The sequence below is a fragment of the Phascolarctos cinereus genome, unplaced genomic scaffold, assembly GCF_003287225.1.
Source record: "Phascolarctos cinereus isolate Bilbo 61053 unplaced genomic scaffold, phaCin_HiC Scaffold_5;HRSCAF=322, whole genome shotgun sequence".
Classification (NCBI taxonomy): domain Eukaryota; kingdom Metazoa; phylum Chordata; class Mammalia; order Diprotodontia; family Phascolarctidae; genus Phascolarctos; species Phascolarctos cinereus.
This window is the reverse complement of record NW_027555958.1, coordinates 421,594,416-421,651,286: the sequence shown is the minus strand read 5'-3', so window position 1 is coordinate 421,651,286 and position 56,871 is coordinate 421,594,416. Positions and strand designations below refer to the sequence as shown.

Sequence of the window (56,871 nt, the reverse complement as noted above, 5' to 3'; positions counted from 1 at the left end):
CTTGAAATATAGCAAATAAACAAATGAATTAATAGTCAAAACAACCATAAAGGGTTTTGAGAGTGATAGAGATAGACCTTTTGTGAAGCCAGGCAGGAACAGAGAGGGGGAAATGTATACATGGACAGGAGACCAAGAAGAGTAGAGATAAAAATAATGGAGATAAGTGATAGGATGAAATTGAGTGAAGAAATGGGATGGTATATGACTCCCTGGAACCTAGTAATTTGTATCTGGGTACTCATAAGAATGGTACTTAGTGTATAACCTGAAGAAATGAGGCACTCTGTCTGAGGGAGAATATGAATGAGAAATGGAAGCCCTATACAGGCTTAGGAAAGCTAGACTCCAAATATGAGTATGACTGTATCTGTATTTGGTTGAACTTAGAACTGAAAGTCAAGACATGAAAACAGAAAGAGAGGTTATTCATCTATGGTAATCATAGAATCACAAATGTCTTTTATTTGTCCTGGGAATTTGGCTGCGTCCCATATTTTGGAAGTATCATAATTCATTTTACATCCACAGGGTCAAACTAGAGGAAGGCTGAGTCTAAATACAGTGTGGGTAAGCACCCCAATTCCTCCTATTCCATCCCCAAATAACTCAGTTTAAAATATTACAATGTATACTGCATATTGAATAAACAGGAGAAGCCCTGAAGGGGGAAAAGAGGTCTCAAAGCAGCAAAGATGGAGGTGGAGGCATTGGTAGCCACCTCCTTGGTGACAGTGGTGCAGATTGTGGCCTTATTCTCTGTATTCAAGACTGTTGGTTTGTAGTTTCAGTCAGTAAGAAATACCTTCCTCTGCCTCCCTTGGTCATTGCCCATTATGGTTGATTTGAGGGAGAAGGACTCTCGAATCTATACAGAACATCAGCTTAAGGCACAGCCCAGAGAAGAACATGTAAACATGGCAGAATGGGATCTAACCTTGTTCCAGCAAGATTCCCAGCAGGTTCCATGGCGTAGGGGTGGGGGCAAGGGGTTAGAGGAAGAATTGGCGGGGGGTCTAGGGAATAAAGGATGAGTTAACAAGAATGCTAAGTTAAAGGTGAACATTGAGAGAGAATTAGGACATGGAGATGGAAGAGCTGAACAATCCTTTCAGAAATTTGCTGGTAGCTGTTAGCAACAACACTGTTACAAAAATAATATAGCTGAGTCCTCTTAAAATCATGATTTCATACACACAGACATGCATGTACATGAATATGGTAACACTTACTGAGTCTTTTTTTTTTTTAGATAACTTTATCCTTAGTTTAGCCCTTTCTTCCAACATTGTGTTCTAGCAGGAATATGTGACAGTCAGGAGAAGGGATTTGAAAATAGCTTTTGTTCACTTGCTTTCCCTTGTACCTTCAAGCCTGTTATCCTTGCTATCCCTTGAATCAAAATGTTAGTTAAAATACATACACATAAATTAATTCCAGTTCATACCAGCGAGTGAATAGGAAGAGGTGCTTTCAGAAGCCTGAGCCTCGAAATTGAAGCATGCTCATAGCCTGACGTCTCTTCCTCTTTGGACAATAAATTGCTTTATTAAGAAAGGATTTAAAAAAGAAAAATGCAAATGTGAGGTAATCTCACCCCCCAAAAAAAATAAAATTCAAGCTGCAGAGAACAATGGCTGATATATAAGGAAAAAGATTAATTCGACGTGCTGAAAATTGCAAGGAGCTGATTTAACCCTAGAGCCTGCTGTCTCAGAGTTTTAATACAAACTGATTTGTTATGTTCTGAATTGGATACTGCCGTCTGCTTATCACTCGTCATGCCAGATCTGACTTGTGAGCAAGGCACTCTGTATATCTAAATTAGGCACTCCAGCAGTTGCTCTAACTCACAAAGATCCACCCAAACAATAATTCACTCAGTAGTTCCCAGGATTTTGACAAGGAAGGAAAGAAAAAGGAAGGAAAAATGAAACAGGTGTCTTTTTATGCCTGTTTCTTTAGCCAGACATATTTCTTCCTGTTACACACCTGTTCTCATTCTGTTTGTATAAACAGATTAGGTTACTGTAGCCGTCACACAAAATGTCAAAATCTTCTCATTGTCTAGTCTTACAACCGCTTTCCACACAGGCTGTAGATACACATGTATATAGACACAGGGTTACAAAGAAGGGCTGGTTCTGTTCTATTTCTGAGTTTTAACCTTTTCTGAACACCAGTATTAATAGTACACATTGTATCCAATGATCAAGTCTCCTCATTCAACCCAACAAAACAGAAAAAGGCCACTGATTACCTATACCTGACCCAGGCCTTGGGCATCTGGGTTTTTGGGAATCATGATACAAGTTTGCTTGACATAGCCCTAAGCATGCTCCTAGCTTCCTCCTGAGCTAGCACAGATCAAAACTGAAAGGCCCAAGGTAGGGGAATCAGCCAGAAAACAAAATGCTTCTAATTCTATCACCTCATCCCCCAGAGAATGAATAAGGGAGGGGAGCTAGAATGAGAAAATGAGGGAACCGAGTGGCATAGAAGAAAGCTAGCTAACCGGAAATGTCATTGGTAGGTTCTTGATGTCCAGAGTAAAGGGACAAAGCAGAGGATATATCCAACTATCCCAAAGTCTGAGATAACAGAAACACAGGCCTTTTTTAAAAAGGCAGTTGGGCAGCATTGGGGGAACAACAGCTCAATTCCCCACACCCAAGAAATTTAAAATTCAGCACCTGATAGAATATGGTGATGCCATAAGAGAGGCACAAAGTTGGGAGAGGGGACAGTCAGAGACTTGGAATGATCAAGGAAGGATTCTTAAAGGAGGTAGGGTTTGCACTGGGTCTTCAAAGATAGGAGTAAGATTTCAGCAAATGAGAATGGCAAAGGGGCAGGACAGGTCAGCACAGTATTTCAGTTACCAAGTAGAAAGAGCATCATAATTAGTGATATGGAAGCTAGAAAGCCTTGTACGTGTTCAGGGAGTGTTAAGTAATCCAATTTAGCTACAGCATAGCATAAGGTGTGTGCTGGAGACTAATAGGCTGGTACCAAAAGATGAAGCATCTTAAATACCAGCCTAGGGAATTTGGACTTTATCCTGAAGGCTAGATTCAAAGCCATTGAAAATTTCTCAGCAAGGGATTTCTGAGCAATGTGAAGTCACTTAATGTCCCTCAGTCTGTTTCCTCATCTGTAAAATGGGGATACCAACTATACCTCACAAGGTTATTGTGATGAGATGAACAAATATGTAAAACACTTTGCAAACTTTAAAGCCCCATATAAATGTTAGCTATGATTACTACTAGAGCTATGTCAGAAGGAATAGTCAATACCAATGAAATAATGGCTCTTTTAAGACAGTGAAAGGAAATTTAACCTGACAATGGCAAATAGATTAGAAGTGAGTCAGAAAAGCATTACAATAAAATGGGTAAAGCAATGAGGACCTGTATAACAGCGAGCTACTTACTATGTGCGGTACTGTGCTAAGCTCTTTACAAATATTATCTCATTTGATTTTTGAACGTGTGTGGTAGTGAGAAAGGATAAAAGGGTTCAAATCTCAGCTTTGCTACTTAACTGGTGAGATTCCCCACCCTGCAATCACTTACTCTGTCTCCATTTGTTAATTGGTAAAATAAGGGAGCTGAAGATCTTTAAGGAATCTTCCAGCTCTAAATCCTGTGTCACTATGGATAAAACTTTGCAGAGGTAGCCTTAATAGGACTTCTCAGAGGCTAGATGTGGGGGAGTAGGAGTCAGCCCCATAAGGATTCCTGCAGTCTGGGCCACTGAGAAAACGGTGTAACAGTAAGAGAAACAGGCAACTGTTTCAACAGGAGAAACTGACTGGGAAGGAAATTTATAAGCTTGGTTTTAAGAGTTTTGTTAAAGTCAACCAGTAAAGATTTATTAAGCACCCTACTAGGTGCCTGGGATACAAAGAAAGGCAAAAGACAGTCCTTATGAAACTCAGTATCTAATGATTGTTAACTGTTATTCTTAATAACGTATTGAGTATGTGAAACCAACAGGTCAGCCAGTTCACATCCAAAAGACCTTTGGAATCATTGGCTCCTGGTTATTTTGCAAAAAGTACCATGCAAATCTACTTTGCTTCCAAAGATCCTTGATGGAAGAGGTATCCTTTCACTCCTACCTTCTCCATCAGCTGACAGATTTTATTAATTGCTTTGGCCCTGAAACTTGTCACCTGGAGACAGGAGTGTGCTGGAGCCAGCTGATGGTTAAATTTTTAGCGAGAGCTACATCGGTAAATTGGCAAGCCTTTCATGTTTTATTGCTTTGCTGATTGTCTAGACTTAAAGCGATGGACAAATTGTTAATAATGCGGGGTATCCTGGGTACTTTTTTCTCCCCCTCAGAGAGCCGGTTATTAAACCTTCACCAGCACCCAGCTGCCTGGATGCATGGTCCCAGGATGCCGGCTGGTTCTTAGAAGCCCTGTCGCTGGCCCAGTGCTGAAGGAGCACTCAGGGCCCCCTGCACTCACGATCAGGGCCCCAGCGGTCACCTGACTAGGCGAAGGACCTTGTTCCAGGATGGACCCGGCAGCCGCCCTAGGATTCTGTACAGTAGAACCTCTGGGGCGGCTCCACGTTTCTCAGTTCAGGGCGCTCAGCGGGGAGCCTCCTTATAAAGTCCCCAGCCCAGCCAGGGGCGCACCTCCCCCGCCCGCACCTGACAAACGCGCACAAAATAATTAACTCGCTGGGCCACGTGCTACCCAGCCGGCCAGGCCGGCCTTTATCCATCCCTCAGGCCCCGCCCCCGCCTCCCTCGCAGCCAATTGGAACGCCATCCTCGGGCCGCCGGCCCGGTACACGGTGCTCTTGTAGGCGAGCTGCGCGCCGCCGCCTTCCCATTGGCCGAGAGGGGCGGCCGGGCCCTGCGTTCTGCTGTTACTAAGGGCGGGAGCCCGGGAGTGGCGCCTGGCGGCCCGTGGTGTCGCTGGCTCGAGGCTGCGCTGGTCCGCCGCCTTCCTGCCCTGCTCGGCCGCCCGCCTCACCGCCCGCCCGCCCTCCTGCCATGCCGAACCGCAGGGCCAGCCGGAACGCCTACTACTTCTTCGTGCTGGAGAAGATGCCGGAGCTGCGGCGCCGCGGCCTGCCCGTCACCCGCGTGGCGGACGCCATCCCCTTCTGCTCCTCCGACTGGGGGGTGAGGGGGCGGTCCTGGAGCGGGGGTTGGGGGGCTCCGGGCGGGGCGGGACGCGCAGGGGCCGGCCGGCCGCGCCCCCTCTCCCCGAGCGGGAGGCCCGTGGGGAGGGCGAGGCCCACCGTGCTTGCTTGCGGGTTTGGGGTAATTGTCCGTTTTTCTTGCCTTTCTCCCTTCCCGCCCCCTCCCCGCTCTCTCCCGGCCCGTCCCTCCTCAAGCTCTTGCGGGAAGAGGAGAAAGAGAAGTATGCAGAAATGGCTCGGGAGTGGAAAGCAACTCAGGGGAAGGTCCCTTCGCCACCTGGGAAGCAGGTAAAACTGGGGGCAAAGGAGCAGCCCCCGTTAGGACGGAGGGTGGCAGGGGGCTTTGCCTCGAGGAAAGCACGGCTGTTTCATGGGTGGTCTCCTGATTTCTCGTTTTAAAAATCAACAAGGCCGTCGGCATTGCCCGTGTTTGTCTTGTGATAGTCATTGACCTGAGGTTATTTTTAGGGTGACCCGCAGTTAAGAAACCCTGGTCAGTAAGGGAAAGAACTCGGCCGGACTAAGGATGGTTTCTGGGGTCCTTAAAGACAAACTGGACTCTGAGGCGTGGGCCCCTTATTTCTAAAATTGAGACTTGTTTTATTTTTAATTATGCAAGTAGGACTAGTTGCAGACATGATGATAGCAAACAAAGTAATGAGCCTGGGAGACGTCAGTTTATAGTTTGTAAGTATAGTTTGTAAGCCTGGAAGTTTGGGGTATTTTTTGATACTAAGTAAAAATTGTGCTCCAGCTTTATGTCGAGGAATATGGAATTTTTTGGATTTTTATTTCTTTGTATCCTTAAGTAGTAATATTTCTACTGTATCTCTTAAACACTGTTAATTTCCAGGTTTTGCTGTCCTCTTACTCTGGTCACTGCAGATCAAGTTATTTCTTTGTTAATGCACTCAGTGTTGTTTCAGAGCTGCAGATACAGAGCAAATTTTGGTAATTCTTTGGCTAAGCTTATGATATTATTACTGCACCTAACACAGGGCTTGTTGCATAGTGAAGCTGTATGAATATATATTAATTTGATTAATTGTCTCTTCTTACCTAGAAACTTGTTCCTACAACACTCCTAGAATCAGTGAACCAGTTTCCCCCTGTGCAGACTCAGAATGTTTCACTTCCAGATGTCTCAAGCCTGTCTTTGAAGAGTGATCAAGGTACAGTCATGCTAATATATTTTGGGTACTTCCGAAGGAGATAACTAGACCAATGGATGAATTAGTAAAAATGTTCTAACAGTACTTTGAGCAAGCATGTTGAGCAAATACAGACTTGGGTATGCATTGGCTGAACTCCATAGTTCTTTCTGGCTAAAAATGATGATGGCCAAGAATAATGGGGCTTCCTTCCTAACTGTTACCTTAGGTGACATAAACTGTTTATGTTGTTCATTCATGTCCGACTCATCGTGACCCTGTGGACCATAGCATACCAATGCTATCCATGGGGTTTTCTTGGCAAAGATGCTGGAGTGGTTTGCCATTTCCTTCTCCAGTGGATTAAGGTAGACAGAGCTTAAGTGACTTACCCAAATCACACAGCTAGTAAGTGTCTGAGATCAGATTTGAACTCGGGTTTTCCTTACTTTATAGTTCTTTAAAAACACATATACAAGCTGTAAAGGTAGAGAGGGATTTTTGTTTGTGGTGGGTTTTTTTTTTTGGCTTTTAGGCAATTGGGGTTAAGTGACTTGCCCAAGGTCACTCAGCTAGTAAGTGTCAAGTGTTGGGTCTGAGGCCAGATTTGAACTCAGGTCCTCCTGACTTCAGGGCCGGTGCTTTATGCACTGCGCCACCTAGCTGCCCTGTAGAGATGGATTTTTGAAATAGCATACCAAGTGTTATAGCTACGTTTTCTTTCTTAAGATCATTGAGCTAGAGGAGTCCTTAGAGATTAGCTAGTTCAACGCCCTCATTTTACAGATAAGGAAACTGAGGCCCAGAGAGATTGAGTAACTTGTCCAAAGTCACATAGGTATTAGAGTAGCAGAGCCAGGATTTGTATCTGCCAGCCCACAGGTGTGTCCACCTACTCACTGCCCATCTCTGTTCAGAACACGATCAAGGTCCTGGCTTTGGCTTTCAAGAATTGTTGTACTTGAACAGAGGTGTGGCTAATGTGGTAAATAAGGATATAGCAGGTATGCTTTCCACCATTTGCCTCCTCTAGATTTGCGGATAAATGGGGAGGAGAGGGTAAGAACCAAGCAGAAAAGTGGGTATGAAGTTGAGAAGCAGTATGGTAGGAGAGACCTCTTTCCAACACTTAATCACTTGTGTGTTTCTAAATAAGCTGCTTTAACCTTTGTATCCTCATTTGTAAAACAGGAATGATGCTTATAGTATTTGGACCTCATAAAGTTGTCATGAGGCCCAAGTGAGACTATACATCTAGTACTTTATAAGCCTGAAAGCTCTGTAAAATGTCAGCTGGCTTTAAAAACTTTTACAGCATAGTTACTCTTTGCTGGTTAGGCCTGATTAGGCCTTGTTTCCATAACAATCTATTTTCATTCATTGAATGTAGATTATAACCTGCACAAGTTTTAGAGTGCTGAGTTACATCTTTCACAAGCAAAATTCAGGCATTTTATGAGCTCAGCTTATGTAAATTTGAACCCCAATTCTGTGTCTGACTGGCTTTCCAGTTGTTGAATTACTGTTATCTCCAGCAGCAAGGCTAATCATCTTGGGAATCTTTAAAACTGATCAAATATTTAACTGTTAAATTGATCATGTATATGGCAGTCATAAGCTGGAATCTAGAGAACTGGGATTTTCAGTTAAGCGTTAGAAGTGAAGGAAAAAGACAAGTGAGAGGTGTTCAGCACTTGAATTACGACCTAGAGTGGTAGCTTTGGAGAAAGGGCATACTTGAGGGACTTATCTACTAATTTAAACTTTTTGACTCATGTTATTCTTTCAGCTGTGCTTGGAAGTTTTTTTTACTTTTTGAACATTTTTAGCCACGGAGAGCTACCTCCTCACTGTGAACAGCGCTTCCTCCCTTGTGAAATTGGCTGTATCAAATATTCACTTCAGGAAGGAATTGTGGCTGAATTCCACCGATTTATAGACCCGGGTGAGTAACTGTATGGAATAGGTAGGAGAGGAGGTAGGCCATCTTAAATGTATTTATGTTCAGATGACAGGCTCCTGAAATGTAGCATAACCCAGGGTGTGGGGTGTGTTTTGCTTAGCCTGATTGTGAAAATCATGAAATTTGCCTTTCCCTTTGCCAAGGTCAACCTATCTGTTTGTACCCTTAATTCCAGACCTTACCCCTTTGATTATCCCTTCTCATCTTCAGTGCCCCCTTATGAAACTGGCCCTTTGTTAGCTGCCTACAGACATTCTCAGGTGTCTCCCATTCTTTAAAAGAGAAAACCCTTCATTTAACCCTGAAATCCCCTCAAACTATTGTCATATGTGATTTTCCTTTTCCTTTCTAAACTGAGGAGAAATCCACTGAAAGCATATTGCTTTTACTTCACCTTATACCTGGTTCTCAAATCCTCAAAACTTGACTTCGGATCCCACCGATGAGTTGAAATCGTTTTCTTCTAAGCTGACAACGATCTCTTTGTTATTAAATCCAAGGGCCAGAAAGGTCTGCAGCTTGTAAGACTTAGTAATACAAGATTAAGTAACGTGTATTAGTTACTTTCCTCCCTTTTGTTCATGACATTTTAGACTAGTTATCCTCCTCCATATTTGACCTTCTTTGTTAGTTCATCTTCCATGTCTGTCCCTCCACTAAATGTGGATCCTTTGGCTTCTGTCCTGGGTCCTCTTTTCTCTGTATGCCTTCTTCATGGTCTCCTCAGTTCTAAGAGTTGTGACTTGCAGGAAGCTGATGTTCAATCCCATATCAAGTGCCTGCTCATCATATTTCCCAGAATTCCCCATAGGCATCTCAAACTCACTGTGTCCTGATGGAATCCTTCATCTCTTTCATACACCCCCTAAATCTGTCCTACCTCTGAACTTCTCGATTTCTCCTAGTACCACTAGCCTTATGATCATTCAGCTTCACAGCCTCTGAGTTACCAGAGTTCTCTCCTTGGTTGCCAGTTCTGCTCACGTGACATTTTTTGGTATCTGTCCCCTTTTTCCACCTACATGGCTACCGATATCATTCTAGCTTTTATCTCTTCTTTCTTTGCTTATTGCAATAGTCTCCTAATTGGTTTCTATACTTTCTGCCTCTCTCTCCACACCATTCTCCACATGACTGCCAAAATTAGTTGGTCTGTATCTTGTCACTGGACCCAGATGGCTCCGGAGGAATGAGGCTTGTGGCTTTGCACAGCCCAGCTTCACTTAAATTCACTTCACTTGCAAGTCATGGCATCATCTTACTGATGTCATGGTCCTCTTCCAGAATGAAGGACAAACAACAGCAACCAAAATTATCTAAAGCATAGATTGGTCTGACCATGTTATTGGCCTGCTCACGAATTTTAAGTGGCTCCCTATTGCCTTGAAACAAAGCCTGACCACTCTGGGTGTTTTGTAGAGTGGTTTCTAATTCATGTATTGGTTTAAATAAATGTGTTAGCTGGGTGACCTTTGGGGAGGTCCCTTTCAACCTTGAGATTCTACCTCCAAGAAGAAATAACATTTTCCAACTTGGTATTTAAGGCCATTTAAAACTTGGCCCTTTCCAGATACATTTCATATCGTTCTTCTTTGTGGACTCAACGTTCAGCCAAATTAGGTAGCTTGATTTTCAAATTTCCTTCTCTTGTTAGCAGGCATTTGCACAGGCTGTCTCCCACACATAGAATAGACTTTCCCCTTGCCTCTTGGAATGTCGAGCTTTTTAAGCCTCAACTCGGGCACTGATTTCAAAGGAAGGGTTTTCCAGTCCCCTTAGTAATTAGTGCTTTCTCTCTTCAAATTTTCTTTACTTGCCTGTTTATATATTATAGCCCCCAGCATCATGAGAGCCAGGCTTATTTTTCATTTTCTTTGTTTCCAGCTCACCCAGTGCCTTGTGTAGAGTAGATGCTTAATAAATGCTTGTGGAACCGAGTGATGGTGTGCTTTCTTGAATGAGAGGTAGAATTGACAAGCCCATACATTTTAGTTTTCTCAAAAACTATGAGGATTCTTTTAAAAGTTTGGTAGCAGTTGAAAAAGGAAATGGTTAGGAGTTTTGAAGTTAGGTGGTGACACCTGGGTCTTGGAGTACTAGACCTCTAAGGGGTCTCTGAGTAGGTAATACAGCTGCAGGAGGGCTAGTCCAAGGGGCAGTGTCTTGGCTTCAGATTTAGGCTGTACAGTGGACAGTAGCAAAGCCAGAGGAAGCAACAGATGCTATGCAAGGTTGCTCTGATGCCCATGCCTTCTTTGGGGCCTTGCATGTAAGGCTTTTCTATGTCCTCAAGCCTTCCTTTCCTTGCTGCTGCTGCCAGCTGCTTAACTAGATATAGTGAGAGATGGGTGGATGAGGCAGAGCAACTGGATGGAAACGCCTAGGGGTATGAGATTTTTGGGAGGACTAGGGAGACAGAAGAGAAGTAAAGCCAAAGGAGAAAAATATGGAGTAGAAATGTGCGTGTGCACAGGCAATTGCTTGAAGATGCCAGTTTTCCCCTTGAGTCAGGATGACAGCTCTCTTCAAGGGGCCAACATGTGAAAGAAAGATGACTTGTCCTTAGCCCTGAAGAGCAGAGGGTGGAAGTAGCATTGAAGCGAGATTAGTAAGCTTGATGTGACAAAAGAAATTCGTAACAATTAGGGCTGTGTCAGATGAGCTGTCTTGGGACACTAGCGGTCTGAAAGCGGAGGCTGGGCAGCCACTTGTGGGGATGTCCTAGAGGGGTTTGGAGTTCACATATTGGTCAGAGTACATGGCTTCTGTGAAGCCTTCAACTCTTAAAATTCTGTGTGATCTCTCGCTGAGATGGGCACAGAGTGTATAAGCTAGCCTTCAATTTGAGAAAGATTTTTTTTTGTCTTTTTTAGGCAGTTGGGGTTAGGTGACTTGTCCAGGGTCACACAGCTGGTAAGTGTCAAGTGTTTGGTCTGAGGCCAGATTTGAGCTCAGGTCCTCCTGACTTCAGGGCTGGTGCTCTATCTACTCCGCCACCTAGCTGCCCCTGAGAAAGATCTCTAAGTATATATTGTGTACCACATCCAGTCATAGGCCCTGGGGTGATCCCCCCAAAAACGTCCCTGCCCTCAGGGGGCTTACAGTGCATGGAATGGGGAAGCAACATGTGAGCCTAAGTAAATATGTAATTGGGGGTGCTGTAAGAAGTGGGAGGATCTGGAGCAGTTCTCAAAGGAACATAGGGATCTCAAAAGGCAGAGGTCAGGAAGTGACTGTTCCGAGGCAGAGGGGAAATTTGTGAGGGAGTAGAGGTGGGAAATTGACCATTACATAGGACAGGTCGTCCGGTTTTTTTTGGAACAGACCTTATGGGCAAGATTATTGTGTTCTCAGTCAAAGTTGGAACCAGACTTAGAGTCAATAGTAGGAGTTTGTCTCTTTATCTAGAGGCAATAAGAAGCCATGGGAACCATTTTAGCATGTGAGTAATATGGCCAGATACAGCTGCTTTAGGAATGTTAACTTGGTAGCTCTGTGGAGGGTAGATGGTTAAAGGAGGAAGAGGTTAGAGTAGGGAGGCCAGTTAGGAGGCTCTTGCAGAAGTGGTCAGGGCCTAAACTGAGGGAAGGAAGGGCCTGTAGGTAGAAAGAAGGGGTCTTATGGAAGATATAGTATAGAGGTGGCATCAACTGACTGGCTGTGGGGTGGGCAAGAGGGAAGAGTCAGGATGACCATAACATTGTGAGCTAAGTTGGTGGTACCCTGGTTGTTGTTGTTTGTCCTTTGTCCTTGAAGAGGACCAGTGACAGGGCTGTGCAAGGTCACCAACCTGAACTGTCTCTTCTGGAGCCATCTGGGTCCAGTCACCTGAACAGAAATAGGCATGGTAGAGTGGGCTTAAGGGAGAAGGAGAGTTTAACATGTCTATGGGATGCTTAAGTAGAGAAGTTTAGCAGGCTAAAGACAGGATTAAAATTCAGGGGGAAGATTAAGAATGGTGTCTAGAGTTAGAACCTAGCATCAAAGACCTCATGGAAAGTAGAGGACCTGGGACAGAGCCCTAGAGAAAAGCCTTATTTAATGGGTGGGAGGAAGATGATGATGATGATTCAGCAAAGGAAACAGAAGTGGGCAGGTAGGTGGGGAAGAGGAATTAGGTGCCAAGGGAGGAGAGTACATTGGAAGGATGGGGATGAGTGTCAGCTTTGTCTTAGAACATGGAGGAATCGACTGTTCTCAGGCTTAATTGGGGATGTTAAGCACAAGTAGGTAACTGTTGCTTGGTTGGCTATCCTTGTGGCTGTTTTCCTAAAAATATAGAAAAACACTAGACCACAAGCTGAAGTAAAAGGGTTTTTTTTTTTATAACCTACATAACTGAATCTTGTTAGGCTATGAAAGTAGAGTTAATAGACATAATAGTGAAGATTACCCAGTTTTAATATCACATTATAATATAGTTATTTACAGCATCCCTACAGTGTGTCCATTTCTGTTAATTGAATACTTTGTTTTCTCTGGTTTATTGTAGGTGAGGTACCACGAGGATTCCGGTTTCATTGTCAGGCTGCAAGTGAGTATAAGGAACTGGGAAGGAATGTGGGAACTGACTGGGAATTCTTCTGATGAAGACTGTTAGATCTGGAAGACCTGAGTTTGCGTGAACCCAGTTTTTCATCATTGGGAATTACACTAGAACTTCGAGTTGAAGGAGAACTGGGGTTTATTGTTGTAGGGTTGTAACATATAGAGAAGGTAGACTGTTGTCTGCTTCAGGGGGAATGTGGAAGTAAAATATGCTGTGTCGTTAATGGAAGGCTGCATTGTCTCTGTGGTCATCCTTTAGTCTTAATGGGATCAACTCTTATCTTTGTGGCCAAGCTTTTAAGGTGAGATGTCTTAAGCTTTCAGTGAGCAGGGCATTCTGTGGAAAGGAAGAAAAACAGCAAGAGTGTCGCTTAAGTGCGGAGAGATGCTAGTATTTTTTTTAATCCACATTTATAGTTTAAAAAGCATAGAGTCTTTAAAGAATTTTTGCCAGGAGTGGAGGAAAAGTTGTTGGAATTGAAATTACTATGTAATTACTTTTTTTAAAAGAGTAAAATGAAGGCTAGAAATAGTGCCTGGTAGCATAGGTAATTACGTGGTTTATCAGCCTTGGATGGGTTTTTTTGTTTGAGAAAAAGAATGCTGGTAGAATTTAGACATTCCCTTACCCTACTGTTAGGTTTTAAAAAAATCGGTTACATTAAACTCCTTTATTTCTTTTATAATTTATTTTCAGATTAACTAGGTTTTATACTCAGAGTTTAAAATTGTCTCAAAAGAGAAGAAAGTTAAGTTCTGTTTTTGAAAAGCTGAAATCTACAACTACACTATCATTAAATATCTTGTTCAAGAGGAGCAATTTCTGATACACGGGAAATAATATTTGGCATTTTGAGGAGGTGCTGTTAAATTGTCAACAGTTTAGAATATATTGGATGGATAGCCTTGTTAATTTAGTATCTGGCTCACCTCTGAGAACTGTTTCATTGGTGGTGCAATGGATAGAGCACTGGCCCTGAAGTCAGGAGTACCTGAGTTCAAATCCAGCCTCAGACCAAACACTTGACACTTACTAGCTGTGTGACCCTGGGCAAGTCACTTAACCCCAATTGCCTAAAAGCAAAAAAATAAAAATAAAAAAATAAAACTTGATACAGACTCCTGTGACTACACTATCATACGTTAACAACTAATATGTAGACCTGCCACCTGCTGAAGTCCCAACTGGCCTTTCTGCACACTTAAAATTCACATGAAATTAGCTTTGTGATATCTGCATGCTTTTATGGAAATCCTTATATAAACAGTGACTATAAAGTTGTCTATTAGGATAGCTTCCTATCCTAAATTTATTTTATTTGCTTTTATGCAGGCCTTATATTTAGTTTCCAAACTAAATAAATAATAACTGCACATTGATATCCTTAAACAGAAAATCAGATATTTCATAGTACCTGTCGACTGCATGTAGTAATGGATAGGTGTAAATGCACCCACGTTTTCTGTGTTTTAAGGGCCAACTCTAAAGTGCTATTTTTAAAAAAATTTTTTTAAGGCATTTGAGATTAAGTGACTTGCCCAGGGTCACACAGCTAGTAAGTGTCAAGTGTTTGGTCCGAGGCCAGATTTGAACTCAGGTCCTCCTGACTTCAGGGCTGGTGCTCTATCCACTGCACCACCTAGCCGCCCCTAAAGTGCTATTTCTAAACTATAACATTTAATATAATTTGTACTTGTCACATTCTGTTGTCTCTGAATTAAGCAAGGAATTTTTTGTCACAAATAGATGTAGGTAAAAAGAGTTGATCCAATGTATTTTGAAATATGTCAGTTTAACTTAGTAATTTTAGCAATATAAGTCTGTCCAGAGATCTACTTAATAGATTCTTTTTTAATTCTTCTGAAATCTAAATTGTTAATTGGCTAATGAAATCAAAACTGTTATAACACCCTTAAAGTGTATTCTTGAGTATGAAAATGTTCAATTTAATCACTTTACTTTTAAAAATAGAATATCTTATAAAATCTCGTTATCTTATGGAACTAATTGATAGCCAATATTTGGATGTAATTAATGTATAGACTAACTTATCAAAATTTTGGTCCTCCTAACCAATTAATTTGACTTCATCATTTAATTATAAAGCAGTCCATATACAAATGTGAGATTTTTCTGTTGATGGGTTTTTAAATTGGCAGACTTGTATATAATAATGCCCTATGTATCTAGTATTTGCATTCATCCGGAACACAGGTTCCACTTGTAAATTAGCTTAGAAATGGGCAAAGTAGTTGTCACAAGGGCCCATGCACTATGTTATGTAGGAGAATATTGAACTTAAGCACAGGCTTGGCTTGGGATTATATGTTAGCTAAGGTCTGATCTAACAACCAAGTACAGGACAGTGAAGAGAGCCATGGCTTTATAGTTGGACCCCAGCTCTTTTACTTCTTGGCTCTGAGACTTAGGGCGAGTGGCTTCGCTTCTCTGTAAAATGAAAGACTTGGTGGCCTCCAAAGTCCCTTCTGATTCCAAATCCTACCTCAGTCCAACTTAATAAATATTTGAGGGACTTACTGTAAGACCTCAGCTCAGGGGTCTTTTAAACACAAAAATTAGCTATCTCGTCCCCACCTAAGTCTTATTTTTTAATAGGCTAAACATTGTTTTATTTCAGTCACTTGTCATATGATATGCCTGCTAGACAACATTTGGCCCATTGGGCTTGAGGTCAACTGAAATGGCCGGGTAGTTTTCATGTGATCGGTTAAGGGGTTTTGCCCTAGTCTCCCTTGCCTGCCTAGATTTAGGGGAAAGGAATTTTTAAATGGCTGCTAGCCTTCCAGATGTTTGGGAAGAAGTATAACTACAGGTTTCTGACTTACCTTCTTCCTTTAGTAAGGAGAAGAGAGGGGAGGTTGGTGAAGTGGGATTATGAGGCATAGAATAGGGTAGAAGAGGGAACTTACGACATGGCTCCTATTGTCTCAGTAAACTAGTAATTAATAGAATATGGTATCCTATTTCAGGATTGTCTTTTTTCATTATTTTGTTTGTATTTTATCTTAGGATAAGAAATCTTAAATACTGATTGATACTATAATCACTTCATTTCTTTTTATAATTCTCTCAGTATTCTCTCTCTTCCCACTTTGTTCCATTTGAATGTTAGTATTACTTTATATAATACTATGAAGTAGTCCATTATTTTGATCCTGCATTAAATCTATAAATGAAGTTGAATAGTTGTAATAATTTTTATTTCCTTTTTTCAACCTAACCTTGTGTAGGGGATATTTGGCTGTTTGGTTCTCAATTTCTGTCACAATCACTTTGAGCTTGTCTTGCATTTCTTAGTAAGTTTAAAAATTTTAAATTAGACTCCCTTTCATTTTTTCCCAATGCAGATTTTTCTCCTCTATTACTTTACAAATTAAAATTACAAATAACTTATCACATCACTTATTTTTGCTTGAATTTCTATTGTCAGTCACTGCAGTTGGATAGGAGATACTTGCCAAAGACAGAGCTAGAGGTTGTGAGACAGAAATGGTTGCTTGTTCTCCAAGGGGGAAACTGTTTATGTGTAGGTATCTACAAAGCTAAGAACCTTAGACAGTAGCTGTAATTAGGAAGAGTGACAGCAAAAACATCCAGAGACAGGAGACAAAATCCAAGAAAGGAATTAGTGATAAAATCCATGAGCTCAACTTTACACATACTTTGTGCATTTGTGTGTGTATATAACAAGCAAAATGAACGTTAACTAAGGATCCTTATGCCGAGGGGGTAGATTTGTCCTCCATTTGTGTAATAGTGGTGGGAAGAACTCATAACTGGAATATGGCTCTGGGAAGAAGGGGGGCACTAAATTCAGAAGAAACAGGTAAGTAAAGGGAGAGCTAATTGGATAGTATATTCATGTGAGGAAATCCAGAAACGGGAATCTGGGGAAGGTTGGTGAAGATTAATTGAGATAGAAGCAATAGTATCATTACAGTGGACAACAAACCACCTGGACAGAAGAGGAATTTGAGAAGGCATTGAGTAAACCTGTTGTGAGCTTGCCTGTGTAATAGGAATCGAAGGCTTTAATTGCCCAGCTAGTTGCTGGAGCTCTCTGTCTCTCTTGCTTTCTCTCTCTTTCTCTCTGCCAGAAAACTGGAGCAGCTAAGACTTTACTGGTTTGCTTTATTTCCATCTTTCCAAAGGTGGAGCAACTGATCTAATTCTGATCCACTTAATTTTTCCCAGATTCTCAGAAACTTAGCAAAAAATTTTTTTAAAGATCACTCACTTAAAATGTTGTTTACAGCCAGCTGTTGTGCCAAATGCAGGGGATACAAAGAATGGCAGAAACACTGCTCCTGCCCCCACGAATCCCTCAGTCTATGGAAGAGAAACCACATAAACAGATACATACAAGATGCACACAGAGTAGATGGCAGGGAATCTTGGAGGAAAGGCCTTAGCAATAGGGGTAGAGGGAAGGTGGCAGTGGTTTAGGAAAAGGCTTCTTTCTAGGAAAGGTAGGAGTTGGAGGAGAGAAGGGAGAGCCTTCAAGACTTAGGACACAGCCAGTGAAGAGGCATGACAAGGAGGAACTCATTGGTTGAGTAGAAATGATGAGAAATTTGGGGGAGATGGGGCCATTCCATCTTATAGCTTTTGTTAGAGGAGAGTAAAACTGCATATAGTTTGATAAGCATCTGTAAGTTTTTGGAGAATATCTCAGTGGGTTCAGAAATCACATAGGCAAAGGTAGTTCCAGGTGGTATGGGAGACCCTTAAGAATGAGATCCAGGAGACACTGAGGAGTTGTAAGTTGTCTACAGACAAAATTGTGAATGCACAGGAATCTGGCTAACTAACTTGTATTTTTAGAAAAATTTATGTAGACAGTGGAAACAAGTAAATGATAAATGTAAAAGCATAGCATAGTCCTGTAAGAACAGTGTCAGAAAAAATGTTAACACTCGGAGTGAGCTGAGGTTGGCAAGGAAGCTGGGGCACAGTGAAGAAGGTTTTCATTCGTCTGTCCTCAAAGAAAAGGATCAGAAAAGGACTAGAACTACCCAGGATGGATGAAAGCAGAAAGAGTTGGCTCTTAATTTGTCAGGTAGATTAATCATTAGTCTATGGAGGATAGAACAAAAATGAATTGAGAAAAGTGAGTTAAAATCCAAGACAAATGGAGAAACTAAGCATACAGATGTTGTCCTTGAGTTTAAGTACTTAACCCCAGATGAAGTACACCCAAGGGGCGGGGGTGGGGAACCTTTTCATGTCGGAAGGCCAAATTAATATTTAGCTGTAGTCAAATAAGGCTGCTTTCAAGAGACTTTAATTAGATATACTTAAAAATTTACATTATTCTGTAAAAATCTAACTATTATGTACTTAATAATTTCAAGAAATAAAAACTCTTTGCTAATTTTAAAGTTAACTAACCTTTTAATGACTTTGTTGTGTCTGCTTTTTGTTGGCAAGCATTTGAATATTTGGTTGCAGCATGGAGGTCCACAGTTTCAGTTGATCCTCTAGATGAGTATCCGTCATTTGTGGCCTTAAAGGCATCTTGGTTTAGGTTAGGTAAGGGAATGTAGATTCCCAGGAGAAAGTGGTTAAAAAGTAAGAAAGCGCTTTTCAGACATGTTGCTGAAGGTGTAAGTATTCTACTGCATTTTTCCATATTTCATTTGGATCTTTCATAGCATCAGTAACTTTAAAATGTCATGTACTGAGAGCTCAATTCCATCTGTAGTTCTTTAGGTGCCTTGGTGATATCAACTAGGTGAGGGTGAAATGCTAATTTGAGTGTGATGTCATGATTCTCAGTGAACCCTTCATTGTATTCTCCAATTAATAGGTCTGTAACGGCTGCATATTCTTCACATGATTTGCATATATTATCCTGCCCATCAATGACCTTTGCTAACTGGGGGAAATGTTCATCCAAAATTTCATTTTGAAGAAGTGTTTTGAAAAAAGGTTCTTTTTGGAATGCTTGGATTTTTTGTGACATAATCATGCATGTAGACTGTTTTATCTTGCAAAGAAATATTCAAGTCGTTTTGATTTGACATGATATCACACAGAAATGCAGCATTCCTATAGAAATCTTCCTTCAATAATTCACATGGCTGATTCTGTTCTTTATAAAATTTAATTATCTGTTTTCACAGATATAAACTTTTGACTAATACCTGCCCCTCTGATAGCCAACGCACTTTAGAATGATACGGCAAGTCCACATCGAATAACTCGTCGTTCGACTTTAGCATGTTGCAAAAATGATGATGCTGCGTTGCATTTGCACAAATATAGTTAACAGCATTTATAACTTGTTGCAAAGTGTCACTTACAATAGTAGCTTTAGCGCAGAGATTTTGCTGATGCAAGATACAGTGAAAAGAAATGGAAGCATCTGGATCTGTTAATACTTTTTTTAATCTGTGCAATAAAACCTTCATGTTTTCCTGTCATGGAAGGTGCACCATCTATACATACACTCACCAAAACGAGTCCAATTTTATGACATTTATCTTGAAAGCTGATGAAGGTATCTATTCTATTCACCTTGTTCTGTTCGCAAGAGTGCCCAAAGCAAATAATTCTTCTTAGCAAAGAAAATCTTCTGTTATGACCCGAATGAAGTAAAACCTGTGCCGAGTCAGTAGTATCAGTTGATTCATCCAGAGCGATTGAATAATATATATTTTCCTTTTTGAGTATTGCATGAAGTTCTGTTAAGTTGAAGACTAATTCATGCTGCTGATCAATTATGGTTCTCCTTGAAAGAGGCAGTTGTTTTGTACTTTGAAACATTATCAGGGTCTAAGCTTCTTACAACTTCGACAATGCATTCTTTCGCAATTTCTGCGTCACTGAATGGCTTTCCTTTTCCCCATGAGTATATAAGCTACTTTATAAGTTGCTTCCATGGCACTATTTCCAGGTCTTAATGCTGCTTGAAAGAATTGTCTTTGCTTTTCATCTTTTAATTTCTGCAGTACAATCTCTCCCACTAATTTAAAGTATTTGTGGTCCTTATAAGTGTTACAATGCTGATGAGCATTGAATCTCTTTAATGTTGATATTGCAGTGTCACAAAGCAAGCAAATAATCTTATCTTTAGCAGAAACAAGATAATACTGCAATTCCCAATCCTCTTTAAAAAAAAAGTTTTTCTTCCTTCGGTGTTCTCTTGGAATTCTTTGACGTGATGCCCTGTTAAGCAGAAAGAATTAAAAAATGCTGCCCTGAGCTGTGCAACTATTCACCAATTCTACTTCAAACAGAAACACAGTGCATCATTGTCCAAAGGTGATAACGGATAGGTGTTATCCCCCATAAACTCTTCCCAACCAGCCTTGTACAGTAGTGGTGCCACTTAGGCAGAAAAAGAACTAAATAATGAGGGTAGCAGCTGTCAATTTAGCCCTTATGGCTTACTAATGTTCTAATTGTGCCAGTAAATACTGGACGATTATTTTTTTATTTTATTGTTATTTTATCCTTTGGTATTTTAAATATGCCCATTTTAAAAATAAAATAAAAATATAAAAGATGAACAAAAATGTATTAGGATTTGTTTGGTGAAATCTGGATTCAGTCAAAAAGGCTGTACTTAAGGACCTAGAGGACTTAGGCCTTAAGGCCACAGGTTCCCCACCCCAGCTCTAGGATACTAAAAGCTATAGGTGGGATTGTTGAACTACTCACAAATGGGGAGGGAGAGGCTAGAAAAGGGCAAATCTTGTCTACTTTTTCTTAATGAGGAAGCGATCAGAGTCTTCAAACTAGATGCGCTTTTTGTGTCCTAGAAGTCTAGAATATTATTTAAGGAATGGTTAGTGAGTCTCTAGAAAGGTAAACATCATGACAAAAAGCCTTTGTGGCTATCAAGAAAAAGTCATGCAAGACTAACCTTTTTTCTTCCTACTTAAACCAAGTGTGATATGCTGGTAGATCAAATGGTATAGGTGCAATTTACCTAGATTTTAGCAAAGCATTTGCCAAATTTCTTCATGCTATTCTTGTGTCAAATGACCAGACCCCCTGCTCCCCATTCCTGAGAGTTTTAATGGCTCATAGTCTCCTTGGTAGGAAGTCTCAAGTAGAGTGCCCCAGGGATCTGTGTGCTGATCAGAGTTTTTAATGTTTCAAGGATAAGGGTGTGTAGATGGCTCAGCGAAGTGGTGGATAGTGAGTAACTAACACATTGGATAGCAGAGGAGGATCCAGAAGCGATTATAGCAGGCTAGACTGTCAGGACAAATCTAATAAGATGAAATTTAACAGCATAAATGTAAAGTCTTTAACTTGCAAAGACTTTTACGGCTATTTTGGCCTTTATAGCTTTTTGGCCTATCAGCCAAAATTGTCTTTCTAAGACATGAGACTGGACATTTAAATTGTTGTTCAGTCACGTCCAGCTCTTCGTGACCCCACTTGGGGCTTTCTTGGCTAAGATACTACTGGAGCGGCTTGCCATTTCCTTCTCCAGCTTATGTTACAAATGAGGAAACTGAGGCAAACGGGGTTAAGTGGCTTGCCTAGGGTCACACAGCTAATAAGTGCTGATTTGAACCCAGGAAGATGAATCTTCCTGCCTCTAGGCCCAGCACTGTATCCACTTGCCACCTAGCTGCCCAGCTTTTTAAATATTCTGCTCAAAAGCCTTCAGTGACTTCTTTTTGCTAGAATAGACTACAAAGTACTAACTTGGCATGTAAGGCCCGTCACATCAAAGCTCCAGTTTACATTTCTCTCCTTTGTGTATGGACTCTCAACTGAATTATTTTCTGTTCCCTAACTTGGCATTCCATCTACTGCCTCTGAATTTTCACCAGGCATCATCTCTCTTGACTAGAATGCACTCTCTCCTCTTCACTTTCTCTCTGAATTCTTCTGAGGATCAGCTCAGTTGTTAGTGTACTCTCCTGCCTCAAATTACATTGTACTTCTTGATTTCTGAATGTGTTGTTTTCCTCCTATAGGATGTAAGTTCCTTGAGGGCAGGGACTTTTGTTATTCTGATTTCATATTAGTACCTAACTTAGTGCCTTGTACATAACATGTCCTGAGTAAATATTGTGTTTAATTGAATTACTTTAATTTTGTTTAGTTTCTGAGAGTCTGGGGGAAAAAAACTAAGATATTGTTTAAAATTTAGTACCTTGTAGCTGTAGCTAATTAAAGAACATTTCAAACTAAACTCGGGAAGTACTTTTGCCCCTGGTTGAGACAAATCTTTGCTGTCTAGAGCACTTAATGAGAAAAACAATTTTAAGTAAAGCATGTATGTTACCAAACTAAATGACTTTAGTTCTCTAAAGCAGTGGTGTCAGACTCGAATAGAAACTGGAACCATGTTGGCCTCTATTGAAGTAGAAAACCACAAATTAACATTATGTTGTATTTTTATTTATTTTGTTAAACAAAAATTACATTTTAATCTGGGAAGTTTTGCTGGGGGGACCTCTAGTTTGACACCTCTGTTCTAAAGGACACCAAAGAAAAGAAGATTAAATATTAGCCCTCCCTCATTCCCCTCCTACCCCATCTTTTGTGTGGAGAGGGTTTCCTGTGGTTTAAAACTTCAAGAAATCTTTTCTCAAGGAAGTTCTCCTTGGAGATTCTTTTATTTTACAAACTACAAAATATCTTGAAACTGGACATTCTAAAAGCAGGGGGTGGGAAACCTGTGGCCTTCTAGGTCCTCGGATACAGCCTTTTGACTGAGTCCAAGTTTTACAGAACAAATCCTTTTAGTAAGGGGATTTGTTCTGTGAAGTTTAGATTCAATCAAAGGGCCACACTTGAGGATCTAGACTTACACTGACATTTTCAAGTTCTGAAATTTTATTGTATGTTGAACAGGAATAAATAGTATAATAACGTAGGTAAAATAACCAAGGATATAGAAGGGCTGCACCATGAGAAGAGGACTGCTAAGAGAATAATGGTATCTACTCCTGTAACAATAGAATCAGGTAGTGTACACCTCGAAGCTTGAAACAAGTCTGAGTGAGAACCGTTTGGCAAAATGGATAGCACGTTCACTTGTTGCCTCTAAGAGGTACTGTAGGCTAAAGGAGCATTTACATTTGTGGAGGATTGATTGAGTTGTAATGAAGGAAAAGCAGGGACAGACATTTCAAACCTTTGCAAGTTCTTCCTGTGGTGAATCTTGGTACCACTGTTGGAGAGCAAAAATAGGCCAGGTGGATTATGGATCTTCAAAGGTGGGGATTTTCATTTAGAAGCACTTTATTCCTTTGCTGTGCATTTGGTTTTTATAGATCCTTTATGAGTAAATCAAATACTTATTCTCGGATTATTATTTACCCAGCCCTGCATAGATTGTTTGGGAGCGGCAGAAGTGTGGTATGGTTTCTGCTACCAATGGTAGTATATTTCAGGGGGAGTGTCCTGGCATACGTGAAACGAAGAAAAATTAAATGCTGAGCTCTGATCCTTAATATAATTATGTTCAGTAGGAGTTTAGAGAAAGGAAAGCTCCATGTGGGCTGAAACAGTCCCCATATTGTCTGAGAGAGTGAGGATTTCTCAGAGGACTTAAGTCATTAATCCAACTTTAGCGCGTATGGAGGTGGCTGCCATAATTGTTCCAAGATTGAAAGTGGGTAGGTATCCAGCTTTAGCAATGATTGTTTTTATAAATTGGCAAACAGAGATCATGGCAGAGAGTGTGTTTTCACTCTGGATTCTAGAGAACTTTTTTAATCATAATTACCTCCTTGTTCATATGACCCTTTAAAAGAAGCAGTGGTGATCATTAGCATCTCTGGACTTATTATGACACTTTATTACTTCTGTAATACTTTTATCATTTAATTTTGACATACTTTTCTTTTTTTTTTCCCTATTCTTTTTCTACCAGGTGATACCAGTCACAAGATCCCTATTTCTAACTTTCACTCAGGAGATGACTATGCAACTGTGTTACAAAACCTTTATCGATTTATTTCTCCAAACCAAAGCAGCTGGCCACCTGTATACTGCAAGGTAACTGTTAGGAGCAGATCTCTTAGCACCTATAAGACAATTTGACTGTGTACTGTTGGTGTTTGTTAAATTGTATTCATTCCAAATTGTTTTCATAGAGCTAGGTGTAAAGCCTTTTATCTGAAATTTCTGTAGTCTTTGGGGAAAGTCTTAGAGCTGTTTTCTTTATCTTTACCTTCAGAGAGGTTACTCAATTTCTATTGATTTTTGTAATATAATGATTAGGCACCTTTAAGAGTCCTTGAGTATATAGTCATACTTCATAACATGATTGAGAAGGAATTTTGTAGTCTAGACCAGGGGTGGGGGAACCTGTGGCCTTGAGGCCACACGTGGCCCTCTAGGTCCCCAAGTGCAGCCCTTGGACTAAATCCAAACTTCACAGAACAAATCTCCTTAATAAAAGGATTTGTTCTGTAAAACTTGGACTCAGTCAAAAGGTCAAACTCAAGGACCTAGAAGGCCACATGTGGCCTTGAAGCTGCAGGTTATCTTCTCCTGGTCTAGACCCCAGCCTCCAAGTAAGACTGTATTTCCACTGTACAAATCTCAGAAGAAAAAGAGACATCATACCATTGTCCTTATGTCCTAATACCATTGTATTATACCATTCCCTCATATTTGTACCTTGCTTTACTCAAGTTTTTTATGTCATCTTTCATCTAAGCTAAATCTCTCTTGTTGTAACAAGCTGCTTCTCTGTCCAGACAATTATTTGGATTGGAAAGACCCCTTCAGAATCATTTTGTATTTGAGGGGAATGTGTTTATTTAAAAACCATAATTGGGGGGCAGGGACAGGCGGGATTGAAAGTAATTTTTTTTTCTTCAGTCTGATGATAGGTACAGAGTTAACTGGTGCTTGAAGCATATGGCAAAGAAATTGGGTGAGGAAAAATAAAATTCTTATCAGTACACTTTTGTGTTTCTATTCTCTCATGTATATTTTTAAAATACCTAAAGATGACTCTCTTCTTGCTTTTCCTGATGAAAGAAACCAGGCAAGAGCTAGAAATCCTTATCGTGGAGGACCTCATGGTGGGAATCTACCAACAAAAACTTCGTAAGGAGCCGTCAAAGACCTGGGTACGGAGCCTCCTGGATGTGTCCATGTGGGATTACTCTAGCAACACAAGGTATTGCCAGTATAGTCTTCTGCTGCTTGATTAGTTGAAACTACTGGATATGGCTATTCATATGTATCTTATCTGATGTTTTAGAAGGGAGTGTCAACACCTTATTACCTTCATTTGTCCCAGCTGTAGCAGAAACAAGCAGAGCCAGGATAAAGAAGCCATTTGTGATGAATTTGCCCTTTCTTTGTGAGGTCTGAAAAGTAAATTATCTGCATTTAAAAATTGCCCCAGCCTCCCTTCCCATCTCCAGTCTTACTGCCTACCAGAGGTTTTGAGTCTTTACTGTAAAAGATACTACTTGACATATCATAGCCGGGTGCCATGGAGGGCAAACATCTCACAACAAAGATATGTCAAAGACATGCCCAGTTTGGGACACTCCTTTCCCTGGCTGTGTCCCAACCAGTGCATACCCTTACCTTGCCTATTCCTGTCATGCTCCATCCACTCCCAAAGAAGTGATGGAGTGATTTTTGTGCTGGAGCATTCCTTAAGGAGCAAAAGAGTAATGCTTCAGTCCTTGCTTAGAAGGGAAACTGGCATCCAGGCACTCCTGTCATGAGCTTGGGTGTGGAAGACTTGTCTTCCCTTTTAGAGACTTGAGTGATAGAGACTTGAATGAGGAACTGGCTCTCAGAGAAGATGTAGTTCATTTAGGAAATACAACTATATAGGACTTATGATATCAGCAAATTTTAGACAGTTTTCTTAGACTTGATAGATTCTGAGCAGGCATATCAGTATTTAGCAGTATTTGCCCAAATGTTCATTGCTTTTTTATTTCTAGGAAAAGTAGGTAGAGTTGTTTATTAAAGTTGAGTTAGATGAGACCAGAAACAGTGTCTTGTCTATTTAAGTGACCTTGCAACAAATGGCAATCAAGACATTGTAAAACAAAACATTAATTTTTTTTAACCTGATCTGTCATTCTTATCACTGCTTTCTGCCAAGGTTGCTCTTGGGCTAAGTCACTTTATTGACAATTCAGCTTTTGACTGAGAGCCTGGAGTCCCTAGAATGAGCCCAAACTTTGGTTCTATATGAATTTCTCAGTAGAGGTTCCTTCCATATGTTTGTCTGTCAGAATAGCTAGCAATGGTGTGGGAGAATAAAGTAGGGATGATGTCAAGAAATTGAGGGGTAGGGAAGAAGATACAGAGCTTAACTTCTCCCCTTCTTCATAATCACAGAATCGGAGTTGGATGAGATTTCAGAGCACAATATGTACCTGAACAAGAATCCCCTCTACTAGGTGCCTGACAAGTGGCCAGTCCACCCTTCAGTCAACGGTCAGCCCATTCCACTTTGGGGATAGCTATATACTGTTAGGGAGGCTTTCTTTATGTTTGCCTTTTTGCAGTTAATGTCTGTTGCGTCTAGTTCTGCTGTTATGGAGTCAGTAGATCGAGCATTTATTAAGCACTTTGTGCATTCCCCAGTCACTGCGCTAGATGATGGGGATACAGACACAAAGGCTGTATGGAAATCCCTATTCTCAAGAAGCTTCTGTTCTAACAGGCAGAACATGGCTGACTTCTTCCATGCGACAGCCTTTTAAATACTTGAGGAAACCTCTTCTGTCATCTGAGTTTTCCAATCTTTAACACTCAGCTTTAGAACAAAACTTTATACCTTGATATGCAAACCTGACCCTGCATTTTAACCTGCCTATCTCCCAAGATCTTCTTCCCCCCACCTGCATTGACTCCCTTTCTGGTATTTGACAGTGGCTTCAGATGAAAAATAAAAGGTAGGAAATAAATCATTGAGCTTTATAGCTTCTTTACAAGAAAAGATAATCTTCCCATGTCCCCATTGTGTTACCTTAGGGTGCTATGGGATCCTGGAATGACTTCTACAAAACCATACTTGAGAGGGGATTATTTAATGTTAATACATTGAAGTTATGGTATTAACTGTGAAGCTAGATTCTGATGTGTACAAAAGTTATACTGCAATATGATAAGTAGCTGTAGATCAACAAGGAACATTTATTAAGTGATTGTTGTGTACTAGGCAGTGTGCTCCGAGGAATTTACACATTTTGGATAAGATGCAGTCCCAGTCTTCCAGGGATTTAGAGTCAGATGGAGATACCAGCATGGATTAGAGAAGTTGTTTTGTTTTGTTTTTAAACCAGTGTTGACGTGAGGTCTGAGGGAGAAGATCATTTCCTGAGAGTTAAGAGAAGGCTCCCTGGTATCGTTTGAGTTGAGCTGTAAGGAATGAGCAGGCATCTGACACCAGATGGAGAAGGGAGTATATGGAGCACAGCTTGAGCAAAGGTGTGGAGGTAGGAGAGTCATGAGTAGTTTTCGTCGGTGTTATCCGGTTTGACTGGACCGTAAAGAGCAGTAAAATGAGATAAGACAAGAAAAATAGTACTGCTAAGTTGTAGAGCCTTGAATTCCAAGCAAAGGGCTTTAAACTCTACAAAGTAGGAAGCAATAGAAAACCCCTTGAAAGATTACTTGGTCCTGGAGTAGTGCTATGACTAGAAGCAGAAGAGATTTTTCTGACAGTGGAATGAAGAAAGTATTGGAAGGCAAAGTGAATAGGTAGAAAAACCTCTTAGGCTATTTTGAAATAATCTGAGCAGGTCATGGCAGTGAGCCTATAGAGTCAGGTGGGTACAAGAGATACTGCAGGGATAGAATTTGTAGGGTGCTGTAAATGGGGATAAGAGAGAAGCAAAGATAACCCAAAGGTTACAAACCTGAGAGTCTAGATAAGGGAGAAATTATGAAATCAGAAGGAATAGATTTAGGGGAAACAATGAACTGTTGAGTTTGACATCTTGGTGTGGTACAAAGAAGTGAGGCAATTGGACAAAAGAGTCTAGAACTCAGAGGTGAGGACTAGAGATAATTAGGAGTCATCTGCACAAAGATGATAGACAAAGCTGTTGGAGCAAAGGGGATTGATAAGGGGGAAGGGGCAAGGGTAGAGAGAAGAAGGCCAAGGACGGATGCTTAGGAAATAACCCTTACATTAAGAGGTGAAGAGAAGGAGACAGAATGTTAGAATACCAGGAGACTGTGGTGTTGTAAAGCCAAATTAGAACTAAATATCTAGTAGCATGAGGTGATCGACAATGTTGAAAGATGCAGAGAGGGTAATCAGATGAACTCCGAGAAAGGGCTTTTGTATTTACCTAATTAAAGGCCATTTTGGTGACCTGAGAATAGTGCTAGTGAAAGCACCGTGGCAAGAGGCTGAGAGAAGCAGTGTGTGTGTGTACACACCTTTTTCACAGTTACAAAATATTTTTAAAAGATGGGATGATAAATAGATAAGACTCGAAAGATTAAAGAGAGAACTTTTAGGCTTGTGAAGACCTGAGTGTTAGTAGACTATGGGGAAGAGCTAATGAAAATGAGGGGATGCAATTAGTCATAGTGAGTGGTAGAGATCCTTGTCCTGTAATTGAAGGAAAGGAGACAGTGATAATACTGAGGCTTGAAAAACAGGGGGGAGGGGGCCCTGAGAAATTTGGAGTAAAGGCTTCAGTCTCCTGCTCTATGTGGAAGGAAGGCAGAGGCATCTGATCTAAATGGGTGGCCCGAATTGTGATCCATTACCTTCCTTTAGATTTATAGGCTGCAGATGAAGGGCTAATTAAGCGATCAGAACTCTTCAGGAGTGGTACTATCTGAAGGGTTTTCCTTTGAGACCTCTCATTCTTAGGTTGGTGTTCTGGTTGGCTTTCTGGTTAGACAGGTTTCTTTGAAGTGGAGGTTGGATAGATCACTGATGACCTTCCCGCACTGGTCTTTGACGTGTCCTAGAACATCAAGATTTAACCTTTGCTTCATCCTCGAGGTTTTGTTTCTGGGAAGGTAGTATCCCTCTTCATCTTGCATTCTTTTTCCCTTGTCTAATCAGTTGCCTAGTCCTACCAGTTCCACCTCTGTAGGCAGTCCCACCACTTTCTGGGCATCTCCCTGAGTCTGGTTTCAGTTCCCTAATCTGTCCTATCGCCATCTTCCAGGATGTTCTTCCTCATGTAGATTCCTGATCATGTTGTTCTTCTACTCAGACAAATTTCAGTGACTCCCCATTGCCTGTTTAGAAAACGCCACTTGCCTAGAATCCAACACTCCCCATAGTTGGGCTCTGATCTGCTTTTCCAGCCTTCTCACACATAGAAACAACAATCCTTCCAAACTAGGTTAGTCATCAGTATCTGAACACATATTCCATTTGCCTGACTCTAGAGGCAGTACACTTTTGTCTCCTCTCTCTCTACCTATTGAAATCCTATAGATCCTCTAAGGTCCAGCTTCAAGTGCCTTCTTCTGAAGCTTTCCCTGATGGCTCCTGCCAGAAGTAAGCTCTCCTTCATGAGACCTCAGCTCCTAATAGGCTGCAAATTGTGTTGATTTCTATATATGTGTCATTGGTGTCCTTAACCAAAGAATTCATTCCCGGATGGTCATGAGTCTCCAAACTTGGGGTGCTCCTCGAAAGTAGATTGAGACTGTTTCCAGGCCTGTACAAGCCTTTCCTTACAGTTGGACTTGGCCAGAGATCACAGTTAGCATCTACAGCCTCTGTGTCCCTCCATGCCATGAAAATACATCAGAGGACATGAAATAGAGAAGGATACACAACAAAGAAAAATGAGAAGCGGTCCTTGGTCTGCACGGCCCCTCCCTGCTTCTGTGGGAGCTATGTCAGAGCAACAAACAGGATGCAAAGAGTGCTGAGAAGTGCCTAGATTTCAGACTGTCAACATTAACAGCTGTTGACACTGTGAGTGTGAGAGCCTTGTCCACGGTTAGTGGGCAGGGATGCTGTTGGATGAACCAAATCAGTCAACCAGACCTTTTTGCTATAAATTGAAACACAGAATCTGAATGGAAGGATGGTTCACTGGCTCTCTGGGGAGACACAGGACTTCATGAAACTGCTTTTGTCACATCTCCAGAAGCAGCAAGAGGCAATGTTTCTGGGGATTCTGGGTCATCTTGTGTTGTAGTATTCATGTTAAATGTTTGCAAAAAGTTTGCTGTGAAGATAATTCTAGCTTACTTGCCTGTATCAGTTGGATATCATGAAGGGGAAGGAAAATTTTACAAGGAATTTGATTAGAAACTCCAAATTAAGTTAGAATGTACTTTTATTCTTCATGACTTCAATGCAAAAGTGGGAATATAGGAGCATAGCAAAAATATATTGGAAAATGGAATATTCTTCTCTGAAGGGGTTAGACAAGTTGCTACGGCTATGGCTTTTAGCTCCTGCCTCGGTAGCAGTGACCCTGAGAGGAGGGCACCGGGGGGACCTCTCACATCCACCACCCACACCAGGTTTGGCTAAAACGTGGCATCTCTGTTTGTAAAGAAAATTATGCTTACCATCAGCAGTGCTCTTTTCCAAATGAGCAGATGTCTGGCAAAACCTTCCTCAATCTCCACATTCCTCTTTGCCTCATGACAAAGTACAGTTCCCATAGATGGAAGTCGCATGAAGTGTAGCTCAAAAATCCAGCCTTTTCTTCCAGGTTACCTGCTTCCATTCTTTCAACCTGCTCTTGGGCTCAAAACAAAAGCTGTTCTAAAGAGGTGCTGCAAGGACTGTTACTTTGTGAAAAGGTGTGGATGATGGCTTGTGTATTGTGAAACAAAGCCAAGATGCAAGCAACAACAGTCGAAGTCTCTTTGATTTCTGAAATGACATCCAAAATACCATCCATCCTTCAGGAAATGTAATTAATTGAAGAAAGCAAAAGCTGAAACAGATGAAGCCAGTCAAATGTTGGAAATAATACTATTAAATAACAATTATATCATAAAAAAAGGAAATGAGATATTCTATTTTTGGCCATGGTTAATGCAGGGATTTGTTTTTCATGACTATACATATTTTATGTTCTTTCCTTCCCAATGGGTGTGCAGTGGGGGAGAGGAGGAGAATAAAATAAAAAGAAAAAAAAATTAGCCTATCCACCTGGGAAAATCTCAGTAGATGAAAAATGCCAAATACTTAGTGATATTTAATTGAGTGGTCAACCCAGAGTGTCCATTAGTATGTGTATCTTGAACAGATGCTGCCACCAGACAGTGATCTGGGGCCAGGATTTAACAACAAGAGGGAAAACAAGGCTGGCTGGTTTGTATTTGGAAAATTGCATTTTGCTTTTAATGAGCCAAAGATTCTCCTTAAGACTGGAAGCCCACAGTCTCTGAAGAAGCAAAGTGTCAGGTCACACAAAGAGTAATGGAGACATGCATGCTAGGTGTGAGCAGGTTACAGCAGGTCCTCAATAAGGAATTACACAAGAGAATCGGTATAGTGATATCATCAGCAAGATCAGTGATTACAGAATGTTACCTAGTCACCGGTGAGAACCCTGGATGACCAATGCAATCCCTGTATACTCTATTGCTGTTCTTTGTCCTGATGGCCCCCAGAACCTGTGGACCCCTGTGAGACTTTACAAGGTGACATTCACAATAGCTACATAGGATAAGAAGTCATGCAACCTGACGTGAACCTGCATTGGTGACCAGACAGATCCGTTGAAGCAAGCTCACAGGAAGTGCGTGGCCTTCATCTGCCCTCTTGAACCAGAGGCTTTGTTAGGGAAAGGTCCATGTCTGGGGGGTCTTTTTCATCGTTACATTCTCCTAACATAATGTCCTGCACACGACGGCAATTAATAAATACTTAGTTTAAATTCAAGCCAATTTTTAATTTTGGAATTTGTAGTTGATAAACTGATTTTCGTTGTAAGTCTGTTTTCTAAAAGTGTTGTTAATTACCTTATATTGTGGAATTTCATGTTCCAAGTAAGTAATGAGAAGTAGTTAGAGACACAGACAGCAGGGAGCCTGTGACTGACTTTTTGGCCCCTCCCCAATATCTTAAAAGGACTTAACACTTTTAGGGGAGTTGTTGGAAACAAAGATTTGATTTTTAACCTAAGGTTTCATTTCAGGATAAAAAGGTAAGGGGGAGAATCTGTTTGGGATGCATACCCTTTTTTCATAAAGTCTGTATTTATCTAGGATTCAGTACAATGAACATTTAAGTGTTACTATGTGTACAAAAATGGCAGGGTTTGCCTTCAAAGAGCTTAAGTTCTAATGGTAGCAATATGGCCTGCATGTAAATAATAAACACAAGATAGAAAATGCTAAGTCCATAAGAAGTTAAGCAGTGTCAGGGAAAAATGGAAAGGTCATGGGAAAATTCCTTGGAGACATACTTAGGTCAGCTCTTGAGGAGGAGGAGGAAGATCTCTGGGAAGAGTTGCTGGCCAAGGGCGGCCTGTTCCCTTTCTATAGCTCCCCCCTGGGGGAGGGCAGAGAGGCAGGGGAGACAGGAAAAATCAAGGGAGAGCTTCAAGTCCAGTTTTCCTGGAGTGGAGAAGGTGGTATGAAATCAGGCTGGATAAGGACGTTACTGCCAGGCTGGAGAGGCCCTCAGCATCTGGGTTTTTAAATTTTTTATTGCTCAGTATTCTCTCACTCCAGCATTATTCATTTCTGAGCTTACTTTGGGATAGCGCCTTGTTGAGTACACAGAAGAGATGGGCTTTATGCCAAATCAACTCAATATCTATGGAAAGTATTTATTTCACTTCTGAAAGTGATTTACTTTAGTGAGGTTTACGTACAGTTATTGGAGTATTTTTGTTTGGTCTTTCAGTTGTATCCAGTTCTTTGTGACCCCATTTGGAGTTTTCTTGGCAAAGATCTGGAGTAGTTTGCAATTTCCTTCTCCATCTTATTTTACAGATGAGGAAGCTGAGGCAAACAGGGTTAAGTGACTTGCTAGTAAGTGTCTGAGGCTAGATTTGAACTCGGGTATTCCTTACTCCATGCCCAGCACTCTGTGCACTGTGGCACCACCTAGCTGCCCCTGTTGATGTATATTCTTATAAAATGGTCTTGAAGAAGCATCATGTAGTGAAGGTGACAGCCCAGTTAGGCCAAGGGTTTTGCAGCCAGTTAGTAAGTATACAGGTTAGTAATGGCATATTTATTTGTGTAGCTAAGGGTTTCTTAATGCTCCTCCTCCTTGACCACTTGTATCTCTGCGTTTTCCTAACATTGCTCTCTCCTGGTTCTCTCCTACCTGTGTGGCATCTCGTCTAATTCTCCTTTATGGGACCATCATCCATGTCTCTTCTGCTAACCAGCAGGATCTTGCCAGGCTGTTCTGGGCCCTCGTCTCTTCTCCCTTTATACTAATTCTTTTGGTGATCTTATCCCTGTGCTGATGAGTCTCAAATCTACTTGTCCAGCCCTAACCCAGTCTCTGTTGACTTCCAGTCTCACATCCAGCTGTCTATAGACATCTCAGACTGGATATTCCATAGACATCATAAACTCAGCGTGTCCAAAATGGAAGTCATTATTTTTCCTCCAAGCTCTCCCCTCTTCCTGATTTCCCTAATTTACTGATGAGTGTACCAGCATTCTCTCAGTCCTCCAGCCTTGCAACCTAGCTGTCCTCCTTGACTCCTCAATCTCTTTCACTCCATGTATCCAATCTGTTGCCAACTCCTGTAGATTTTACCTTCATAACATCTCTCACCTATGTTCCCTTCTATCCACTGATACTGCTACCACCTGCTGGTTGGTCTGCCTGCCACAAGGTTCTCTCAACTCTTCTTTGAAGTCAGGGGGATACAAAGGAAAACAGAAGATAGTTCTGGTTCTCAAGGAGCCCACAGTCATTGGGGGATACCACGTAGACGGCTACATACAAACGAGCTACACGCTGGCTACGCTGGAAATACCAACAAAGAGAAGGCATTGAAACTAAGCATCTGGCAAAGGCTTCCTGTAGAAGTAGGATTTTAGCCAAGGCCTGCAGGAAGCCAGAGAAACCAGGAGGTGAACAGACCATGTCACTCCTCTGCCCTATAAACTACTATGGCTCCCTAATCGTCTCTAGGACCAAGTATAACCTCTAGTGTTTAAAGCCATTCATAACCTGGCCCTCCTGTTGCCACCTCTCTGGTCTCCTACTGTGCATGCACACACACATACACATGATGCTCCATCTCTGTACTCTGCCTTCTCACTGCCTTTCCCCTCCTCCCCCACACCTGGAATGCTCTCCCTCCTTGTCTCTGGTTCCTGGCTTGTCTGCCTTCCTTCAACTCCTGGCTAAAATCCTACTTCTACAGGAAGCTTTTGCCAGCTGCTTAATTTTAGAGCCCTCTCTTTGTTGGTTACTTCCAGTGTATCCAGTGTGTAGCTCGCTTGTACATGGGTGTTTGTGTGTTACTTATGTCCCTCATTGACTGTGAGCTCCTTGAGAATAGGGACTATCTTCTGTCTTTCATCGTAACCCCTGTTCTTAATTAAACACAGTGTGGCATGTAGTAAGTGCTGAATAAATATTGATTGACCGACTGGTCCTGGAGAAATTACTTTTCCTCTGCAGGACTCAGTTTGCTGATCTATAAAATGGAGAGATTGGTGTAGATGGAGTCTACGGTTTGTCTTTAATATAATGTGGTTAAGTTATCCTTTTCAAGGCAGTGTAATGCTTCATTTTATAGTGTATATAGTGTCCTCATAGCAACATAAACTTGTGCATGTATGTGCAGAAGGGGAGATAGTTTGCATTATGAAATATCATATTTTGTTGAAAATGGAAAGCCTCAGCATTTTTATGTAGATAACATAAAAGCATTTCTTTTTCAGCTAGATCAATAGGAAGCATTGCTCATAGGTTATGCATAAAATAAATGCCGCTATCAGACAAGTAGACTTAAAACTTTTTCTTTCTTATGCAGATGCAAGTGGCATGAAAAAAACGATATTCTCTTTTGTGCTTTGGCTGTCTGCAAGAAGATTGCGTAAGTGCAGGGTCAGGGAAGGGCCGCCTGGGGTGCGTCTTGTGTACTGAATTTTAGGGTCATTTCTTGGGCTGCCTCTTGCTAGCCTTCTAGGTGAGTTCTTCTAGTCTTCTCTTCACCCTTTGCTAACTGCCGGGGCTGCTTTTTGGTCCTGCTTTTCTTCTCGTCTTTCCCAGTGTAGGGGGAGAGAGAGGGGACAAGATCTTGACTTATAGAGGATTCTCTCTTTGGAAAGCTGTTTTAGGGATTTTTGAATTTTCAAGAAAGAATGTAGTTTCCTTTGAAGGTTATTTCACAAATTTGTCCTCAGATTCTTTGCTCATTTTACATGCACAGGTCCCTTAGCAGATAGAAGTTATGTGGTGCTTTGACTTTTTAAGGGTCATCTTGGAGAAGGGAAAGCATCTTTTAGCTAGTAGAGGGAACTCAAATACCTCATGTCAGCAGGCCATGGGAATCAGGGTGTGGTGGTTCTCATGAGCAACCTTCTTTTTGCTGAGTGGTTGATGGTGCCTCTGGCTGTGGGCAGTGCCCACCATCTTTGCCTTGCCCTCCCTTGTCTTCTGCACCGTTAGTGAATCATTGACTCAACAAAACTTAGTGAATTTTGCTTCAAATCCTAATGTTTACAGTGTTATACTAACTTTTCATTCCTGGAAAAATTATTTTTTTTAAGTTACCTGACAATCAATTCAAACCCCCTAGCCTTACACATTACACTTTGAAACGGGACTCTTAACTTTCCGAAGTCTAACTTCCAACCTCATGCAACTGAAATTATCCTCTCTCAAGGCAAGGTAGCAGTGCTGTCTTCATTACCAGATCTCATAGCCTTTTCTCAGTCTTCAACCCTCACTTCTCTTCAGCCTTTGACACTCTCAATCACTTTCTTCTGGATAATCTCTCCTCTAGGTTTTTATGATGCAGATCTCTCCTGTGTTTCTTTTCTACCTGTGGGACTTATCCTTTTCAGTCTCCTTTGTGGGGTGTCCACCAAGGCCCTGTCCTGGGCCCTCCTCTTCTGTACCATCTCGCTTAGCTGCCTGGAGTCAGTTGACATCAATACACAGGAGATTCCCAGATTGACACTGCCTGCTCTGAGCTCTCTCTTAGCTCTAGTGTCACATGACCAGCCACCTTTTGGGTATCTTGAATTAGATGCATCTCAAATGCAGTATGTCTGAAGCAGAATTTGTCCCATTCTCCCCAATTCATCCCCTTATCCCAATTTTACTATGACTTTGGAGGGTACTGCCTATAAACCGGGGTTTACTTAGTGTCAACTTAGTTGACTTAGTGTCAACCTCACCTCCTCACTCACATCCCACATCTGATCCATTATGCCTTTTTGTACTCATCTTCACACTATCTCCCACTTATGCCCACTTCCCTCTAATCATAGCTGCCATTCTAATGTGGGCCCCCATCACCTGGACTGTTGCAGGAACCTTCTGCTTAGTCTTCCTCTACTCAGCAGCTAAAGTGATTTCCTAAGGCACAGGTCTGATCACATCACACTCCTGCTCAGTAAACTCCTTTGACTCCTTTTTGCCTCCAAGATAAACTATAAAATGTTCTCTGACGTATAAAGCCTTTTACTGCCTGCCTTCTTTACCATTCTAGTCTTCTTATGCTTTACAACCTGTATTCTGCAGTGAAGCCATGCTGGCCTATGTGCTGATCCTTACGTGTGACAGCGACTCACCCTTATCCCTGGAATGTTCCGAAATTACATTCCATTAGCTCTCTGTATAGCTTGTGTGTATAGTTACTTGCATCTTGTCTTCTCCATTAGACTGTGAGCTCCTTGGGTTCAAGAACATAATAAGCTCTTAATAAATGCTTACTGATTGTCTGACATGCCTTTCCTGAGCCTTTTTTTGTAGGCTTAGTTCCCTGCTTCTTTCAGCTAGTCCTTAGTGTCATTATCCTATTCTTCTTTAGACACATTCCAACTTGTCACTTTCCTAATGAGTATTGTGAGAGATTTTGCTTCTGTGTTTTTTTGCATTCCTCTGATATACCAACCTAGTAACTCCAAAAAGTGAAACCAGATTGGTCTAGCATGACCAGAAACCCCTTGAAGAACTCCTTTGCTTCCTTTGGAAAGTGATGGTTATGAAATAGGTCATAGGGTCATGGATTTAGAGTTAGATTGGACCTCTAGAGAGGCTACATGAAGATTTGGAGTTTGAGGCCGGCTGGTCCAACCTGATGAGGAAATTAAGGTCCACGGAGGCTAAAGAGCCACTGTTAATATGCAAATGGATTGTACCTATACCCATTTTTTTCAAATATCATATTTTAGTATATATGTTCTATAAGATTTCCAGGAATTTAAATTAATCTCCTTAGTTTATAGTTTGGGAGAATCCAGCCATCTTTTTTTTTTTAAAATCAGAGCCATTCCATAACCCCTCTTCTGTTTTGTATACATTTCCAGAATTATAGGCAGTAGTTTATCAACTACATCTACCAGTTTTCTTTTTTCCCCCAGAATCCTGGGTTTAAGTAGGTTTGATACTTGGACTCACCAGTGGCAGCTAAATGCTCTCTTAGCTCATTTATTTTGGGTTTCAATTCCCCATTGACCATTTTTGAGCTAGCCTTTACAGTTAGAAGATTTTCCTTGTTGAAGGTGGGAGGGGGAGAGGGTTCTGCCTTCTGTCATGTTTTTTCACTATCCTCTCTACCCTGAGTAATGACCCTGTTCCTTCTTGAGCTCTGTATCTGCAAGGCTTCAGCTGGTTTTGAGCTTTAGTGTTCTTACAATGCATTCTTTTTTGTATTTAGCCTGTTACTTCTCCTCCTATCTTCTCTACAGTGTCTTTTAAAAGTCTGAGTTGGTGAGGTCTCAGTACCTCCGTGTGCTGTCTCTAGACCCTCTTTTTCTGCATCATCAGAATCCTTTATATTTTTGTTGTCACAATGTGATGCTTTTGTATTCCACCCATCCTGGGGCGATTTTCCTCTTGTGGTTTTAGGCCACCGAATACCTCTTGTGTTTTTTCTGAATTTCTTGAAGTCTCTTCTCCCATAAATCTAGGGTCTTTGTGCCCAGTTTTGTTCTATTTATCTCTCAAATATTTTTAAAGGCAGAGATTTTGAGAGAGAATTGTTATAAATGGTGATTTTCTAATATTGAACTTTTTTTCTTTTAAAGATATTGCATCAGTAATTCCCTAGGCACTCTTTTTGGAATTCCTCTCACAGAAACTCATGTACCACTCCAAGATTATGAAGCCAGTAGCAGTGTAAATCCCAAAATGGTGGTGCTGGATGCAGGACGTTTCCAGGTAACTGTGTTGTGGAGTTAATTGAGAAGAATCAAGACAGCTCTGAAAAATCAGCTAACTTTCTAGAGCTGACTTATCTACTCTGAGATTCTGGCTAAAATCTGCCAATTAAACTTGACTAGCTCTCTCCCTTCTCTTCAGTGTTATTCTAGATCTAGGCACAGACCTTGACTTTTGAGAGTCCATATGTCTTTTTTTGGTAGACTCTTCTCCCCTCTCACTCCTTTTAAGCTTTTTTTTTTTTCGGTGGGGGAAGGGGTTGATTTTTTTTTTTTTTTTGCTTTTTGGTGAGGCAGAGTTAAATGACTTGCCCAGGGTCACACACTAGTAAGTGTCAAGTGTCTGAGGCTGGATTTGAACTCCAGTCCTCCTGACTCCAAGGCCCGAACTCTATCCACTACATCACCTAACTGCCCCGAGCTAGTTTTTGAAATCAAAATATGCATTCGATTAAGTTTTTCTTTTCCAGAAAGTACTAGAGGTATAGGCAGTCCACAAATGATTAGGATTCAAATGGGTATTTTATGCCGTCTAAATATTGGATTTCACAATGTTCTGGAAATTCACCTAAAATAATGCCACATTGATCAAACGTGAGAACGTTGGGGATGAGCTTTAGTGGAAAGAATCCAACTTGGTCAGTTTTCCTTCCTTGCTTATAACCCATTTCATGCTACTAACAGGTACTTGAGACTGTGGCAAAGTATTAGCCTAAGTTGAGGGGTTCTGTACTAGGATAGAATCTGAATTGAATTTAAAGTCAATAAATGGAAGTAACTTGAAATCTATAAATGTTTGGCATTTACGGTTAGCACAACCCAGATTTGCTAATGAGCTGCTTGTAGGTAAAAGTTGTATACTCAGAAAGGGATCTGGGACGTGGAAGAATTTTGGAGATTTTACCTAGTACACAGTGATGTTATCATGAGCAGACAGAATGCCATTCAGCAATTAATAAAATAATTCAGCCTGATGGCTTATCTCTTCCGCTCACCAAGAACAAATCAGTAATCCTGTTCTTCTGTCTTACAGAAACTGAGAGTTGATAGTCCTCCTTTTTTAAACTCTTCTTATCAGGAACAAAGATCCAACATGTCCACCTGTAAGTAATTTTGGAGGGGAGCCTGGAAAGGTGTGGGTGATGAGGTTACGTGTTTGCCTTTGGTTTGGTTAGATCTCAGTCACAAGAAGTCTGTCTAAATTGGCCAGTCCCAGGATATAGAACGTGTTCTATACTTTGGAAGGGAATTTTATAAACTGGAGAACTATGTTAATGTTAATTTTCTCCCTTTTCAAAAGTATCTAATTTTGTGTTTTCTGTAGAACACTAGGCAGTTTGGATATAAGATCTCTATATCCACACCTACTCCGTGCTGAGCTCCAGTCCTATATCACAAATTGGCTGTGGGACATTTCTAGCTGCATTTCCCATAGGCATCTCAAATGCAGTATGTCTCAAACAAAACTCATCTTGCTCTCCCTTTTCCCCACAAAACTCCGTCCCTGGTCCTAACTTCCCTATTTCTGTTGAGGCCACCACTGTCCTCTCAGGCTTGTATAGGTATACAGCTTGAATCATCCTCAACTCTCCACTCTTCCTCTCCCTACAAATCCAGTTAATTAACAAATGTTATTGGCCACATCCCATATCTGCCCTCTTGTCTCCCTTTACATGGATACCATCCAGTTCATTGCCTTGTTACCTCTCATCTGAATAAATGTGATGCCTCTTACTTGGTTTCCCTGCCTCGGATCTCTCCTCTCAACAAACTGTTCTCCCTATTGCTGTCAGAGTAATATTGCTAAAGCCCAGGGCTGACTGTCTACTCCTTCTCAGTCCAGGGGCTCCTTATTACATCGAGTACAGGCACATATACTACCCTGTTAGATATTCAAAGTTCTTCATGATTGGGCTCCAACCTACCTTTCTAGAATTATTATATTTTCCTGCCTTTATGAATTCTGCAATCTAGCCAAACTGAACTCTCTCCTGTCTTTCTGTTACTTTGCATCACCTCCCATTCATGGAATTAACTGTCCTTGCCTGTCTTTTAGAATTTTTAGCTTTCTCCAGAACTCAGCTCAAGCTACCTTCTCCTTAAAGTCTTTCCTGATCCACTTTTATTACTAGGAATAGTAAATGCTTGGTGGTATCACTTTTACAGGTGACTGGCTAATCAGTTCATTGAGAGCCATTAATTGCTTTGGCAGCCACAATTCTGATATAATAATGATACATCATATTTCAGAAACTACCTAAAATCTTTTCCCCACTAGAACCTAAAGACATCAAGGCATTACATAACTATTGAATTTCAGACAACACTGATAAACCTGGCAAAGTAAGATTCTTGACCACCTTTATATCCCAGGATTGGAATTACAATTTTAACTCAGAAGACCATGAAACTCAGACTTGGGAATCACCTTCTCTTATGTTGTCCTTCATTTTGTGGCCAGCTCCAGAGGCCCCTCGGTTCACCCTCACCTAGTTGTTGTGGGGAAGTAGAGGGCAGCAAATCAGGTGAGAAATCCTTTTTTAGTAAAAGAATAGAGGTGTTTAATTTCTGCTCCTTATGTTTTCATCATCTTAGGTGACTTTCCGTCTGGGGTGAAAACAACTGGCAAGACAAGCAATGTTCGGGGAAGAGGCATCACCCGTCTGCTGGAGAGCATATCCAATTCCTCTGGCAACTTCCAGAAACTTCCAAATTGTGAGACTCCACTCTCTCCTTATGTGCCCCAGAAGGACGAGTGCAAATTTTTCTCCTCCTTATCCTAAAAATGGGACCTTTTTCAGTTTCTGCAAGAAGCAGCAGGCCCTAAGCCCCTTCCGTAATCAGTACACTTGAGCAAACAAATCTTCACATTGATTTTTCCTGACACTGGAGAAACTTTAATTTGGAAAGAAATCCTGTTCATAAATTAAAACTTGTTTGTAGTTTGGGAAGGAATTGACAGCTTTGTTTTTTTTATTATTATTATTATTACTATAGCATTTTATTTTGTGAATGTATGGTGGGAATAGTATTAAAGTTTGAAGTGGCCTATAAAAAAACAACCACAAGCCAGGTCTGTTGTTTTAAGAAGAAAGAAGTTGGGTTTGGGGGTGACTTTATTAAGCGTGCCTTTGCCTGTGCCATTGAATAAATAGATAGCTGTCTGTTACCGTGGGAGTGAAAACAGTATCGATGTTCCCCATTCCCCCTTTACAGCATGTGAAGCTTTTCCTCTCAGTGAGGTCTGGGGCATCCCCTTCTCCTTGTGAATATCCAGCACGGTCCGTAGCAGAGAAGAACTCCTCGCTCTGAACGCACAGCAGTCAAGTCTTTCAGATGCGAACTTTGGCAGTGCAGAGAGTTTATTATTAGAATGGAACATTTTGTTCATAGACAAACTAAGATTTTTATGCCTTTTGCAGTCTTTTTCTGAAAATAGCGTCCTTTTTGCATGTATTCATACCTTGTTTTTTCTGGAGCCCATGGCCCAGCAGTGGGGGTCTCTGTACCTCAGCTTGTGGTGCTGGCAGTGAGCACAGTTAGTGCAGATGAGAGCCAGGGACGAGCCTTGGATTTCCACAGTGTTAACTCCAGTCAAGTTTCATGCTGCGTGGTGTAGGCTGTTAGGTCAAGGACCCTGTAATTCAAATTCACTCCTGAGTGTCAGTATCATGAAAATGGAGGTAATTATCTTCTTCCCATTTGGGAGAAGAGTCACAGAGGGTGCTTCTTGCAGCGGTTTTCTGACTTATAAACCTGATGCTCTGCAGTCCTTAGGTTATAGTAGGCTGAGAAGTCCGGTGATTTGGGAATCAATTACTCCCTGCGTTCAAAGGGACAGCGCTCAAATATGATGGGTGAGTGAATGAAAAAACATTCATTAAATGCTTATTGTATGCAGAGTGCTGTGCTAATAAGTTAAGTATAGAGATACAAATAGAAAAAGATAGGCCTTGCTTTTAAGAAGCTTGCATCCCAGTAGAGGAAAAGAACACTCACAAAAAGTTTCCAAGAGAGCAGGTCAGGTGGAAAGGCCCAATGGTACTTAGAGCGCCACAGCAAAAAGGTTGATCATTCATCTCTAGTGTTGTTTCCACTGATAAAACCATATCTATTTCTGATGCATAACCATGTAAGCCATTTAACACGTGAAGCTCAGGGAAAGCATCTTTTCTCTCATCCAAGTCCCAGCATTTCCATGTCGTGAAAAGGAGTTTCCGTGGGAAGACACTATTCTTAAAGTATCAAGAAAATGCATTTGTGAGAATGTAGGTTAAATTAAAATTGCAGGTTAAAATATTCTAAAGTCAACTTTATTTAAAAGTTAATGTCAGCATTATTTGAGATGGAGTTTCCAAACAAGGGTGTAGAAGAGGGATTCCAACACACTTTACTCTTAATCAACATAGCTTTAGAAATGACTAGAACAAATTTAAGAATACAAATATTGGCAAAGAGAAGACAAAATTATCGTTATTTACAAGTGACATGATGGCCTACTTAGAAACCGATAGCTACTGTAAAATAGCAAGATAGAAGAGCCACAAAAATCACCAGCGTCTCTATATGGTGCTAACAGTTAGTGCTAAGGAACAGAAGCCTCCAGGGAATGAACGTAAATGTCAGAAAGATCACGTGCCAAAGCTCACGTGCTTTACTCATCGAGTGCTACCTCGGAGCTGTTTTGTTCTTCATATACGATTCAGACCAGCTTGGCTTCCAATTTCTTTGCCAATAAGCAGATAATAGACCCCTACCATGACCTTTTTTTACACCTCTCTCCAGCCTCCGTCTCAGTGGTAGGTACATTGACACCATCAAAGAGGGGCAAGCCCTTCCCTAGCCTCTAAGGGAATTATATCACATGCAGCACAGTACAGTAATTAATGGTTATAATGAGCCAGATGCATCTGAATAGGTCAAATTATGTTGTTTCACCCTGCTTATAAAGGTCAAGGCAGTATGTAATTTCCATCAAAATAAAACCGGTTTTGGTACTTAAAATTATTTTATGTGTAATACTTTATTTCTTTGATGGTTCTGGAAAAATGTAAGTATTGTTTAAGTAAAATATGAAAGAACTTATGCCAAAATGAAAGTGAGAAATGTGGTCTTTGTTATTTTTAAATAAGTCGTCATTCTGTGACTAGGGTTGGAATTTCATTATGGTGTGTAAATAGCTCATTATTTAGAGAAATTAAGCTGGACCATTGTATAGAATAAAAGTAATATTCTAGCTTATACCATATAGATATGTGTATACATGCACACACACAGATTTCTGGTTTATCTGTGATTTTATGGTATACGTTGAAGCAGCATTGTGTAGTAGGTAATCTTCTGGAGTAGGATTTGAAACCATCTAGTTTCTAATCTTACTTTCTGGATGACCCTAACTAAGCAATTTGCTTCCCGTTTGGATGCCTCAGGAGACTTCCCAGGATTTATTTCTGCATCACCCAGGTTGATCACAGTGATTGTGCTAACTGACATTTATATGGCACCCATATGCATTGGGAAGGGCATTCTTATACCAACAGAAGTATAGATCTGTCTCATGTTGGCGTTTAATGTGTACAGTACTGACAGCTTCCATTTATATTGCACTTTAAGGTTTCACGTCTTCTGTCATTTGAGCCTCTTAGACTTGATAAAGTAGCTATTGTTTTCCCCATTTTACAGATGAGGGAACTGCGGATAATAGGTTAAGTGACTTGTGGCAGTCACAAAGTTAAAGATTTCTGATCACAGGATTCAAATACTTGGCCTCCTAACCACAAAACCAGCTCTCTATCAATCATGTTTCACCTCACTCCCTGTATGATAACTGATATCCAATGGGCATTTCATAAAACAAAGTACATACATTCTCATTTGACCTTTATGAAGTAGCTAATACTTCTGTCATTGTTCCCATTTTACAGATGAGGACACTTCTGCTTAGGTCACACATCTTATAAGTGGTGAGTCTAAAACAAAATCAGGTCGCCGTCTGGCTCCAAATCCAGGACTCTTTCCACTAGACCACAGCTTGTATTTATATATAGGTGAATCTGTTGTGAGGCAATGTGTCCTAGTGGAAAAAATCCTAAATTTGTAGATGGTTTCAAAGACTGGATCTGCTCTAGAACAAGTTGTGACATCGAAAAGATGACATCCCCTCTCTGAGCCTGTTTGATCATCTGTCAAACAAGGGGTTTGGATTCGATGAGCAAGTCCTTCCTGGCTGAAAGACTTAGGAGCTTTTTTTTATCTTATAAACATAGGCTCTGACCAGTCTTTCTCAGTCTCCTTGCTGGCTCGTCATCTGTATCATGCCCACTACCTAAATGTTCCCCAGCTTTCTTTCCTGTATCCCCTTATCTCCCTCTATACTCTCTCTTGGTAACCTCATTGGCCCAATTGTGTTTTAACTACTGTCGCTAAGCAAATGACTGCCAGATCTGTATACCCAGTCCCTGCTGGGCTTTAAGCTTACATCACCAATTACCTTTTGAACACTTCATACTTTGATGATTCAGAGATATATTAAACTCAAAATGTCCAAGACAAATTTTTAAAAATTTATTTTCAATGAATGAAAATTTTCCTTCCCATCTTCCCTGTTTAAGAAGGAGAAAGAAAAACAAAATCCTTCTAGCAAATATGCATAAAATAACGCTAATTCCTGTGTTGGCAATATCTATCTATCTATCTATCTATCTATCTATCTATCTATCTATCTATCTATCTATCTATCTATCTATCTATTTGAATCTCTGCTCTTAAGTCCAATCACCTCTTTCAGGAGATGTGAGTATTATGTTTAATCATAGGTACTCAGGTATCAAGGTTCATTATTTTACTGATCTGAGTTTTTAGATCTTTCAAAGTTTTCCCCCCAGTATTGTTATTTTAACCATGTAAATTATTCTCATGGTTTTACTCAGTTCATTGTATCAGCTCATACAAGTTTTCCCAGACTTCTCTGAAACTATCACCTTGATCATATTTTATAGCATTATATTCCATTCCATTTATGTCAGCAATTCTAGTCAACAAGCATTAAACTCTTACTTTATGTTAATGTTATATATGTAGATATGTGTGTATACATATACATGTGTATATACACATGCACACGTGTATATATACATGTACATATGTATGTACGTATATACATAACCATGCACAGCTACATACGGGGGGGTGTATACACACAGACACACACACATACATACATATACATATATGTTATGGGCCCTCTTTTTTCTTTGATCTCATTAGGGTATAAACCCAGTAGTGGTATCTCTGGGTCAAAGAATTGACGCAGTTGACTCGGGGGGGTTATAGTTTTTAATTGCTTTCCAGAATGACCAGACTGACTCAACAGGTCACCAACAGTGTATTAATTTACCTCTTTCCCACAGCCCCTCTAACTTTCTTCATTTTCTTTTTCTTGTCAACCAGCTGGATATAAGGTGAAATATCAGAGTTGCTTTAATTTGCATATCTCTAATTATTAGTGGTTCAGAGCATTTTTTCCTTATGACTATTGACATTGAATTTCTTCCTTTGAAAACTGCTTTTTCATATCCTTAATTCTTATGTATTTGAATCAGTTCCCTATATATCATGGAGCTGAGACCCTTATCAGAGAAACTTGCTACAAAGATTCCCCTCTCCCACACATACCCCTTTGCTTTTTTTTTTTTAAGTTATGCAACAGAATTGTCTATTTTATCTTCTGTGACCCTCCGTCACTTGTTTGGTCATGAACTCTTCTATATCTATAAATCTGAAAGGTAGTTTTTCCCTTGTTCTTCTAATTTGTTTATGATATCACAGTTTGTGTCTAAAATTTGGACATTTGGAGAGACATTTGAAAATTATCTTGGTAAGTGGTATGAGATGTTGATTTATACATATATTCTGCCGGGCTGCTTTCAGTTTTCCTAGAATTTTTTTGTCATTGATTTCTTATCCTGGTACCCTGAGGTCTTGGGTTTACCAAGCTTTAAAATTTACTGTGCTTGTGTGTTGAGGTATATGTTATATACCTAATCTGTTCTACTTATTTGCTTCTGTTTCTTAAACAGGACAAAATCATTTTTAACAATTACTGCTTTGTCTTACAGATTTGAGATCTGGTACTACTAGGCCCAGTTCCTTCCCACCTTTTTTTCTTTATTTCTCTTGAATTCTTGATCTTTTGTATCTCTAGATTGATTTTTTTATTATTTTTCCCACTCAATAAAGTAATTCTTTGGTAGTTTGTTTGGTATGGCACTGAATAAGTAAATTTAACTATTTTTTAAAATTTTATTCACTCAGCTCACATGTGAGCAATTAATATTTCTCTGATTATTTAGATTTGTATTTCCATAAAGAGCCTTTTGTAGTCATTCATATAGTTCCTGTGTATGTCTGGGCAAGTAGGCTCTTCAGTAATTTATACAATTTGATGCTCTTTTCAATGGAATTTTTCTTTCTGTATTTTGCCAGGTTTTGCTGGCAATATATAGAAATGTTAATAATTTATCTATGGATTTATTTTAGGTTTTGCAACTTTGCTGATGTTGAAATTAATTTTTAGTTGAATTTCTAGAGTTCTCTAAATCATCATATCTGCAAAAAAAAAAAGAATTTTGTTTGTTTCTTTGCCTATGCTTATTTCATCAACTTTTTTTTTGTCTAATGTCTATGATGAACATTTCGAATATTCTATCAAATACCAGTGTGATGACAGACATCTTTGATTTGCTCCTGAACTTCTTGGAAAGGCCTTTAATTTATCCCCATTATATATGATTCTGTACCTTGATTTTAAATATACTATTTATCATGTTAAGGTATAATTATTCCTTTATTTTCTAGTGTTTTAATAATAGGAATGGGTGTTATATCTTATCAAAAGTTTTTCTGCATCTATTGGTAAAAATCCTGTGATTTTTACTCTTATTAAAATATAATCTATTTTGTTGATCTTCTAATATTAAATCAACAACCCCTGTATTCCTAATGTAAATATGCCAGTCAATGTTAAACAAGGTGCTAAGAGGCTTCCAAGAATGGAGAAAATCACTTCTGGCTGTGGGAATCGGGAAAATTTCATGGAGAACCTGGCATTTGAGCTGTATAGGTTTTTCCATTGGCGGGGGGGGGGGGGGATCAGGAAGGCACCACTGACTTGTCTCTGTGGTCAGTCAGTGGTACTATGTATGGGCTTAGATGTAGACCTGCCATGAGGCAGGAACCTAGGACACTTTGAGCTCCCTCCCTGGAATATGTTCCTTTGATTTTAGGAGGAGTGACTTTTTGATTAAGGCACTTTAGAAGAGGGTTTTTTGTTGAGAGACTTGGTCTCAGGCAGGATGACAGTTTGAATAGAGAATTTACCAGAAGGGTCTTCAGTGTTTACACAGTGCTGGATAATGATCAGGTCTATATGGGGGCTAGAGAAGAAACACTACCTCCACTGTGGTACATTTGACCTGGTCATAGTGTAATATTTGTGATATGTTTTTGTGGTCCCCCTGCTATTTTAAATGTTTGCATCATTGTTCTTTAGGGATGTTGGTCAGTGATTTTCTTTATCTCATCTTACTCTCCCTGATTTAGGTATTAAGATCATATTTGTATCATAGAAGTAATTTGGTAGGACCCCTTATTTTCCTATTTTTTCAAGCCACTTAGGCAATACTGGAATTAAGAGTTCCTTGAATATTTGATGGAATTCGTTTGTAAACCCATTTTGTCTTGTGGGTTTTTTTTTTCCTTTGGGAGTTCAACTATGGCTTTCCAGTTTCTTTTCATGAGATTGGGTTATATTTAAGTCCTTTGTTTCTTGTTTTGTTTAGTCTGGGCATTCTATATTTTTGAAACCATCCATTTAATTTAGGTTGTCAGTTTTATTGATATTTAATTGGGTAATTAGTTTCTAATCATTTCCTTTATACTTTAATTGTAGTAAATTCACAGTTTTTTGATTCTGGTAATTTGGTAATAGTTCACCTGTTTTACTGTTATTTTTTTTCCTTAAAAAACTTAGCTTCTAATTTTACTTATTTAGTAGGTTTTTTTTCAATTTTGTTCATTGCTTCAATTAAAAAATGTCTACATTGGACTTTAAATATAGTTTTTTAATTTGTTGGTTTCCTAGTTTGGATTTTTTTTTAAGTTGCACACCCAATTTGATCTGTTCTTTCTCTTTTATTGATGAACTCATGTTTTCCCCTACCTACTCCCCCTTCCAAATGTCTCTGTTTGTCAAATGTACTGCCATTTTTCTGGTGTTGCAAGTCATGACATTGATGTTATCAAGGACTTTTTACTCTCCCTCACCCCACATATTTAATCAGTTTTCAAATCTTGCCATTTTTACTATCTCTTGAATCCAACACCTCACCACTCTCAGGCCCTCATCACCTCTTGCTTAGATTATTTCAGTAGCCCGTGATGAGGCAGAGAGGTAGTGTAGTAGCTAGAATAAGAGATCGAGACTTGGAACTAGGAAGACCTGACTTCAAATCTAGCCTCAGACACGTACTAGCTCTTTAGGCAAGTCACTTAACCTCTCTGTGCCTCAGTTTCCTCAGCTGTAAAATGGGGTTAACAGAACCTACCTCACAGGATTGTTTTGAGGATCAAATGAGACAATATTACAAAGTTCTTAGAACAGTGAGTGCCTGACATGTAGTAGGTGCTCTGTAAATGCTTGTTCCCTTCCCCCTTCCTTCCCAGTTGGTCTCCCTGGCTCCAGTCTTCCTCACTTCAGCCCATCCTTCACACTGCTGCCAAAGTACTTTTCTTTCACTGTAATTCTGACCATGTGATTCTCCTACTCCACAAATTTCAGGGGCTTCCTATTGCCCCTGACACTCAGCGTGAACTCCTCTTTTTAGCTTTTAAAGTCGTGCACAACCTGCTAGAATAGAACAGGTTATCCTAGAATAACCCACCTTGTTGGACTTAGTTCTGTGTATCCCACCCACCACTCCCTTGCCTCTCTGTGCTGTTACCTGACCTGTCCTCCATATTTGGAATGTTTCCTTCCTCACCTCTGCCTCATGGAGTCTTCTTCCATTAAGATGCAATCCAAGTGCAGTATTCTTTATGAAACCTTCCTTGATGCCCCCAACCACTGGTGTCCTCCCTCCTAAATTACCTTGTATTTAGCTACTTTTTATATGTCTATACTTGCCACGTATTTCTTATTTGTGCTTTTATGCCCAATTAGACTGTAAGCTCATTTGGAATAGGGATCATTTCACTCTTTGTACTTATATCCCAGCTCCTAGTATAGTGCCCAGCACATAGCAGGCACTTAATAAACACGTGTTGATTGATAAAAGTCATGCTTTATTCTGTTATCAGGCCATGAGGGGAAGCTTAGATTCCAAGGTTTATACAGAAGGAATACAAACTCTGTGGCAGATTTTTCCAAGATGGGAAGATTTCTTGCCACCAGTCAACAATGATTTTGGGCTTCAACAACTCATGAAGATAGTTTACAAAGCTGTGAAGGGGTTGTAACTTGTATCAGTGGAGAGAATCCACGAGATGAAATTGCAGATTCCTGAAGTATCGAACCACAGTATATAATTATGGTAAGATTGTGGTTAAATCAGGGAGAGTCAATAAATAAATATGAAAAGTTGCCTTCAGCAGAAAGGTGATAAAGGTGAATTTAAAATACTGACTTAAGTCAGACAACTCAAAATTAGAGTTCCAAATCACTTTTAACCTTCCCTCAAGTCCGGCTTCCATCATCATGTTGCTAGCATAGCCCCTTCTGCTCTCCTCAATTACAAGCCTAACTCTTTTTTTTTTCCAGAATCTGAGTCAATAAAAATTAATTGAATAAGATGCCAGTCACCACCCCCCTCTCCCTACTCAAACTCCAGTGTCCGCCATTGCCTCTAGTATATTTTATATAAAATACAAAATGCTCATTTGGCATGTGACTCCCTTCCTAACTTAACCCCCTCCTAGTCTTCTTATACCTTTCCCTCTTACACATACCTTTGATCCAGTTACTGTCCTCCTGGCTGTTTCAATCACAAGACACTCCATCTCTCAGTTGGAGGCATTCTCTCTGCCTGTCCCCTGTGCATGCATGGAACGTCCTCTCTTCCACTCTGACCACTGACCTCCCTGGCTTCCTTTAAGGGCTAACTAAAGTCCTTCTCCAACCCCTCGTAATTCCAGTGCCTTCCCTCTGTTAAATATTTCCTATTTATCCTGTATATATCTTGCTTTGTTTATATTTATTTGCATGTAGTCGCCCATTAGATTATAAGTTCCTTGAAGGCAGGGACTACCTTTTTTTTATATCCCTAGTACTTAGCACAGTGTCTGGCACATAGAATGTGCTTTAATAAATGTTTATTAATTGATCAGTATGAAATGCTGAATAGTGGGAAACTGCTTATATTTTATTGGAAACAAATACTTATGCATTTGTGTTTGGACACTTTTACCTTTCAAGGGTTTTGACTAATAACAAGCCGTGTGATTTTAAAGCCCTTTGTAACCAGCCACCCTCTCATCTTTCCAGTCTTCTTACACTTTACTCTCCTCGTGCATTCCGTAATCCAGTGGTACACCAGCCTCCTGGCCGTTCTTATCTAAGACACCATCTCCCAGCTGTTCATTTTCACAGACAGTCCCTCGTTTCCGGAGCTCTCTCTCCCTCCTCACCTCCACCTTCTGGCTTCTTTCAAGTTTTTTTTTTAAAGTCTCACTTTATGCAAAAGTTCATGTCAACTAGATCCCAAAACTGTAGCCAACTGAATTATCTTACGGTGAAGGAGAAAAGAGGCCTGAGTGACTTAAAATGTGCATAGCTTCATATGAGCTTATTTTCTTTTTTAATAGCAAAATGATTTCCCCTTTTACTCAACTTTGAACATGGAATAATTTTATATTCTCCAAAGTTTTGTACATTGTTTTGTGTTTTCCACAAAATCATAATCCTCAGGGTCACTGTTTCGCCTTTAGGAACTGGAAGAAAAAAGTTTTCATGGATTGTGAAGCCTGGGTCTTTTGTAATGTAAGGTACGCTATTTCTTTGATCCTCGAGTTATCTCATCTGAATTCAGTGTTATGATAATCAGATCGATTGTTTTTCTTTGTCTCAGAGACTTTATCTCTGTCACAGTACTCTCTGCCAAGCCCACTGGCACATAATGCAGTAGGCTCCAGAAGTTTATTTGAGAGCCTAAAATGAGCTGCCTTTTTCAAAGTTGCCCTTGCCTTCACTATTGAGAAGTTCAAGCCAGGTCCCTAAGTATCTTTGCCTTCTTTTGGGTGTTGGCTGTGAAGCCAGAGCAATGGTGTTCCCCTCTTCTCCTGTGCTAATTTGTGTGTGCGGATTTTGTACCAGGTAAATGGTGTAGAATCACAATGATTAGAGCTAAAATATTATCCTCCTCATTTTAAAGATGAAGAAACTGAGATCCAGACAGAAAGCATCATGGTTCATTGGGAAGTGCTAAATAAGTCAGAGAACCTAACCTCTGCCCTGCAGTATCATGTGATCTGTCTGTGTGGTCTTCAGTTTCTTCATCTAGAAGACCTCTAGATCTGTGTTTTCAAGTTAAGGGTCATATCTCATGCAATGTGATGTCTCCTAATCTTCTCTAACACTTTTACTTATTTCTCTGTTAGAGTGTTTGGCTAGGTTATTGGTATCTGTGGCCCTGCTACTAAGGGGATCATCTTTGTGAAGGCAAGAACTGTATCTGAATCAGATTTCCTTCCCCCACCCCCCCACCACAGTCCTAAAATAGTGGCTGATATACAACAGTAGATGCTCAAATATTTGTTAAATGAGTCATTCCCTGTGTGGGCAATGGAAAAGGAGTTAACAGAATTTTCTTCACCACAAGTCTAGAAGACAAATCAAGGACAAGGTGATTCCAAAAGAATTGAGCACTTGACAAAAATTATCACTCAGTAGCTAGGCTATATAGGAATCTGTCAAAGCCAATTTGCAAAGGAACGAACTAGCTGGAAGAAAATTGAGAAATGTAAGGGTTACTCCATAATTTGGTGCCCACAACATGTTCACATATAACTGAGTTGCTGAACAGCAAATTATAGAAACCATTGATTCCTTTTGGAATCACCCTCTAGTATTAGTTCTAGTTTATTGATGAGAAAACAATTCAGCTTCAGCTATCCTAATGCTGAGGTATCACACTTATTTAATATTTCCACTGGGAAAGAGTTGTATCCTTTCCACATTTTCCCACCATGCTCCCCATGTCCCCTACATAAAATAAACCTTCAATATAATATTTTTGAACATTGAACTCAAGTTTTAAAAAGAAAGATTGAAATTAATGTAATCATTTTGTAATTTGTTCTTTTCAACATTTAATGCACAAGACTGTTCAAGGCATTATGTTAGATGGCAAGAGGGGAGAAGATGATGAATAAGGGACTCCCTGCCCTCAGCGAATTTACAGTCTAGTAGAAGAGGTAGGATGCAGATGAATAACCAGAATATAGGGCACAATGTAAGTAAAGCAGAGGTACAAAATACTATGAGACTGCATTTCAGAGAAGTCATTTCTAGTTGAGTCTGTTGGGGAAGAGGGGGCAATTAGACCTGAGCCTCATAGGATAGGTATGATTTCTATAGACAGAAATGGAAGTGGAGGAGTATGATTTGTTCTAGGGTCAAAGATGTGTTCAGGGTATAGGCAAGTAGTTCAGTTTGACTGGGACATGGGGGGCAGGTAGGTGAAGGGAAGAATTTAGACACTATGTTTTTAATGGTAATAACTTTTGGGGAGCCATTCTTTGAATTTCCACTAGCGAAACAAATCCCAGTCCTTTTCACAGACCCAGCCACAGCACTCTAAAATATGATCTTCCATGACTCAGAGACTTGAATTGACAGATAATTTGCTGGGTGCACTTAACCAGCTCTCCTCTTGAGCTCTGATTGTCTGTTAACTATCGTTGTGCTTTCCAGTTAGAAACTAATTTCTCGATAGAGAAAACAAGAAGCAAGGATGAATGGTTTTCATTTTTTTCCATCTAGTTCAGCATTGACCCAACCCCTCTGTGGACAGTGGCCTCTCCCTTCATTCCTTGTACCTCTCCCTGCTCCCAAACAGAACTTTAAACATCCTGTTGTCTCTCTTCACATCTTTTTCATGAGTCATCCTGTGCTTTTAGCCTTCTTGACTGTTCTCATAGCTTCAATTTACTCTCATTTCTCTTATGTGTTTTTGGCCCTATGTTTTATACTTTTGTTTTAATTAAAACTTGATGAAGAGGCCCTTGTGCAGCACAGATCTCTATATGCCTCCGTCTTCATTCCTTAGGTTGAACCTCCCACCCCTCTTAAGCCATCTTCCATTTTAAAGTCTGTGGTAATGGAATTCTGAGGGTTTTTTTTTCTTCCTATCAGCCAATACATTTGAAAAGTAGTTTTTATAGTATTGTCTTTATTTGATTTACCAGAGATGAGAATGATATGTATTTAATGTTTGGTTCATGATTGGCAGAATTAGCTAGCTACCTGCATGTAGCAAAAGGATCAGGGGAAAAGCATCTCAGAGTAGCTGGCCTATTTTCTGGGCCCCATAGGTCAGACCTGAGAGCAGGGTCTGAAATCATGTCACAGAGACACACTCAGCCCAAAAAATGGTGCATCAAAGCACATAATTCCTTTAATCTTTTCATCATAACTTTGTCTTGTGTTTCCCAGACTCTCAGCTGGACTAACTATTATAAAAGGTCCCATTCCCCTCCCCGCTCCCCATTATTTGGGGGTAGTTTTAACTTACAATCTCCTGAGGCTAAAACCTAGATTGTACTCCCTGCTTCGGGATGGAAAATTTTCTCTGTTGATTATGAGTAGGTAAAATGATGAATGATCTGCTGAGATATGAAAGGTGTGCCCTGACTCATAGCGTGGCTCCAGTGGAAGGCCACCTTGAGGATTTATTCTCTTGCCAAATCCTTATAGTTGAGGAGTTCTAAAAATTTCCTATGTGCCCTTTTTTTGATGATAAGAGAATTGAAATAGCTTTTGACTTCCCAGGGGGCAGTAAGAACTTGTCAACACAGGCAGAGCATTTACCAATCACACCAATTTACCCTAAAAATGCTTCACAAATTTTTGTCTCCCACTGACACCAAATGGTGTTAAGTATAGCTACTTTACCATTAGAACATGATATAAATAAGAACAATAAAAGTTTTAAAAGCCTTTTAGCCATAATTCAGTCATTTAGAGTTAATCGTTGCCTATCTTCTCCCCAGTGTAATTTTCTTTCTCAGGATATACCAGTGCTTTGTAAAAGGCTCCAAAATCGCCATTTTTATTGCTAAGTTTCCTGGACCCATTAAGACATCACATTCTTAGCACACCCATTAATGTAAATGTGCCCAGTTCATTTAATTAGGCAACGCCACCTTCCTCCCAAGTCAAAAGTATTGGTGTCATTTTCAGCTTAGAATGATTACAGTTCCTGAGGCCACATTTTAGGAAGGACATTGACAAACTTCCAGAGAAGTGTCACCAAAATGGGTAAAAAAAAAAAGCTTCCCATATGAACATCAGCCAAAGAAACTAGGAGTGCTTAACCTACCTACAAGTATTTCTTCATTGTTTAAAAAAAACCCTCACGAGTCACCAAGCATTTATTAAGTGCCTATTATGTGCCCAGAACTATGCGAAGTGCTTGGGATTGGATTTGCACTCAGGTCTTCTTGACTTGAGGTCTGGTGCCCCTTGCACCACCTTGCTTTCTTAACAGTCTCTACTCTCAAAGACCTCACAGTCTAATTAGGAAACAATATGCAAACAACTATTTTAAATATAGATGTGCGTGTACATATGTATCTCTGTGTATGTATGTATGTACGTACTCTGTGTGTGTGTGTGTGTGAGTGAATAATAAATTGGGGCTAATGGAAAGCAGTAGCTTCTGAGGGGCTTCTTTCAGAAGGTAAGATTTTAGCTGGGACTCAAAGGAAGTCAAGGAAACCTATCATCCCCACCAGCTAACATATTCTCTCCTCAGCTAAACTTCTGGAAATAGCCTTCTATCTACATGGGGTACCTCCCTTTCTCTTCTCCCTGTCTTCTAAATCCTCCATGGTCCATCTTCTAATCTCAATCCTCAACTGAGATCTCTTTCCACCAAAGCTACCATTCATCTTTCCAGTGCTAATTCTAACAAGTCTTTTCTCAGTCTTCAATCTTTCTGACCTTTTTGCAACATTTGGCATTGTTGATCGACCTCTCCTCATGGATGTCCTCTCTTCCCTGGGTTTTTGTGACACTCCTCTCTGTTTTCCTTATCTCTCTCTCTCTCTCCCCCTCTCCCCCTCTCCCTCTCCCTCCCTCTCCCTCCCTCTCCCTCCCTCTCCCTCCCTCTCCCTCCCTCTCCCTCCCTCTCCCTCCCTCTCCCTCCCTCTCCCTCTCTCTCCCTCTCTCTCGGCTAGGCAGTGGGGTTAAGTGACTTGCCCAGGGTCACACAGCTAGTGTTATGTGACTGAGACTGGATTTGAAGTCAGGTCCTCTTGAATCCAGCACTGGTGCTCTTAACCCCATAACACCAACTGTGTATTAGATATTTCAAAATGGGTATCCAATAAGCAAATCAAAGTCATCAGATTCAAGGGTTCTCTTTTCCCCAAAACTCACTTCTCTTGTCAGTTTCTCCATTTTTTCTCAAGGGCACCACCATTCTTCCAGTCATCTAGGTTCACACCAGTTGGTGTCGTCCTTGACTCAAGTCAATTAACAAGCATTTATTAAGTGCCTCCTGTGTGCCAGGAACATTGCTAAGAATTGGGGATACAAAGAAATTCAAAAAAAAAAAAGGTATGCAACACAATTCCTGCTCTGCAGGGTCTCACAATCTGTTGGACACAACATAAAAACAAGACATACCTGATGAAGTGGAGATAATTAACATCAAAGAGCATTGAGGGGCTTCTTGTAGAAGGTAGGGTTGTGTCTCAGACTTGAGGAAGGCCAGAGAGGCAGCCAGGAGGTCATGATGAAGATGTACAGAATTTCAGGCATGGGGAACAACCCGTGAAGATACTGAGTGTGGGGATGGAGTGTCATATTATGCAAAGAACAGGAAGAAAGCCAGTGGCCAAGAGTGTGTATCAAGGAGTAAGGTGTAAGAAGACTGCAAAGGCAGGAGAGGACCCGGTCATAAAGAGGTTTGAATGCCAAACATAATACCTGCATATCCATTCAGTTGCTAAACCTTCTCAGGAAGGTTTATTAAGTCAAAATTTATTAAGTGCCTAATATGTGTCAGGCATTGTACTGAGCATTTGGGATATAAGTACAAGGAGATTAAGAAAGATAGTTCCTGCCATCAAGGGATTTACATTCTGATGAAGGAATATGACATATCAATGGAACTGAAAAGTTGGGAGTGAGGACCTGGGGGAGAGGAATACCAATGGGAGGCATGATGGAGAAAGTCTAGATAGAGTCAGGAGTGGAGAGAGAGAAGAATGGAGATATGAATGACTTTGGTGCTTAAAATGGAGGTTGTGGGAGGAACTAGCCAATCAGACTAATTGGTATCTCTGACTTAAGTTGCTCTCCATTCCAATCCATCTTCACTTAATCCTCAAAATGATTTTTTAAAATAGATGTTATTGATATCTTTTGTTCTTACATTGCCTAGATTTTCCCCGTATTCCTCCCCCAGATCCATCCTTTACAATTTTTAGAAGAAAAGAGAAGAGAAAAATCAGTTAATACATAGAAAAATTCTGGTATTATTATCTAATTTTTCGTACTCATGGACCCCAACT

At 40.4% G+C, this 56,871-nt stretch overlaps 1 protein-coding gene across 1 annotated transcript; it reads left to right on the top strand.

Annotated features, from left to right (window-relative positions):
- The first annotated feature begins 4,910 nt into the window (after positions 1–4,910).
- Positions 4,911–43,059, top strand: MAEL (maelstrom spermatogenic transposon silencer). The gene is made up of 12 exons (XM_020974712.1): positions 4,911–5,148; positions 5,364–5,456; positions 6,232–6,340; positions 8,109–8,264; positions 12,775–12,816; positions 23,702–23,826; positions 24,658–24,712; positions 24,820–24,961; positions 34,722–34,784; positions 37,948–38,080; positions 39,113–39,182; positions 40,675–43,059. The coding sequence occupies exons 1-12, from the start codon at positions 5,017–5,019 to the stop codon at positions 40,860–40,862; spliced, it is 1,308 nt and encodes a 435-aa protein (XP_020830371.1). The 5' UTR covers positions 4,911–5,016; the 3' UTR covers positions 40,863–43,059.
- The last annotated feature ends 13,812 nt before the right edge of the window (positions 43,060–56,871 follow it).

Coding starts and splice junctions, on each gene's coding strand:
- MAEL (XM_020974712.1), top strand. CDS start 5,017: ATGCCGAACCGCAGGGCCAGCCGGAACGCCTACTACTTCTTCGTGCTG. Junction 6,341..8,108: donor GTCTTTGAAGAGTGATCAAG/GTACAGTCATGC, acceptor TTATTCTTTCAG/CTGTGCTTGGAAGTTTTTTT. Junction 8,265..12,774: donor CCACCGATTTATAGACCCGG/GTGAGTAACTGT, acceptor GGTTTATTGTAG/GTGAGGTACCACGAGGATTC.